Raw genomic sequence first — 71427 nt, 5'->3', positions numbered from 1 at the left:
TTGCAGTATCATACTTTTTAAGCATCATAGATTTACCCCTACGTGAAATTTATTTCAAGAAGTTAACTAACTTCTAGGTTCTTATAAAGCGCATGGGGGTAGAGCCCTTGAGAATTGAGATTAGGCCTGTCAAGGATACTTGAAACTTTGTGGCTCGATTTAACAAATAATTCGATTATCCCGAATTAGGATGATGTGTTTATGTAATTGGATTGGATTCAGGTTTTGCAATATGCATCCGATTAATAATTGGATTAGATTTGAATTTAATTCTATTCGATTAAATTAACATCCAAATTTGATTATATTATAATATTTATTGATTTCAATGTAAACCATTTATATAATTATATTTAAAATTATAAAAGCATTACTTTTATATATTATATCATATATACAATAAATTCAGTATATTATATTTGTATTAATTTATTCCATATAAAAGTTAAAAAATAATTAACCTTTTAAATCTTTCTTATATTTTAAAAAATTAAAACAGAATTAGATTAAATTCAAATCTAACCCGAATCTGTTAAAAATCGAATTGGAATTCAAAATTTTCAAATCAAATCGAATTTTAGATCCGATTTGAATTTTGCTGAATCCGATCCATTTATGAATGATTAGGAGGTATTGGGCTTTGGCAGGCACGCTTGGTCTTGGTGAACTCATAGACATAATCACCGTATGACAGCATCAACTGCCACGCAGGTGTGACTCCCGGCCCATCTATGCAATAACCCAATTGCACATTAGCACCGACTGATTATGTGTTTATGAATATGCTGATGGCTGATGGAGTGTATCTACCTCATTTGTACTTGTCTTTACGTGGTTGGGTCACCATTATTTTTCATTTGATTTATCCAATATAATCAATTTTTATTATGCCTAATGGTTACGACTAATCACAGCTCCCCACTCCCAAAGGCTGATTGTGTTACCATTAGTTCAATACATATAGTATATTCAATGCAGGCTTTAGTATGTATCACTAATTGTATTTATATCATTCAATTCAATTTCTTTTAATTTGGGGAAAATTTCTGAACAGTACCTAAACTTTGGGGATTGTGTCAATTGTCAAGTCAGTCCTCAAACTTTCTTATCATTAATTGATCATCACTCAACCTCGTTACGTAATATTAAATAATTTTAAAATTGCAAAATTACCTTTTATGATATTTTTTTGATGATTTTATTCATTTCGTCTGAGTGCTAAAAAAAGAAAGGGAATGAAAGGTTATGAAACCGGGTAGGTGATCGTTCGATTACAGTTGATCGTTGAGCAGGGGATCAGGAGCTTCAATAGTTGATTGGAGTCCGGTTTCATAACCCTTCTCCTTTTCTTTTTCTAACACTTAGATGAAATGGGCAAAATGGTTAGAAAAATATTATAAAAGAGAGTTTTATCATTTTAAAATTATTTAATGCACACATGATGTCACGTGATGGTGTTGACTAACCTTCAACTAAGGGTAGGGACCTATTAGACACAATTTGAAAATTTATGATACTATAAACTAAAGACACGTTTTAAAGTTTGGAGACTGACTTGACACAACCCCCAAAGTTCAAGGTAAGGTACTATTTAGGAATCTTCCCTTTAATTTTTAGGGTTATATCAGATAAGGGCAACTTTTGGGCCCTAATATCAATAAAAGTAATATATTTAATAAAATTTCAAAAATAAGTTAATTTTTTAAAAATAATATAAAAAAGGGGCAAAGTTACTGTTCATTTTCTTCTCAGAGCTGCCACCGCCGCCTCCGACATGTCTCTGACTGTCGTATCAAAACTCTATGGAAGCAAGGTGGTGCTGCACACACAAGGCAACCGAGACACTTCTCTTTATTTTAGAACCTTCAAATCAAAAGGGGACAAAGATCTGCATTTACTCCTGCGGGGACATGAGTATGGAGATAGAAAAACGCTTGCTTATGACAATCATTTTTCTATACTTAGATTCTTGGAAGAGCAAGAAAAGATCTTAATTTTAAGAATCCTTATCCTCTCTATCTTCTGTATTTTGTTACTGTTCATCTCTTCTCAAAGCCGCCTGCCGCCGCCTCCGACACGCTTCTGACACATCTCCGACTGTTGTCATTCTTCTCAGTGGAGCACTGCCCGCTAGCTGGAGGCAAAGTCGATAGTCGGAGACATGCCGGAGGCAGCGACGGGCGGCTCTGAGAAGAAGATGAACAATAACTTTGCCCCTTTTTGATATTATTTTTAAAAAGTTAACTTATTTTTAAAATTTTATTAAATATATTACTTTTATTGATATTAGGGCCCAAAAGTTGCCCTTATCTGATATAACCCTTAGTTTTTTTTTTAACTTAAACCTCGATTGACATTTGTCCTAGATAATGCTCACCTCTTTTTTCAAAATGGATTAAATCTCCCCTATCTAATGCATTAGTTGTTAAGCCTAATCGAAGAGTTAAAAGTTTAATATAGCCTTTTGGATTAAATGAAAATTTGGCCAAATTATAAGAAAAGAATAAACCATCTAATTGTCTTCAACAACACAACTATGAAAAACCATTTCTGTAAAGCCCCATGCCATTAAAACTAGACATCACCACAACTTCAGCAATATTATATCATTAGTAACATCCCCTTCGTCAATTTAATTCGCACTATATAGGAATCGAGCAGGTAAAATCTTTCCTTGCAATTAACATTCCTCAACTTCATATCATCTTAAAATAATTGTACTTATTGAAGAAAAATGGCCGATAATATAAGGTATTTCAAATTCTAAATCAGTATTGGAATATGAAACCCATCATAGCTCAATTGTACATCCAACCCTCATATTCCATTTACCTTTTGCGTTCCTTGTTCACTTTATTGTGATCCACTGAATGTATCATTTCATTGAAAAAAGTTATCTTAGCTTGGATCTTCCTATCTTCCTCTAGAGTCTTTGGGTGTCTAAAATGTGTCAAATCAGGGAGATGATAATGATTATCCAATCACAAATTAAGACGATAAAGGCTTCTAAATCCAAGAGACTTTGGTAGTCTAATAATCATAGTTTTTAAAATTGGACCGGACTGGATGGTCGGAGTAGAAAACTGGGAATCGGTCACCAGTTCCATTTTTCCCAAACCAGATATTTGCAAAAAAATGTTGATTCTGTCAGCAAGTCGTTGACCCAGGTGGTTGAAATGTTCAAATCATTTAACGGTTTTGACTATTTTTATTTATTTTTTAGTTTTTGTTAGAACAGGCTGACCGTGCGACTCAAATAGTCGGATCGTTCAACCTGAGAATTGGACCCCTGACCGATTCGTTCTCTGGGTCGGTTTTAAAAACTTTGCTAATAATAGAAAATATCATAATGAAAATGGGTAATAATGACATTATTTCCCTAGTAGTAAAAACTTGCTAGCATTCTTATAAATGTTAAATTTTCCAAGAGAACATCTAATAAATTGGATGTCTTTAGTTATCTGTGAGGCAGCTTATGTGTGGGACGCCTTTACAAATTCCGGAATTGCTGTCCATTAGAGGTAAACTTGGAAAATCCGTTGAAAACTTGAAATGGAGGGGATCTGCTGTCTCGAAAATGAGATGCAAAGCTTTTATATCAAAGCAATAAAAAAAGAGATGCAAAGTTGTATAGCGTAGCTTTGCTTTTGAAATGAGGAAATTGTTAATATAAGTATATTATTGTTTTATGTTTTATTGATGTAATTTTTTTTTTGAATTATTCATTAGACTGGACACCTATAGACTTGTGTTAATTTAAAACATTCTCAGTCATTGGATAGAATTGGTTAACTTATATTGACAGGGCTGACACTGGTATGCTATCAAATTAGTGGAGTAACTTGTTTTAGTTATTAGGGTTAGATCCTAAGCATAGTTAGAGGGTGTTTGGAAGAAATACTAAATCAGAGCAAATTTCTAGTTATTCCCTGAACCTTAAAGACAGATGGACAAAATTAGAAAATTGCATTTAATCCCATACTTGATTATGATATTGCATTAGGTCATGAACTGAATTGCTCTTGATATGTCAATCAGTGAGATCCATTAAGGGCCAAATACTTAGGCAATTAGACCAATTTGGGAAATTACTTGAGCGAGTGATCATAATGATATGATCGACCCATTTGTCAAACAAAGCGAATATTAGAGTTTACACTCTTTTTAATGAAAACCTAAACTGCCCACAATGGATTTCAACTATATTTGAAATTTGATTTGCAAAATTATATTTACATACTATATTATTTTATTTTCAGAAAAGGTTTGTAAAATGTCTTAATTACAAGACCCATCTAAGTAGAGAGTGTGACTACATTTTGTAATCAGGGAAGAGGTCCTTCATTGTGAACAATGTTTTGATGATTATGAGCCAAGAAGTTAAGTGCAAGAGATCATTACAAGGCTAATTACCTGATTAGCTTCATCTTATATAACACAAGTCCATTATCTTTGGCTCTTTATAAAATGGTTGAATCCAATGATCATTTATGTTTAAATGTTAAGTACAAACTGAGCCAATGTTGATTAGGTCAGGGGTAAATTTGGCTTCCTCTACTGTAGGGGTAGGGCCAAACCTTAGTGGACTTATAAAGACCTTTGTGGGTCCCACACCATACAATGTTTAGGCCTATGCAAGCTTTTGAAAGGCTAAAGGCATAATTGAAATGTAATGACCTAAAAATTACAATATCGATATGATATGCCAAATTATAATGATAAAAAAATCAGTTTACAAAAAAGGAAACAACTTAGTTGATTTGATCTATAATAATAATAATAATAATATCAAAAAAAGATCTATTAGTATAAGAAATGAGAAAAATAACAAACTTGGGACATTACATTTAGAATAATAAGAAAAATCGTACTTGATTTATCCAAAAGAAACTAAGAACTTAATTAATATTTTTTGCATTGAACTTTCTTAAAACACTAAATAAAACCAATAAAATTTGATTTACCTTCTTAGGTTTTCTTTTTTATTTTTTTATTTGGGCTATAATTATTAAAGTGTTTTTAATTTTTCTATATACATTAAATTATAAAATGTATATTTTTGAATTAATTTACTAAGTAATCATTCATACTTGAGGCTTATGCCTTTTTACGCCTCAGGATATGCCTCACATCTTGAGGCTTATGCCTCACATCAAAGTTGTGAGGCTTAGGCCTTGAGGTAAAATTTGTACGCCTCGCCTCAAGGCATACATCTCATGCCTTAAGGCTTAAGCCTTTTAAAACAAAGGACTTATATGGCCTTTTAATGCTTAAGTTAGTGAGCTATTAAAGAAATTGGCTCAAGGCCTATTACTAATGTGATTAGTTAAGTGTTTATATGACAACTTTGAACCAAAATTGGTTATAGAGGATCCATTCTCTTAAGAAGATAATGCTTATCTAATTAAAGATAAGTCTTGATCCAATTTGATTTGGATCAACTTCTAATAGAATTAGAAGAGTACTCTATATAAGAGAGTAAGAGGGAGGAACAATTCACTATATTCTCTCCACCTTCTTTCTCTCTTCTCTTTTCCCTTTGCACCTGAAAAACCCCTAGTTCACACTAGCTATGGTAGGGGCCGATTTGGATTTGACATTGAACATGAACTACCACTTTGGGAACATACTATGGTCTATCAGGTATAATCGGTTTTAGCTTAGGTTTTAAATTTGGTTCGATTCATTGCAAAATCAATAAAAAAATTTCAGATTTCAAAATACTGAAAAATTGATTCTCAGGTTGGGTTGGAAATTATTTTTAACATTCGGCTGACAATTGTAACAGGTTCGACCACTTTATATATGGTTTCCAACCCTTTCAACAAAAATCAGCATAGGGAATTTTATGAAGTTTAGAATGAAAGATATTTTATATTAGAATTATTTTTTCAAGTAGAAGTAGAAAAAGAAAAAACATCAATCAGTCATTAGCGCCCTGATCCTTAATGCAACGCCAAATTAATTATACATACAATAGGCAAGAATACTGTATTGGCCCCATAAGAAAATGAAGGTGACATTAGGAATTGTCACTTTCCCTTCATCAGAGTGTCCCTATACACCATGTAGATTTTATTGATCTACTGTGCTGTAGTTGAGTATTGATGGATATGCACGACGGAGAACCACTTGGTTTACAAAACACCCAGAAAGTTGCAAACCTGAAAAATAATATTCCCAGATGATCAATCTGACATTTCTTTAGCTTGTTAATTAGAATATAGAATACAATATAGAGGTCCAAATTGAAGAAGAGGACCCAAGATCCATACATCTGGATCAGGATTCAGGACATACATAGCTAGTGCTCGCTTTGCTTTCCCATCGCTCTCCATATTCTTGACCTTACAAGTTACAATCCTTCAGTGAGGAGTGGCTCGCCGCGACTCGTCAATGTCCTCCACTTGCCCAAGTGGAAGGCGACAGAAAAAGCTGAACCCACTCACAAACGAATATATCAGTTTCTTCTTTTCCCTTTCTTTTTCTTCTTTTTATAAATCCCTTACTTCTAATTCAGTTCAGTCAATTCAACAGTAATCAAATGGCCCTTTAGAGAATTATTATTATTATTATTATTATTATTGTTGTTGTTGTTGTTTCAATTTAGTGGATTGTTTTAGTAGCTATGATTTTTTTTTCTTTTTTTACTAGGGCTAACATGGGTAAATATAATTGATGAGGGTGGATTTGGCCCTACAATGACATTGTGACACATGGCATCTCGGAACAATTGGGTGACACCCGGAACATTCAGGCAACAACTTGCCTTAGCCAAGATGATTGTATCTCAGTTGGCGACCTGGCACTGACACCGAGCTGGCGACCTGGCACTGACGCTGACCTGACGACTTGGCATTGTCGCCGACCTAGCGACCTCGACCACAACTCAGGTTGGCTAGAAGCACCTCGTCCGGGGCCGACCTGCAACACCTCGTCACTGGCCGAAGTAACCTCAACACAAGGAGCGACCTCCCTTGAGGGAGTGTCGGCCTGACTGAGGTCCAGGTGGCAACTTGCGAGACGTGCTCGTCGACAAATTCGACATGCATATCCCAACACTCCCACGATCCTTGGAAGTTGACCCACGTATTGAGCGTTCAGAAGGATGGCCAACGTGTGTGGCGGTTACCTCCGGGGATCTTGGACCACTTAGGCGACCTCTCGGAAATCTCGGATGCGGTGCGTGAAGCCCACGCCAAACAATGCCTATATAAAGTCACCAACCCCAATGACACAGGGGGGCAAGTAAGCATATTCTATCTCTCATACTTTATGATTTTTTAGCTCGCAATCTACTATGAGAGTACTAACTTAATCATTGTAGCGACCTCGCCGGGTTAGGCACCCCGGGTCCTCTGACATTGATTCCTTGCAGGTTTCTCTAAAGAGCTACCTAGCTCAGCAATCAACCCAGCTCGGCACCTAATCTGCCCCCAGCTCGGCCTGGTCAGCTCGACACCTAATATGCCCCTAACTCGACCTGGTCAACTCAGCACTAGACCTGTTCATGGGTCGGGTGGCCCGACGGGCCGACCCGGCCCCCGGACAAGCTTGAACAGGTATATGGGCCCGCGGGCTTAACCTCGGGCCAAAAAGCCCGACCTGCAATAAATTCGAGCCGGGCTCGGGATTTTCCAAAATAGCCCGGCTCGAGCCCGACCTATAATTAAACCTAAAAACCCTAGTCAAATACCCCTCTTTTTTTCACCTCTTTCCCTTATTTTTTCAGCCAAACCGTTCTTCTCCACATCCTTTTTCCCTTCTTTATATTCTATTTTTAATGTAAATAAATTTAGAATTTATATTCTTTTTTAATGTAAATAAATTCTAATTTATATTGATTATTGAATAGGGAAAAATTCTAATTTTTTTTATTAGGTCGGGCTTCTGGCTTTTTATCAGAGTCAGACTCGGGCCCAAGTTGTAGGCCCATTGGTCAGGCCGGGCTCAGGCTCAGACCTAACATATTTCCATTAGTGAAGAGTAAAAGCCTGGCCCATGAGCAGGTCTACTCGGCACCTAATCTGCCCTAGCTCAGCCTGGTCAGCTTGGCACCTAATCTGCCCCAAGCTTGGCCTAGTCAGCTCGGCACCTAATCTGCCTCCAACTCGACCTAGTTAGCTTAACACCTAATCTGCCCCCAGCTCGGCCTAGTCAACTTGGCACCTAACATGCCCCCAGCTCGGCCTGGTCAACTCGACACCTGATCTACCTCCAGCTCGGCCTAGTTAGCTCGACATCTATGTCCTCATCCAGCAAAAATTCTCCACTTCGACCTCTGAGTCATCGGCCACTTGAAAGCAGACCGAATGATGAGGTACTTAACACAAAAAATTGATTCATCAATAAATTTTTAGCATTTTTTCCTTTACTATTCAGTCTATTACAAGGCCAAACTTGTTTCGGCGAGCTGCTTCTTGACAAGCAATTATATGTATAAAATAATGATAATGGAGTGACAAATGAATATGTCAGAAGTAGAGATATAAAGAATTTGAAGGGTGGCACATGAAAAAAGGGTAAATGTAAATGTTTTGGCTATTTTGTTTACTTGGGCTAACATGGGTAAATATACTAAGTGTTTGGCATCGATGCAGTTGCTTCACAGCCATTTTATGAGAAAACGGTACTGTCTGGATAAGTGTTTATTGCATTGTTTCTCAAAAAAGAAAAAAAAAACAGTTCCTTTTTTATGTTTGGCATCGATGCTGCCATATAGAATGTTTTTTGGGGAAACGACACTGGTTTTATTTTGCAGCAGTGTTGTATAATTGTTTTTAGGGGATTGAATTTAAATTGGATTAAGTAATATCCGAATTCGAATCCAATTAAATATTCGAATATTCGATTCAATTAAAGTTTGATTAATTACTTATTTTAGATAGTTAATAAATATATAAAATAAATAATTTATTAATGTAAAGTATATAAATATATAAATTATTTATATAACTTAATTATTATATATATAAATTATATAAAATATTTTATATATTATATATAAGAATTAAATAATCAGTTAAATTTGGGTATTTATCAAATTGAATCAAGTCATGTCCAAATTTGAATCCGATTAACTACTATTCGGTATGAATAGGATATCCAAATTCAATTTGATTATGTTGAATATCGAATTTGAAATTGGATTTTCAAATATCGTTGACATCCTAACCGTTTTCAGCATTGATCTATATTATCTAACGCTTCAGATGATGCCACATTAGTGCCACGCCATTGTACCCTTGATAACAACAGTTCCGAAAACAAAAAATGCCAAATTTGACATTATCTCAAATCATGCCTTTTCGATTTTGAAGGTATGATTTGGAACAATATGTTTTCTAAAAAAACGGAATCAAACATACACCACCATAAATTTTTGACTATTTTATACAGTGTATGACAAGTATGTTATTAAGGCAACCCAGTGCATACGGTTCTCGCCAATGTGAGGTCTGGATTTAAACTCCGATCAATCGTTGCGCCAAGGACCCACCCTTGAATGAAGGCATAAGACTGGGTCACATTTTATAGATTATAGCAACGCTTTTGGTATCTTTCCGGGGCCCAAGGCCCAAAGTAATTCTCTTTTATGGGTACTTAGTGGGCCAGAGACACAAAGTTGTATCATATCAATAGATGCATCCTTATCGGTATTAATCAGAACCCCCCAACAAGGACAAAAGCTAAACAGGATGAGAAGTGAGAAGTAGTGTTAAGTGTTAACACCCCTAAATCAATAATCTTTTTTCTTTTGTTGTCTTACGCTTTTACCTTTACAAGGTCATAGCGGCTGCGGTTCTTGGTGCTAGTTTTCCTCTTTCTACGTCGTCATCTTTCATTTGTTCAAAGATACTTTTTAGCCCTGTTTTCTTCCATTTTCCTGGAACAACCCTTGCAGACCATGAATATGCATCACCTAAACGCCCCCACTTGTATACCCCTATATCCTTCATTTCTATTACTTAATGAAAAATATTGGCTGCATTTAAATGTGCTCTAATTCTAATTCTGTACTGTTGCAATTTTGCACTCATTGGTTTAAAAAGTGGCGATTATCCATCCATATATATATTTACATCGTTTTTATAAGAGAATTTCTTTTTCCTTTTTCAATTATTGATGTAAAATTCGACCTTTACGTTTCATCCCAACAGTTATAAAATTGGACTGAAATGTAAAATTCCTCTGGTGCAAACAAACGCTGCCTAAAGAAAGAATTATTTAGAATTCCAGCAATTTTGGGCTATCTGAACCTCAGCACGCCATCGGCCGGGGCTCAGGTCAATTTTGCCGGTAGATAGCTGAGCTAATACTTGAGAGTCGTGACTGAGCGTAAGACCTACTGTGTATTATCAAATATATTCCTTCTTGGCTCTCATAGACATCGAAGAGGCTTACGGTCAAATTTTAGATATCAATTTTTCATGGAAAATGACAATTTGAAGGAAAAAAAAAAATAAAGAGGTTTAAGCAGAGAGAAAGTTGGACTTGGACCTTTTTTGGCTTATTATTAGCTCGGCAAGTTGGACCAAAACTATCATGCATGATAGTGAATGCTTTGGGCCTTTGGCATCTTTGAGGGCCCACAAATTCAGTGACCTCACCAACAGAGCACCTACTAATGTTGTCAGACTCAGACCAGACCATATGGTTGGACCATTGATAACAGTAACCAGCAGCGTGGTTCTTAACAAAATGTTGACCTAGTCAAATTTACTTCAAATAGGTTTAATAATAATATAATATCCATTATGACCAATAACAAATTAGCTTTAGGAGATAATCTGGAATTCTTTATTTCTTTTTCATTTTTATTTTTTTTATCTAACGAGTTGAATGGAAATGGGTATTTTAACAAAATCGCCATAACAACGAATAAGTATCAGTTTCTGCCCTCAAAATACATAGAAATTAACAGGAGTGTCCTAGTTTATAAATGCCAAATATAAATAGGGGTGTCAATTGGACTGGATTTGGTCCAATCCGATCCACTCCAATGTGAATTCATTATAAATGGACCAGGACCAATCCAATCCAATGAATATTTTGGACTGGCCCAATTCAGTGCCTGGACCGTTCAATCTATTCAAATTTGTTTTGATTTAGATTGGTTTCAATTTAAACCAGGTCCATTGACACCTATATTCTTATCTTATATTAATTGATCAATATTGGTTTAATCCAATTCAATCTAATAAATATTTTGGACCGAATTAGTCCAATCCAATCTAATAAATATTTTGTATCGAATTGCTCCAATCCAATATATCTTGTTGGTCTGTCCAATCCATCCAAATTGATTTTATATTGGATGAGGTCCAATCCAAAATCGGTCCATTGACACCCTAAAATATAACCATACCATCTCAAATTATTTTATTTTCTGAAATCATTTTTAACTTTTCATTTTACACCTTAAAACTATGGTGAAAAAGTTCAGCTTATCAATTAATATAGAGTAAGAGTATTCTTTTATCCAAATGTACAGGGAAGTAGGGGTGGAAGTTGGGCCGAATTAAGTTAGGTTGGAGGTCAATTGTTGTACACCCAACCATAATCCTAAGCCGGCCAATAACTTTGGTTTGGGTTCAGGTTGGCCTAATTTATTAACTTCTTCTTATCAGAATGTTCTTATTTCTCAGACCTAATATCAGCAGATTAAGGGTCCATGTGGGATATTGTTCAGAAAAGGGGGGCTGTTTTGGAGGGTTTCAGTGTTGATTGAGCCCGAAAATAACCTATTATAAACAACAAATGGGAGGTAAGAGTATTTAAACCCTAATTATTAGTTTGTTATAATTACACTTCAATTGCTTGTTAAATGATAGTAGTTTGATTCTTATGACTCAATTTGGAAAGAGTATAAATACAAATTTGTAAAGTGTAAAATCATATATTTTGTATGTATTTGCATTGTACATATTTATATTTGCCAAACTGAGGCTAAACAACCTTTCTTCTCTAAGGGGATGATTGTCAATAAATGTTAAAGTTGATTATTATTTATTGTTATTAGTGTAAAACTTTAGGATTTATTTAAATTTTCTAATATATCTATGCATGTATTGATTTTTGTCTGCATCCTTGATCCTTGAACATACCTTGCAATGCTAGAAACCACTATGTGAAACCCTCCCAAAAAGACGCTAAGGATGATTTACAGTAGCATTGTTACATGTACAAGGACAAAGATATGGTGCTTTATCAAAAATACATACATATATTATACTTAGGCCCCGTTCGCTTTAAAGTAAGTTACTTATCCGGGTAAATACAGTTATTTGGGTAAGTTTTTTCTGAGAAACACTTACCTGTGTAAGCGTATTTACCCATGTTCTTTTATTTCTCATGTAAATAAGGCAATGACCATTTTAATCATAAAAAACCCATTATTAAAAAAAACATTTTTGTCCCATTCAAGTGTTGGCAACTTTCCCCTAGGTGGGAAAGTTATTTACCTATCTAGGAGATGGGTATACCCAGGAAAATAAAATTTCCCTAATCCCCATATGAATTTGAAAAAAGAACATGAAATTTTTGGTCAATGAGAACCAGAATCTTATTGACCAACTTTCCCTCTTTTTAAATCCGAAAAAAGAATGCCCCTAAGAAATAAATTCTTTTGAAACTTAAGAGCCATGATGCATATATATACATCCATACACATTTATACATACAAATACAAAGATGTGTCAAGTTTGGGTGAAGGTTGTCCAAAGTTTCGGTCCTAAACCCGATCCAATATCAAGTTGGATTAACCCAAACTTTAATCCTACCTAATCCAACCCAACTTTTTCTTTTTTCAGGTAAAGTTGTACCTTTATGAAATTTTAAATATTACATAAACGTTTTTTTAGAGTTTTATATTTTTAATGGTGCAACTTGGGGCGGCTTAACTTGAGGATTTGTTAAAATGTAAATGGGCCAATGCAAGGGCCCAGGCCCAAAAAAGGTACCTTACTTGTACCCCTTACAAGTCGGGTCTTAGACCAGATTGAAACCGAAAAATTAATTAGGTAACAAATTTCTGCTGACTAAACTATTGAGCTCATGAAAACCGTCAAATAACCGGAACCGAGAAGGCTCGCTGAGTCATTGATACAACATCCAGGTCCGAGTCCGAGAACAGTGGAATAGGTAAAACCCGAAACTGCTAACGTTGAGTATATTAATTGGTAAACCGTGAACCCGAGTACCAGATAATTATTAATTTTAACAAGATCGCAAGGAGGTATAAATAATTTACATTATTAATTTGTTTATTTTTGTTTGGAGGCTGGCGTTCCATCCAGGAAGTCTCTCAGACTCTCAGCTTCAAACCCTAATAATATTTATTTTTCTTCTGGCCCGCCAATTGCCAAGTGACGGAAGCGTACAACGACAGCACAATTTATATGAACCAATGGTAGTATGACACATGTCAACAAACAACAATCACATTCAAACGTAAAAATGCGTCCAGGTTCAATGAACCTAGAAATTCGTAATTTCCTCAATCAATTATTTAACACCGCTAATCTCCCGGACCGAGTATAACAACACAACAATAGAGAGATACAGAGAAAGCGAAACAGAGAGTTTCTTCTTTATAATTCTCTAATGGCGTTGGCTGCTGCTTCTTCTACTGCCATTTCTGGTTCCATTTCTTCGCGGTCTCTCGCTTCCCATGAGCTCATAAAAGGTACTTCGTCCTTTGATTTCTTGTATTTTTCTTGAAAATTTCTCCCATTTCTCCTGCGGCACATTCAGTTATTTTTTGAGCTCTTTTGCTCTCCTTAACTTATTCTCGATTAATTTCATGTTTTGTGTCATGGGCTCCTCCGAAGCTTTGATTGGTTTTGTTGGCATTAAATTTTGTTTTTCTCGGTGGGTTTGTTGATGTTCCTTTTCGTGTTTTTATTTGTGGGTCAAACTTGTTTTCCGTTTGAGTTTCTTTTCCTGGTTTATAACCAATAACCTCTGTCGTGAGTTTGAATCCATGTAAGACCAGTGTCGGAAGGCAAAAATGATAAATCTTGGTTTTGTTAGAAAGGACGGATAATTTTCTTTCACTTGTAGCAGGATCGGATGAGGGTGTTTTATTTTCCGAAAATGTTTTGAGTTCCCCCCATCCATGGTGTTTTGTTGCTCCTCCTTTTTTTGTTTTTACATATTCTTTATTGTACACTGTTTACTTTGCTTCAGCTTATTGCGGCTTACAATTTTCGTTTTCTTTTTACAGTTTATTACTGTTCTTTTTATTTTATGTAGAGTTTGAGTCTAATTTGTTCTATATTCTATCCACAGCTCCACAGATCGGTTCTTTTCGACCGCTAGAGCGACATCTGGTTCCGTCAGGGGCGGTGAATTCTTCCCGGAGACGATGCTTGGTAAAGCCCGTCTACGCCGAACCAAAACAGAGCAATTCCACCGTCCCTCACGCAGCAACAATCATTGCTCCCGGTATGATTTTCTTCTTTGGACAAATATATATGGCGTGTACGTTTTTGTTTGTGGTAAACACGTATTGACTGTTTTTTCTTTTTCTTTTTTTTTTTTTGCGTGATATTTGCAGAGGTTTCAGAGAATGTTGAAGAGAGTATTGAGAAGGAAGACTACGAGAAATTGGCCAAAGAACTTGAGAATGCATCTCCTCTTGAAATTATGGACAAAGCCCTTGAGAAATTCGGAAATGACATCGCTATTGCTTTCAGGTAATGATTCTGGATTCTGGACGATGAGGTGGATCTTCACGCAGATTCATAGATTCCCAATAAAATTACTAATAAACATGTAAATGGTTATGCTTGGTTTGTGCAGTGGAGCTGAGGATGTAGCCTTGATCGAATATGCTCGGTTGACTGGACGACCGTTCAGGGTGTTCAGCCTGGACACTGGTAGGCTCGACGCCGAGACCTACCGGTTCTTCGACACCGTGGAGAAGCATTACGACATCCGCATCGAGTACATGTTCCCAGACGCAGTGGAAGTTCAGGGGCTTGTTAGGAGCAAGGGACTTTTCTCCTTCTACGAGGATGGACACCAGGAGTGCTGCCGAGTGAGGAAGGTGAGGCCCCTCAGGAGAGCCCTCAAGGGTCTCCGCGCTTGGATCACCGGCCAGCGCAAGGATCAATCGCCCGGAACTCGAGCTGAGATCCCCGTCGTTCAGGTAGACCCATCTTTCGAGGGGATGGATGGTGGGGTGGGCAGCCTGATCAAGTGGAACCCAGTAGCCAATGTGGATGGCCGGGATATATGGAATTTCCTCCGGACCATGAACGTCCCCGTTAATTCACTGCACTCTCAGGGATACATCTCAATTGGGTGTGAGCCCTGCACGAGGCCTGTGTTGCCGGGGCAACACGAGAGGGAAGGGAGATGGTGGTGGGAGGACGCCAAGGCCAAGGAGTGCGGCCTTCACAAGGGCAACATCAAAGACGAAGCCGCTCTCACTAATGGTAATGGTAATGAAGCTGCCGCTGCTCACGCCGGTAGCACCGTTGCAGACATCTTCAACACCCAGAACGTGGTGAATCTTAGCAGGACTGGGATTGAGAATCTGGCTAGGTTGGAGGAGCGAAAAGAGCCTTGGCTTGTTGTGCTCTATGCGCCTTGGTGCCGCTTCTGTCAGGTAAATTTAATCAAGAAAACCTGGATTTCTTGCAAAAAAAAAAAGAAAAAAAAATTCTGTGATTAACAACCAATTGTGCGAGTCTTATAACAAAAATGCATATCTTCTTCAATTTGGACAGGGGATGGAGGGGTCATATGTAGAATTGGCGGAGAAACTGGCAGGGAAAGGAGTTAAAGTAGGAAAGTTCAGGGCAGATGGGGAGCAGAAGGAATTTGCAAGGCAAGAGCTAGAGTTGGGGAGCTTCCCCACAATACTCTTCTTCCCCAAGCACTCATCTAGGCCGATCAAGTACCCATCTGAGACGCGGGATGTTGATTCTTTGACGACTTTCGTCAATGCTCTTCGGTGATGCAACCCAACGAGTTATAAATCCATATTACGTGTATAACTTGGAGTAGAGGGAGTTGTGGGATTGACGAGCCCAGCAGAAGAGAGGATGAAGGTGAGCAGTCAATTTACAGTTGATTGCACGGTGGCTAGTTCTGTCCCGTTAACAAGCAGCATAGATGTTCTTGTATATTGCTCTTTGTTTTTAACATAAATTTCTTTTTCGAGTCATCGTGAGAGAGTTCCCCTTCCACTTCAGTTGTCTCCTTTTTTCTCTTGGAATATTTGTATAATCGTTGTTGGAACGAATCAATGAATTGGTCTAATAAGCCTCTTTTGCTTCCCAGAATTGTGGATGGATGACCATTGTGATTTGTGAGCAACTTAATTTCTCTATGTCGAATGTTGACCCTTTTTCGTGCAATAGTGGGGAGAGAGAGAGGAGTGTTTTTGGTAAATAACACTAAGATTTCATTAAACATGAGAATCAAACACAGATACATACATCAGAGTTTGGTGGTCTCTGGGTGTATAGACTTAAGCGAGATTGTGGTTATTGAAGGATTGGGGCATTGGATCTTGACTGAGCGTGCAAGAAAGACATTTGTTGGAAGGATGAATGTCAGCGTCAGCGAGATTATGCAATTGAATTAAGTGGGATAGGGTGTCGTTTTAAGTTGCAGAAAGCCACCGAAAGATTATAGAAAAGTCCACAAGCAATGATCAATTATGGAAAGAGATTATGGCTAGCATGGGAGTCGGGAGTCTCTGCACAAACCAAAATTTGGAATAGATCGAGACTTGTAAGTAGGCCGGGCGGGGTCGGGTTTTAAGCTCAACCTAGGCCCAACCTTAATATAAATGTATGCATCTCCCTATGAATTATAACATGTAAATACTGAAAAACTGTAATGCCATGTGGGTCCAAATATTTATATACACACGAAATCCGGCTAAATTCAAATTTGAGATACGATGTAAAGTGCCAAGTTGATTGGCAAAGTCTCCTGCTAGTTGTAGCCAAGAGTTGGGATTCAATCCTACTTGCATCTAGGTTGGGGATGGGCTACTCCCTGACCTGGGCCCAACCCAAAAATATTAAAATGCCCAAACTTTTGGGTTGGGTCCATTCTAAGAACTGAAAATTCAAGTCCAATCCATATAAACTTACAGGTTCAGAGACAGTCCGAACTCAAGCTGCACCCATATTTACCGTTATTTCATATTAATAAAAATGACCATTTGACTTAGACAAAAACTTAGATTGAGTTTGGATAAGCATGAAGATTCCACTTTTGAAGTCTAACAGCGCAAAGCCTCAATTTTACATTTTATGCTTTAGGGCTTAATATCATTTTTAGAAGCAATTCTTTCTAAAAGACTTTTTGGTTCATTTTTGTTTTTACAGCCCAAAATCCAAAAGCAAAAGTTTATCGGAAAGGAGCCTAATTTTCCAAAATTGTATAATTTTGTGTTATACTGTTTTATTAGTTTGCCTTTCCTTATAGAATGTACTTAGCAATATTTCAAAGTTTATTTTGGAAACTTTATGAGGTTCTTAATTTATTTTTATCGTCTTATTTATCAGATTCTTTATTTATCTTTTAAGATACTTTTCAGATAAACAAACGTAGGAAAAATAACAATCCATCATAAGTAGTATTAGAAGTGTACAAGTTAGCTTAGATTTTGACAAAAAAAATTATTTAATTGTTTTGATAGACGTTGAAACTCTATTTACTAATGGAACGCTCCAAATTTGTGGTATAGGGTTCAATTATAAGTGACACAAGGAAAAGAATTTCTAAATCCCCCATACCGTAGCCTATTCACCTTTCAGAAGCAAAAGAAAAAGATTAAGCGACCGAAATGAATAATTTATTGTTTTTAGGGTTTGGAAGTCCAATTCAATTATTATAAATTCTGATTGATCTAGGGGTCTCAAATTGGATTTGAGTCGTAGGGAATTTTTATATCCAATACAAGTTTGTTTTACCATCTTTAAAATAAAAATAAAAATAAAAATAAAAATAAAATGAATAAATTAATCACACTTTGACTTGTACCTAAAAATTAAATTTATAGATGTAAAATGATAGATTTATTAGTCATAACATATACATATCTTATATATAATCATCCAAACCATTCACCAAGTTTGTTTAATCTTTCAGTCCACATGAGTTTTATAACCCATTTAAAATGATAAAAAATATAAAAACTTTCCGATAAAAAGCAACTCTTTTGACCACGTGCCAAGTCTTTGGGACCCTCCCCTCTCTCTCTCTCTGCTTCATGGGCCTAGAAAACAATTTAGGTTGCAAGTTGGGTTTATGACATCAGTCCTGGATTAAGGTTTAGGCCCATTGAAAATTTTACAATTTCCAACCAACCTGACCCAATGGCCCATTCCAAGATTCATAGAGTCCACCCCAACCTGGGTCAACGTGGGTATGGATCGGAGCTTTTGTTTTCTTTTGAGGGGGGGTAATGCCATTGAGAGGAGAATCCCAATCGATTTTTAGTTATATACTAAAAAACAGGGTGGCTTCACCTATTTCGTACAAGTGGTAACTGTTGAAGCACTTAAATCTAGTTTTTATTTGTTCTAACCATATGGAATCTGCTACATGAATCCTGTTCTGCCATTTCACTCTGAACAATGATCTTGTAAAGCTGGTGAGTTTGAGCCATGAATTTGTTTTACATTGCTATGCGTTTAAATTGTTGCAGAGTTTAAGGTTTTAAATATCGACACGGATCCAATACACCCTGTGTATCAGCCTGTCGGTGCTTTTTTTTTTATATATATTTTACTTATTTTTTTCGAAGTCAGTTTAGAGAGGCCGATTAAGGTCCGGTTATCCTCTGAACCAGTGGCTGAGCCGATACAACCCCTGTAGAGACACATCAGGAAGTCACCGGCACGATCGATACTTTGAAGCTTGACAGAGTCTAAAGTTTCAAATATGTAAGCAAAGTAAACAAAGTGTCTCAGTGTTAGTTCGTCTTGCAGTGTGCACTCTATTTCTAAATTTTAATAAAAAAGTATGAACTGTTCTTCCACGGTTCCACCCACCTGTTTAAACGAGATTTCTGGGTTTTCACCTACTCTCCCCATTTCAATAACAGTAAAATTTCTTAAGAAAAAGACATTGTTAACACTAGTAACCATAAAAATCCCCTTGAACACATACATATTAACTAGGGGAATAGAGACAATTTAGAATACAATGGTAAAATTAGAAGATCCTCTCGATATACCCATTCCAACAATGTAGGTCTTCTTCCCTCAACAGAACTAGCAGTAGCAAACTAGATTTAGTTTTTTGCTTCTTTTGTGGTATAACAATAAGGCTAGAAGCTACACAAAACGAGGCTTAGGTCGCTCCCACTAGTCTTCCACAATAATTACAATGTAGGTCTTGAGAAGTTTCTTCACTGGCTTGGATGTTACCCTTAGGTTGGCAATTAAATACTTTGCTTGATTTTCTCTTGAGTATTCATGGCTTACATTGACTTTGGAACTCCGGACTCTGGCTGTTTCCCAAGCCATCTTTTGGATGTCATTACTCATTAGTGATTGTAGACTTTTTATGGTGAACCTATTTTCCCCTAGGGCTGTCTTTGGTCTGATAGAAAACAAGAAGGAAACAATAAGTGATAAAAACTTCCTCTATAATGATTGTGAAACTTTCCTCCAAGTCTAATGAACTTTCCACTTTCTGATTCTCTCTTATTTTCTATCAAACCAAACGCAGCGTAAGGTAGTCCAATTGTGGCTTTTTAAAGCTCTTGTGTTTTTATCATTAATGGTTTTTCACTCAGCCTCATCTCTTTCCACATGAATTTTGTAAAACCAACTGGGTATACTTATTTCTGGCCTATCAAAGTTTTTCTTTATTGTTCCTTGCTAAACATTTTTTCATTGGAAAACGGATTTGGTCTTCACAAGTTTGTGCTCACACTGCTTACAGTGTTGTATTGGAAATATCTCTCCATCAAAAAAAGCATACAAGTACGAAAATATTTCTAATGCTGTAAAATATTATACCAATAGTGAGAACACGGTCTTATAAGCACTGCTACTTTCGTTGCATTCCCATTGGATGATTGGAGATTATTTATCTAGAAATTTCTGAGTCCAACTCTGATCTGACCAACGACTGCATTTAAGTGGACCAGAACTAGTACTTAGAACTTTAATTTAGCCCAGAAGACATAGGGGCCGTTTGACAAGTATTTTTTGGAAGATCTTTTGATAGTTTTGATAGTCAAATGATGCATTGAACTTTTGTATGAAGATATGAGCAATCCGAAGCTAGTTTAGCTACCACACATCTTTCTATGCTTTTTTGCCGAAGAATAAAGCGAGAAAGATGTAAAAAGCTCCATTTGGAGCTTTTCAAAATCAGCCAAAAATTGAGCTTTTCACGTCTTTTTGACACACCAACTTTTAACGGCTAGATCTGTTATAAATCAAACAGAAAAGGACCACAGCATGATCTGCCTGACTTATAAACAACCGAAAGATCACACAGAAAAACGCATCAAACAGGGCCATAATCTAATGCAGATTTTATAATATGATTATCAGTGTGTTTATGTATAATTTAATGATGGATATAGTACCGAGCAAAGCAGAATGGAATGGCCAAATGGGATTCATGTAGCCAACTCCGTATAATTGGGATAAGGCAACTGACCCAGAATCGCATTAGTCCTGCATTTAATGTAGGCCAAAACTAGTACTTGTACTTTTAATTTAGCCCAAAAGGCATAACCTATAGCAGATTTTATAATATGATTAGAGTGTTTATGTATAATTTAATGATGGATGCGGATTATAATTATATGAACAGAATGGAATGGCCTAATAGGATTCATGTAGTCTATGAGTATTATATAAAATATTTTCCATATTTATATGTTAAATTCATGCGAAGATGTTGACAGTGGAAATGTTTATGTATCACTTGCAGACAAAACTAACCCCAAAGACGGTGTATGATGAGATTATGCCATCTTTTGCAATTTCTGGTGGGAAAAATCTAAAAGAGGCAAAGGGTACTACGTGGAATCCTAGGCCAGTTACTTAAAACCCAAGAAGGGCGGGCTTGGCTTGGTGGATGTTGAACGTAGGAATGTTTTACTTATTTTGAAACTTTGTGGACATTTTTGTACCAACCCAGACTCACTTTGGGCACGAGTTCTCACTGGAAAATACTTTTCCTAGGATATTTTCCAAGGTGGCAGCCTTCATTAAACATGAATCTATGAACAACCTTCTCAGATTCAGAAGTAAATCTTATCCTTGGTATTAAACTTCCTTTATATGGGACACCAATCAAAGACAAACTGATATGTTGTTCCCAGTGCAAAAATGGTGGAAAGTAGACGCCAACAATTCTTTTGTACTTCTTAATGGGGTGGTCATAATGTGGTTCCTATGGGGGAGTCGTAACAAAAAAGTGTTCGGGTAAAAAGAGTTCAATGCAATTTCAATTATTAGTCATGCTAAGGATAATGATATGGTTGAATTTGTTATATTAAGATAGAGTTTGGGATGGATTGAGATATACTATATAGAGTCCAAGGTAGAGTCTAAGAATTTGAATTTGAATAGGTTTGATCTATCTTAGTTTATAAATATGATGTAATTACTATATTCAAGCAATACAATTTTTTTAATTTTCTCTGAAATTTCACATGGTATCAAAGTAGGTCCGGTTGGACCTGATTGATCTCTCAACGTGATCCTGGCGGTGGCCGGCATCAAAGCTACCCATCGGGTCTAATGCCTTGTTTATCCCATTTAATTTACTTGGTTTCTGTCACAATAGAACACTATCAATTGCAATAGGTCTTGAGATTTCAACCCACCTCTTGCTTTCGCTCGACATCGCATTACCGGTTATATTATTGCTGCTTTGCAACTTGTTGCCATCCAACGGGATATTGTTGGGTGTAGGTCCAGCCCATGTGAGGGGCCCACCCCACCTTTTTCATGCTTCCAAAAAGGAGTTATATTGTGGAAGCCAAAAACGCTCCCACTTGTTTTTTTTTTTTTTTGGTGTGCTTCCATTTTGTAACCACGGAAGTGAGAAAGAGAATAAAAACAAAGAGGGAACTGAAGGGATGGGATATCCATAACATGGACGCCCAAGTCTTGCGGAATGGACTGTGCGAATTTCAAAAATTTCTCCCATCTTTGCAGGGAATCGAATTCCCTATTTTAAAATTATTTCAAGGATCAATCTTGAACCATGAACCAAACCAGATCTGAACCAAAAGGAGTAGGAAGGAGGATGTACCTGATATGGAGAAACAGTATCTCCCAATGGAGGTGTTCACGCCCAAGGAAGGATCCAAAATCTGCTCCCATTGAAGATGATGCAGTGCAGGATGGTGCAGAATCAGCAATGTTCTTCCAAAAGAACTTGACCCTTCGCAAGAATCAACTGGATGGCTTGTGAGTACAGCTCCAATCAATCTTTTCCCAAAAGATTGGTATCAAGATCAGATCTTGATTTCTCCCAAGAACTGGAGATCGAACTGAAGGTAATGGCGGCGACAGTAAGGAGGCAGCAAGAGAGTATTCGAAGGGTGCAAAATTCTCTCTTCTTGTGATCTCAGCTCTGAAGAGAATTGAACATCAATCTTTTCTAGTTGCCGCCCCTTTCTCCTTTCATAATCTTAAAAGGATCAGCTCCTAATCACATTAGGAGTTGCTGATCCAAATCATATTTGGATTAGAAGTCCCTTTAAGTGATAAGGGAGAACCCTTATATCTCCAGATCAGATCAGTCATCTCCTAATCCAATTAAGAGGTTTCCAGATCTAAATCTCATTTAGATCTTGGACTCTCTAAGTGGATAGGGTCTAGGCCCAATCCTATCAGCTGATCCATCTCAGAATTCGCCCCCTTTAATTGATTGATCAAATCAACCCAGTTCGAAATGGGCTTAAGGCCCATTTAAGGTTATGTACTCACTTAGCCTTCCAAACTGCTGCCCAGTTGGGCTTCGTTGTATGGCGTGGGACCTAAACATTGATCTACACATCGGCCACATAGGTTCAGCCCAGCCTTTGTTACAAGGCTTGGCCGAATACACTGTTATGGACAGTGCACCTCATGAAACCCATCTTATGGGCTCTATGGGCTCAACACTTATCCTAAGTGGTCCCTGGGCCAAGCCACCTTGTAACACCCAGGGACTGTGGGCAGATGCAGGATTAGCCCATCAGGTATTATCCTTAATGGTCTTACACTTAACCTCTCAGCCCATAATGATCAAACACTGCCCGACAAGGGAGGACCTCTCCTTTGACTGCAAGGAACAGTGTTGCACTCTCTGCTTACATGGATCCCGAGAATTAAAACCTTTTTTAAATCATTTCGAAACCATAACTTATATAAATATATTTTGCAAAACAAAATCTCAACAATTGAAATCGGCTGCCGGCAGTCTTGGTTTCCATCAGAGAGAGTGCATCCCCGATCATTACCTTTGTCCGACAAATGGGCTGATCCCATCACTATGATCACCCACTTAGATGAATTCTCGGACTGTCCCAACATACCCAGGTTTTGACCCCCGCTAAGGATCTCACTGATTGGTACATCAAAGACAGCCCAATCCGACACCTAGTGTAGTATCATAATTGAGTTTAGGGGTTAGGTGTAACTTTCAAGTTTTGCCCATCTATCTCCAAGGTCTAGGGCAATACTGGAAATCTGGTCCGGTTCAAAGGTTCTATTAATCTTACACTGCATGTGTTTCGGGTCTCACCCTGGTAGCTGAGACAAGCCACCCCAACAGTTGGCAGCACACTAGTGTCAGCCTTGGCAGGATAAATCTCCCCAGACTTACCCAATGGCTGTGAACATTCTAAACTAACACAAGTCTCATTAAGTGTCCAGTTTAAGGGTATTACAGAGAAACACACCACAGGAACATGAATCAAATGTGTACTTTATTCATTTACAATAAATTCATAATGTACATAATTCTGATTGAAGCTAAGGGCATACAACTGTCTAAACCGAGGGTTTTTTTGGGTTCTGAGTTTTGTGAAGAAGAGAAGAAAGAGTTGGTTTCTATTCCATTCAAGGCCAAGTTCAAATGTGTTTTCAAGCCCGTTCTTGATGTGATTAAGTGTTGTTCAAGGAGTCAAGAATCTCACTTCACTTTAAATTGGTTATCTCTTCATTTTTTTTCAATTCATATTTACAACAACTTGGTGAGATCCAAGCCTTTGTTCTTGTTGAATCCACCTTATATTTGGTGATGTTAACACTATACTTGTTAGCCAAGGATTATTTTCCTTAATGTTTGTAAACCTCTTGTTGCTACTAGAGAGGACTATTGTACCCATTAATTTCTGAACCATTGGAAGAATTTTACGAACCATAGGTCCTGTGGTTTTTTTCCCAAATTTGGGGGTTTCCATGTAAAAATTTTGGTGTGCTATTATGTGGTGAATGTTATTTGTATTTTCTATTACTTGGTTGAGTTATTTATTTGTTGTCATTGTTGTTGATAAACCCATTTTAACACACAAACTTAGGGGAAAGTTTCTTATTGTACTTCTTGGAATTGTTTTTCATACTCATTTATGCTATTGTAGTGTATTTTCCCCAACAGTGGTATCAGAGCTGGTTGACTTAAATTAATTGTTTGTGTTGATATAAGTGGAGGAATCTTCAAGTGTTATGATAAAATTTACCTCATTGAATTATGCAATTTGGAAACCTAGAATGGAGGACATTCTTTATTGCAAAGATTTGTACCTGTCCATAAGAGGTGATGATGCAAAGCCAAGTGGCAAGTCAAGTGATGAATGGGGAATTATCCATAGGAAAACTATATGCCAAACCTGACAATGGATTGGCCACAGTATTTTTTACCATGTTGCACAAGAAACTAGGGTTGATATTTTATGGAAAAAATCAGAGTCTATGTATGAAAGGAAAACGGGTTTAAATAAGGTTGTTTTGATTAATTGCACACTTGAGATGTAAAGATGGGACTAACATGTTTGAACATTTGAGTGATTTTTCAAGTTTTGGTAAATTAATTGACTACTATGAAATTGAATCTAGATGATGAAGTACATGCCTTGTTGTTACTTAGTTCCTTGCTTGATAGTTGGGAAACATTGGTGGTTTCAGTCAATAACTTAGCCCCTAATGGCATAGTAACCATTGACACTACCAAAGTTGCCTTATTGAATGAAGAGTCCAAGAGGAAAGAACAATGAACTTACTCAGAATCTCAAGCTCTTGTGACAGAAAATAAAGAAAGACAGGGAAGAAGTAAGGGCAGAGGTCACTGTAACAAATATGATAAATCTGAAGAAAGATCTAGGTCCAAGAAAAATATTATTTGTCATCACTCTAAAAAACCAGGATATTACAAGAATAAATGTAGGATCTGGAAAAGAGAACAAGCCAAAAGAAAATGTGAAGCCAAAAAAGAAGAAAGGGATACTACAATTGTTGCAGCCAAAGGTGATATCATTATTGTTTGTGATGATAACTATGTTAATTTTGCATGCCTAAACAATGATTGGGTTATAGATTCGGGTACTTCCTCTCATGTTACTCCCCATGGTGATTTTAGACATGTTTGTTTGGGGAATGTTGGTTCATCCAAGATCATTGTTATGAGAGATATTTGTCTAGATAGCAATACTGGTTGTAAGTTGCTTTTGAAAAAATGTTAGACATGTTTCTGATATCCACCTAAATCTTATTTCCATTGGCAGGTTAGATGATGAACGTTATGCAAACACCTCCAGTGATGGAAAATGGAAGCTCAGTCAGGGTTCACTCATTGTGGAAAAGGGAAAGAAGCACAATACCCTTTATGTGAAGTAGGCAATGTTGAACAAAGGAGAGGTGAATGCAGTTCATGATTCATCCATTGAGCTTTAGCACCAGAGGCTTGGACATTTGAGTGAAAAAAATGTTTCAAATACTTTTTAGAGAAAATCTTATTCTTGATGTGAAATGTATGTCTCTTGAAACATGTGTACATTTCTTAGTTGACAAACAAAGTAAAGTTGCGTTTCATAAATTACATCCATATAGAAAGCTTCATGTTTTAAATTTAGTTCACATTGATGTTTGTTATATGAAAGATAGATCACTTGGTGGTGCATTATATTTTGTGACATTTATTGATGACCACTCCAGAAAAGTGTGGATTTTTTCTTTGAAATTTAAGGATTAGGTATTGGATGTTCTCAAATGTTTTCATGCCAAAGTTGAAAGAGAAATAGGGAAAAAGTTGAAGTACTCCCGAATTGATAATGGTGGTGAATATAGGGATCATTTTGAAGAATATTGTAGGATCTATGGTATTGGGTTTAAGAAAAGTATTCCTAAGACTCCTTAACACAATGGAGTAGCAGAGAGAATAAACAGAACAATTACTGATAAAATTAAATATATGCTCTCTCATGCTAAATTACCTAAATCCTTTTGGGGTAAGGCTATTAGATCTGTAATCAACCTCGTCAACATTTATCCTTTAGTTCCTTTGAATGAAGATACTCCAAAGAGAAATTGGTCAGGGAATGCCATATCATACAGTCATTTGAAAGTATTCAGTTGTAGGGCATTTGTTCACATTCCTAGAGATGAAAGATCCGAATTTGATGACAAGGATAGACAATGTATCTTCTTATGTTATAGGCATGAAGAGTTTGGGTACAAGTATGGGATCCACTGGATAAGAAAGTGATTAGAAGCAGAGATGTATTTCTTGAATATCAAACAATATAGAGAAAATTGAGAAACCAAAATCTTATGTTGATGTTCCTATCAATTTGGATCTAGTTTCTCCACCTACAGTTGATAGTGATCACAGGGGAGCTGTAGCAAATGAATATGATGATGTAGTTAATGATGAAACTCCTATAAATGAAAATACAGAGGAAATACAAAATGAACAGGTACTTCCAGCCTTTTCACCACAAATTTAGCCTAGAAGATCAATTAGAGAGAGAAGACCTTCCACTAGGTACCATCCACATGAAGATGTGATGCTGATAGATGGGGGAGAGCTAGAGACTTATCAAGAGGCTATATCACATGACAACAAAGATGAGTGGTTGAAAGAAATGCAAGAGGAATTAAAATCCTTGCATGAGAATCACATCTATGACTTGGTGAAATTAGTAAAGGGGAAAATGGCACTCAAAAATAAATGAGTTTATAAATTAAAATCTGATGAGAGTGGCTCATAAATAAAATATAAGGCAAGGCAGGTTGTGAAGGGTTTTAGTCAGAAAAAGGGTATCGACTTTGAAGAAATATTCTCTCTTGTGGTGAGAAAGTCTTTTATTCGAATTGTACTTGGACTAGCTGCAAGTCTAAATTTGGAAATTAAACAACTTGATGTGAAAACTGGCTTCCTTCATAGTGATTTGGAAGAAGAAATTTATATGGAACAACTAGAGGGATTCAAAGAAAAAGACAATGAATATTTGGTGTACAAGTTAAAGAAAAGTTTGTATGGGTTGAAACAAACACTAGGGTAATGGTACAATAAATTTAACTCCATGGTTGATCATGGGTACACTAGGACCCGTTCAGATCATTGTGTACTTGTAAAGAAATTATCTGATGGTGATTTCATTATTCTCTTGCTTTATGTTGATAGTTGGTCATGTTTCTAACAAGATTGATAGGTTGAAAAAGGAGTTTAACAAGTCTTTTGCAATGAAGGACTTGGGACCGACTAAATAGATTCTTGGTATGAAGACCTCTTAAGATAGACAAAATGGGAAGCTATGGTTATCCCAAGAAAAACATATTGAAAAGTTTCTTGAGAGATTCAATATGAGCAATGAAAAAACAGTTACTATTCCACTTATAGGTCATTTCAAGTTCAACACTAAACAATGTCCTACAAGTGAGAAAGATAAAGCAGAAATGAAGAAAGTGCCTTAGGCATCAACAGTTGGAAGTTTTATGTATGCTATGGTGTGCACGAGGCTGGACATTGATCATGCTATTGGGATAATTAGTCGGTTTCTACCTAACCCTAGCAAAGAACGTTGGATAACAGCAAAATGGATATTCAAATATCTTAGAGGTACTTCTCAAATATGCTTATTCTTCAGGAATGGTAAAGTCATATTGGATGGGTATACAGATGCAGATATGACTGGTGATGTTGACCCCTGAAAATCCTCTTCGGGATACTTAATGACCTTTGCAGGGGGAGCAATTTCATGGCAATCCAAACTTTAAAAGTGTGTCGCATTGTCCACCACAGAGGCATGATACATTGAAGTTATAAAAGATTGTAAGGAGATCTTATGGTTGAAGAAGTTCTTACAAGAATTAGGCATCTCTATTGTGATAGTCAGAGTGCTATCAATTTCTCCAAAAATCCAATTTTTCACTCAAGATCCAAACACATTGATGTAAGGTACCATTGGATTCGGGGTGTGTTGGATATGAAGTTGTTGAATATTGAGAAGATTCATACCGATAAGAATGGTGCAGATATGTTAACAAAGTCCTTGCCTAGAGACAAATTTGAATTTTGCAAAGAAGTTGCGGGCTTGGTGAAGCCCCACATAGGAGGGGGAAAATTGTTGGGTGTGGGTCCAGTCCATATAAGGGGCCCACCCCACCTTTTTCATGCTCCAAAAAAGAAATAGTATTGTGGAAGCCAAAAAGGCTCCCACCTTTTTTTTTATTTGGTGTTCTTCCATTTTGTAACCACGGAAGTGAGAAAGAGAGAGAAAAACAGAGAGGGAACTAAGGGGTTTTCTAGGTTTTGAGTTTTGTGAAGAAGAGAAGAAAAAGCTAGTTTCTATTTCATTCAAGGCCAAGTCATATGTGCTTTCAAGCCCATTCTTGATGTGATTAAGTGTTGTTCTAGGAGTCAAGAATCTCACTCCAGTTTAGATTGATGGTCTCTTCCTTTCTTCTCAGTTCATATTTACAAAAAATTGGTGAGATCCAAACCTTTGTTCTTGTTGAGTCCACCTTATATTTGGTGATGTTAATGTTGTACTTGTGAGCCAAGGATTATTTCCTTGATGTCTGTAAACCTCTAGTTGCTATTAGAGAGGACTGTTGTACCCATTAATTTTTGAATTAGTGGAAGACTTTTATGGACCATTGGTCCCATGATTTTTTCCTAATTTTGGGGTTTTCCACGTAAAAATTTTGGTGTGCTATTGTGTGGTGATTGCTATTTGTATTTTTTGTTACTTGGCTGAATTATTTATTTGTTGTCATTGTTGTTGACAAACCCATCTTAACACACAAACTTAGGGGAAAGTTTATTGTCATACGTCTTGGGATTGTTTTTCATACTCATTTATGCTATTGTAGAGTATCTTCCCCAACAATGGTCTCTCTCTCTCTCTTTCTCTCCCCCAAATAGTCAATGTCTGTAACATCTCCCCTCCCCATTAAATCCCTTATTTCTTCTTAAATATCTATGAAATTCTTTTGGCTCTAACAAACAGGGTTATAAATTATATGGTTGGGTTAAGACCAACCTTAAACATGGACACAGGCATGGAAACAATAGTCAATGTTTGTAACATCTTTCTCCCATTAAATCCCTTAGTTCATCTTAAATATGTTTGAAACCCTTTTGATTCTCATTGATAAGGCAAGGATATAAATTAGATGGTTGGGTCAAGACCAGCCCTGAACATGGATACAAGATTGCAAATCCCAGTTCGGTGCATATATGCACTCTAGTTCAGTTTTGCTAGTGTTTGGCAACAATGCAATTGTGTATTGACAATGCTAGAAAACATAATTTCCAAGACATGTTTACACCCAAAATGAAAGGTAATTCTTCATAAAAAAGGAAGTAAACATTTGTGTTCAAAGTAATTAATGTTAAAAGGGTTCAACTATGATATGAAAAAGATATGATATCCGAAAAATAATTGACCAATAAACTAGAATCATAAACATGGTAGAAAATAAGGTCTTATTTATCAAAATTCATGGGTGGGTTTTGATTGGTCAAAACTCTTTCCATACCATATCTTTTCCGCATCATAGATTTTCCCATGTTAAAAAGGTATATTTCAATACTGGGATTTGTGTTTACATCCATTACAACTAAAAATCATTTGACAAGAGAATAAATTTATCAATGCAAAACTAATCTAACTTTGCATTTGTATTAGATAAATCTACCTTCCCCATCTCTGACCACACCCCTCCCGCCAAACCCGGGTTCCCTCTAGGGGCTCCATCAGTGTTTAGCTTAACCGTACCTTGGATAGGTAATTGCCATTTAATCCATTTGACAAATTTGGTTTTAATTGCCTTAGTTGGGATTTGAAGAGTTGCATTGTGGAGCCAATTTGTTTAATTCAAAGATCCATGGATAATAATTTGGCTTGTCACTAGGTACTTACTTCCCTTCAAAACAGCGTCGACATCTTTCAACCCAGATTTACCACAATATGACTGAAGGCAAGATTATTAGAACTTGTTTCTGTTGAGAGTCTTTGGTGCAAAGGCTCCCCCAGTCCTTTGACCTTGCTTCTGGAATCTCAAAAATATCAACAAAGTGCTTCCAGCAATCCTGTAGAAAACAAATGGTCAAAAGACTCTTGATTTGGGTTGCCACAACATCTATACTTGGAAACCAAGTTAACCCCTTTCTTTATGATAAGATCATCAGTAGCAAGGGGCTTTGAACATGAAAATAGAGATTTTTGTAGGGATATCCACTTCCCAAATAAATTTTGACCAGTTCAGAATTGTCTAGTGATTTTTTTCAAGATTCTAGACTAACAAAGTAGAAAAGCACCCGCTTGAGTTTCCTGTCCACACCAGCCTATCATTGGCATTAGTAAGCTTGATGCTGGACTTGCGAGCCAACTGCTGAATATTTTCTGGGGCTCTTAAGTTGCTTGGAAAATTCCAAGAGCCTTCATCTCCAAGAATTTCATTAGCGTTGAAGTCCGCCACCTCTAATTGATTTGTTTCAAAAGCAAGTGGTTCGTGTCCAGTCCAATGATGAAACCAAAAAGATACAGGACCGCAGCTGATTAATCACTTGCTTTTCTCTGTAGTGTTGTCTGTTATCTGAAAATTTTCCTTCCAATATCTAGTGGCACAGGGATTAAGCAAGGCTGTATTGAGGGGGTTAGGTCTCAGATATCTTGTTGTAAAGAATTGCGCCCATGAATTTTCAATAAGTTTGAAGCAAGGTTTTAGAAATTGTCTAAAAACACAATCATTATGGCCATCGGTTTTCGGGTCAGCAGTTTAATTGTTCGGCTAAAACGGTTTGAACATTTTACCCATTAGATTAGAATATTAGGGTAAGATTTGAGAAAATTGTCAGCTGAACTGAAAGAGTTTAGAAGAAGAAGAAGAAGAAGAGGACTTGCAGGTTGCAGGCTTGCAGCGGCAACAGTGGCGGCAATGGCGAACTACAGCGGCAACAGCAGCGGCGATGGTGGCAGATCTGAGATTTCTCAATCTCAAATCTCACTCTCTCTCACCGTCTTGCACAGATCTATCTCACACATCTCAGATATCTCTCACCTTCTCGAGCAAGAAAGACAAATCTGCACAGATCTGAGATTTCTTAATCTCAAATATAAGATTCTCAGTTTTTAAAAGAATGGTTTAAAGGTCAGACCGTCCGGGTCAACGATTTTTAACTAAATGTCGGGTTTGGGGTAAAACGGAATCGGTTGCCTAAATGGTCCAATCATTTGGGTCAATGACGATTCAAAAACATTGATTTGAAGCAAGGTTTGATTCAGCAAGCCTTAATGACCTCAAAAAGAGATTGAATCCCTAAACCCCCTTCGTTGCATGGCTTTCATATCAGATCCCATCTTCTCCACCATCTAGGGCCAAAATTTGAGGAACCCAAAAAAAATTGGGCAAAAGTTTTATGGATTTGTTGAATTGTTGTATAAATTTTTTTTTTTTGAGGTAAAAGAGAGTTTTAGACGTGAATAGACATACTTTGGAGAACATGTTTAATAAGAATTAACTTACCCCTAGCTGAAAGAATTATTTATTTCCACCCTTCGAGCTTTCTTCTGATTTTTTAGATTAAGGAATCAAAATCCCTAACACGCAAGCTTATATTTCCAATTGGAGCGCCCAAATAGGTGAACGAGAAACTTTTCCTACAGAACCCAGTTAATTCAGCTATAACTCCACTCTGTGTATGAGTCTTCTCAGAAGTCATGAAACATAACTTAAGTTTGTTAGTTTTTGGACCAGAGTTCTCTCCTCATAAATATTTAGGAATTGCAGCAAGTTCCTTAAGCCTCTCTTCAAGCCCTTAGTAAAAATTATGTCGCATCATCTGCAAACAAACAATGTGAATGGTTTCGATTCAATTTTAATTCACAAATTTCTGAAAATCAGTGTACGGGTTCGATTTGAAAAATAGGCCCGACGGTAGGAATAATCGAATCCTGAGCACCCCTTACACTGTTTTTTTGGGAGAAAGAACACCCCCTATACTTTTTTTTGGTAGAAAGAGAACCCCCTACACTTGTATCCCATGTAATGCAATTCGTAATACCCAAAACAATCCTACTCCCAAATCATGGATACCCCACAGCTGAAATATTTGGGAAAATGATCCATCAGTCCAGGGTCAGAATTTATAGGTTCAAATTACTATTGGAATAGGTGCTAGTTCGAAATTGATGCTAATTTACATTAATCATGGAGTGTGGATTGTAGTCAATATTTTTCATTGTTGGCCTTCTCCTATAAGAACCTGATCCATGCAATAAATACGTAAACCTCGTCCCATCTTGATCCATGAGTTGTTAATTACCAAATTGTAAAAGTTGACCTGAAACATATATTTAACTAAAGATCCTTAGAGTTCTGCCAATGAGAGGAAGCTCTTCGTATTGCTCTCAAAACTTTTGTCTGGATAAATGGATCAATGGTTCGATCATTTGGGTCAAGAAATCGCTAATTAAATTAACGATTTTTGGCTAAAAAACAGTTTGAAGGTAAAATGGAATTGATTCCCTGCTCAACTGGTCGAACCTTCCGGTTTGATCTGATTTTCAAAACCATACTGATATATATATATATATATATACTTAGAATTCTGCCTGCCAATGAGAGGAAGCTCTTGGTATTGCTCCCGTTTTTAGAGCATTGATTTCAGGTCCCCACCCATTTGTTAGTTCATGTAAAAGCCCCACCCATCCTAATACGGTCATATTCTGTCTTACAGTACGTGAGAAAATGGGCCCGTCCACTGAAATAGAAAAGTACCGGCCTTTGTAATGCCATATGTGGGCTTTGGTTTAAATTTTAGCCCCAAAGTTGGACGCATTAATTCTTTCCAAGTTATGATGACCTAACTCGTAGAATATGTCTGCTCTTGTCCAAGGAAATTGAGAAGAAAGGTTAATGGAGATTCCGTTGAGCTCCCAGAAATCAATTTTGTTGCCAATTAGTATTCTTTTTTAAGCTTTCGGCGCTGGGGGTGGTAGACTTGGTGGGGTTCAATACTCAATAGGTTCCCCAGCTTGAATAATTCTGTTTCCTCCTATCAGACCTATTTTAGTTTTAACCCCAATCTCACTTTCTTTCTTTAATTTATATGTTAATTCATTACATACTACTTCCACAGTATCTCACCCAATTACACAAATCCCTTTTGGACATATTTGTAAAACAAGGGTAGCTGCAGAATAACCTAGCTCTGCTTTCCAGCAAACAAAGGACAATGACCTTGTTTTCCATGCTTAGAACTGAGGAGTTTAGTGTTTATTTTATGAGATACCCATATCGACTAACTTACTTGCATAAATGTACAAGGGCTCAAGTTATTGCCTTCGGGGAGTTGATCATCCCAATGAAAAACTACAGAGATTTGAACCTGGAAGTGGTCCAAATCCATAGTTTAGTGAAAAAGGGGTACTACCAACTTTTTAAGACAATTACCTACCAACAAATCTTTTCATTTTTAAATCCACAGTAGCATCCAAACTGGGAATAGTTGCCTTGCCGGAATTTGATTGTGGTTGATAACCTACTGATGTTACTAAGTGGGGACTCGATTGTTTGGAACCTCAGTTTCAACAACCACTGTTGAACATTCACATTTGGCAGCCAAACGCATCCTCCTCACGCCCTTTGCCCAACTGAATAAATGGATTTGATAGGGATGTATTCAAACTTGGAACGCAGTTAATGGTATTAAACACAGAACAGAATAAGATGTAATCACAGCCATCCGATCCCATTTCAGACGAACTCCCCAATGAGCGATGACCCACCACAGCTATAGTGGTATAGCCTACAGGCCACAGGAATTGACTGACTAGATTGTAAATTTCTAATGACTGCGATTGTGTAAAGTGTAAACTGTATAGTAAGTTCTGAATTTTAAACCAGTGGGCCGCCGGTCTGAATTCTGATTTCTGAAGTAAACCGGTTTTGTAACTGGGAAAGGGTGTCTTGGTAATTGCACTGGGCAATCGGAACTTCTTCTGGACGAGAAGGAAGTGCCAGCCTGTGACCCAACCCACCTCTGCGATGAGCTTTGCAATCACTGAAGCACCCTCGAATTCCTCACGAAACTACGAAAATACCCTTGCGTTAGTGCGCCGATGCGTAACTTTCATGTAGTTTGCGTGTTTTTTGTGTAGATGAGGGGTAATTTTGTCATTTAAGGATGAAAAAGAATTCAATAATTCACCAGTTGCGACAGACAATCTAGTAATGCTGAAAGAGCAGAGCTTTTTTTTCTCTTGAATCCTATTCGACTGTTGACGATAAATTCATTTTTAATACGGAATTTCGTCGCCGTGTTCTTTCTTCCGTTCCCAAGAGTAGATCTCGTGGGTCTGTCTCTCTCCTACTGCAATCCACTGCATGTGTTGAGGACCCGAGAGAAATCCCTTTTTTTTTTTTCTGTTTTTTACTAACAAACGAAGATATTCGAAGATAATGCAAGGATCCGTAGCTGAACCAGACGAAGACGATGAACAAGTAAAGCGTGAGGTCCTCAATAATGGCGGATTCTAAGCTTACTACCAAAGCTACCGCTCGCTTATCTCTACCCTTGTTTGTGTTGTTTACAGTTTTAACTGTAGCAGGTAAAACCCACTAAATTCTCCCAATTTAAGCGAGATTTTTTGTCATCAAAGACCGCACCTTTCTCATCTCTCTTTTCTCTATCAATCGGTTGTTGCAGCAGAGGCGGCACTAGTAACAGAGGTTAAGAAACAAGACGATGACCAGCCTTTTGTGGGAGTTAACATCGGTACCGACGTTTCCAACCTCTTATCTCCGACGGCCCTGGTTTCGTTCCTACAGTTACAGAAGATCACCCACATCCGCCTCTATGATGCTGACACTGACATTCTTCGAGCTCTCGCTCACACCAAGATCCGTGTCGTCGTTGGTGTGCCCAACAATCAGCTCCTCGCCATCGGCTCATCGAATGCCACCGCTGCCGCCTGGATCGATCGCAATGTCGTCGCATTCTACCCCGAAACTCTTATAACCGGCATCGTGGTAGGTGACGAGGTCTTCACCACCGTTCCCTCGTCGTCTCCTATTCTTCTCCCTGCAATTCAGTCGCTCTACAGTGCTCTGGTCGCCTCAAATCTACATACCCAGATCAAAATTTCGACGCCCCATTCGGCTTCCATAATTCTCGACCCGTTTCCCCCATCGCAGGCCTTCTTTAACCAATCGCTCGTCCCAATCGTCCTTCCCCTGCTCCAATTCTTATCCAAAACAGGGTCTCCTCTCATGATGAACCTCTATCCTTACTACGTGTTCATGCAGAACAAAGGGGTCGTCCCTCTGGACAATTGTCTCTTCAAACCATTGACCCCTTCGAAGGAAATGGTCGATCCTAATACCTTGCTTCACTACACCAATGTACTGGACGCCATGATCGACGCCGCATACTTCTCCATGAAGAATCTCAACATTACAGACGTTGTGGTTCACGTGACAGAGTCAGGATGGCCATCGAAAGGGGACTCCAAGGAGCCATACGCCACAATGGACAACGCGGACACATACAACTCGAATCTAATTAAGCATGTTTTCGACCGGAGCGGAACCCCGTTGCATCCGGAATTCACTTCCAGTGTTTATATCTACGAGCTGTTTAACGAGGATTTGAGGTCGCCGCCCGTGTCGGAGGCGAATTGGGGGCTATTCTACGGGAACTCGACGCCGGTATACCTGCTACACGTGTCGGGAAGTGGAACATTCATGGCGACCGATACAACGAATCAGACGTACTGCGTGGCGATGGACGGAGTGGATCCTAGGACGTTGCAGGCGGCGCTAGATTGGGCATGTGGACCGGGACGGGCAAATTGCTCGGAGATTCAGCCGGGTGAGAGCTGTTACCACCCCAACAATGTGAAGAACCATGCTTCCTATGCGTTCGATAGCTATTACCAGAAAGAAGGCGAAACTGCTGGGTCCTGTGACTTCAAGGGTGCCGCCATGATCACTACCACAGACCCAAGTATACCCTCTTAAATCTGATCAAACAACAATAATTAATTAGAAATTTCTCTTTCAAGGAACAGAGCTATAAGCAGAGTCGATTACTTGAAATTTGCTAATCCGTAGGATAGTAAATTTGGGCATAAAAGTATCACATAGAGCAAGTTAAGAACTTAAAACCCCAATCAAGTTTGCTACTTTGCTCGAGAAGAAAAATACTATGCTTACAGCGTACTCTTCCCTTTTCTTCTTCAGTTTCTTTTTTTTTTTTTTCTCCCTCTTTTCTCTTTTTTCCACTTTGGCTCCTGGTTTCCAACGAGCGTCGTAGTGGGCATTAATTTTTGGTGGTTTGCTTGTGATTGCAGGTCACGGGAGTTGTATTTTTCCTGGAAGGTGAGAAAGGTTCTGGGTGACTGAATCTGGGGTTACTCTCCTTTCCGTCTTCCCTCCATCCATAGTACTCTATTGTTTCTATTCGTTCTCTTCTCCCAATACAGGGCACAGTTTCTTATTTTAATAATTGTTTCCGAAAGAATGAAACATCTTAATCAAAACTTAAATTCAGAAATCTGAACTGGGTGCTTGTTATTTATTAATTAATTGCAGCAAGAAGGTAAGCAACAAGACAGAGACGGGAGGGTCCAGCTCCAGCAACGTGACGGACACAAGTGGAGCAGCTGCGGACAGACTCTGGTTCTGGAGAGGGACGAGAAGGCCGGAGGTTTCACACACTCTTCTGGTTTTGTTGTTAACTTGGCTAGTGTTTGCCATATTTGACGCCACAATGAGGTAAAAGAAAATAAAGGGAGAGCGGAAATGTTGTTTTGGTGAATGATGGTGAAGAGGAGACACCTGCATCAGCACAGCAGCTTCCTCGCTTTTCTCTGCAAGGAAAGAATGATGGGATTCATTGATATTTTTGGTCCCTGTTAGAGTAAAAGCCGGGTGGGGGGAGGGAGTAACGTAACTCTTTTGTTTTTTTCACCGAAGAAGAAGTGAAAAGAAACTAGAAATTCTTTTGACCCTTGTTTCGGGGGGCAACTGTATGTATAAAAAAGTTGCTTTTCTTATTATTAAGAAACTGGTGAGACCAATTAGACACTTGAGGTTGTTTTTAATATCTTTAGGTTATTTTTCTACAGGTGGAAACCATTTGTTTTGATCCCAATAACTCTATTCATTCTTCTCCTTTTTGGGTTTGTCTCAACTTTACCTGATCCATCCATGTGTTATATCGTAATTGTCTACAATGGTGTTGTGCTTCTATTATCAAAGTTTGTAGAAAGCAGATTTGTATTTGGACGGACTCTTATGAGTCCACGCTAATGACTAATGCATTTGGACTCTTATAAGTCCACCAGTTTAACGTATTGCAACAACCCATGTATGTGACCACATTATGCTTCCCCTTTCTATTCTTCTTCGTCTCTCTTTTTAGGCCTGCAAGTATTACAACGGCAAACTAACAGGACTAGACTGGATTGGATTGCTTCACCGTTAATGATGGTTCTTTTCTTTTGCCTTTGTCTTCTGATTTCTTTCGGTGTGCTGGCTTGATTAGGAATAGAGGGTTTTCTAATAAAAAGAGCATTGGATTCCCTTCTACTCACTAGAGCATTTCTTTCCTTGGAAACCATAAACCTTTTTGTGGAAAAGGGTTCTGAGATTCACTCCTTGTTGGGCTCACAAAAAACACAAAAGCCAAGTGAAATGAAGAGATTCGTTGACTTTTAAGCCATGTTTGCCATCGGCTCCTAAACAAGGGCTTGCTCATTCCTGTTATCCACCAAAACAGTAGAAGTTGTGCCCATAATACACTTCCCAGTTCCTCCCCGCGATTCCAAGATAGCTTTGGTCCTCTAAGTTTTAAGTTTTAATGCAAAAGTGGGCAAATGTTAAATATACAAGTGAGAGGGCGTAATTTGAACTTAGTAGGGTTTGAATCCTTAGGACTACAGAAGTAAGAAACTGGCATTTCGATGTAGGCTTCCTTATGGTTCTTGGATGTACAAATTGGGTGGGCCTGGGTTGGATATTTGTTTGATTTTGAATAGTTTGACTTTGAAGCAGCCCATGAGGAATAATGCGTATGTTTAGGTAAATGTTTATTTAAAAAATGCTATTTTAAACGTTTTGGTTTTTGTTTTTTTTTTTTTGGTTTTTCTATTTGGTTGGACGTTTTATGAGTGTTTCAAGTAACACCCCATAAAGTTGTTTTCCACATCAGATAAAGTGTGTCACATCAGCATTTTATTTTAAGAAATGCCCATGCATTATGGGAAACATGAATTTGACGTTTCCCCAAATGTCCCATGCACGTAGCATTTTTATTTTTTAGTGTTTATTTGATAAATGGTGGAACTAAGCAGTGGTTTCATATCCAATAAACACCAATGCCTATGTGGTGCTAATGTAGCATTGGACTACAGATGCTGAGGTGGAAGCTGATTTCGTAGGCCTATGCTTTGAACGAGTCTGAATCTGCTCCTCATAGAGAAACCTCACAACATGTTCCAGCCGCACATCAGGAACATTTCATGTACTTCCATGTTATTGTTCATTGGAGATGTTCCCGGTATACCATGGAATGTCAAATGTGGTCGTGAGGTAGGTGTGAGTAGCAGGAGCATATCCCAATTCTCTTTGGATGCCTAGGGCTGAGACTGGCTGTGAGTGGTGACCTCAGCAGCATGTTAGATTCAGGGTTGGAACTAAATACAGAATTATATGCATCTAACTGCACGCTTCCCCCACTCTTCCAACTCCACTGAAGGCCGAAGGGCTTACAACCATCCTTTAAATTCACTATCCTTTTAATGGATAATTGCTGAAACCTCCCCTCAAGTTTGGTAGTTGCAATCACCACTTTGAACTTTATGACATAGTTGCAAGTAGACCCCCCTTTGTTAGAGTACTATAAAAAGAGACATGAAAATATCCAAAATATCCATTAGGTTACTTTTGACCAAAATGTTTATTTTTCAAATTTTCTTTTCATATAAATTGCAAGCCCAAACCCTTCCAATCTCTTTTTTGAATTTGATTTATTTTTTAAATTTTCCTTCATATCAATCGCCTAGAGGTAAAGCTACAACTTTAAATTCTCTATTTTTTTTTGTTATTTATAAAGTTTGTATCGTTTTTTCTGTAGAAACCGATCTCAATAGTAATTGTATGGATATTTTGAGTATTTAAATTCTCTTGCTAGAGGATTCTAATAGAGGGGTCTACTTGCAACTATGTCAAAATTTTCAAGGGAGGTGGTTGAAGTTACTGAACTTCAAGGAGGATTCAACAATGGCCAGAAACTTCAGGGGAGCTTTTAGCAGTTTACCCAACTTTTACATGCAAAACTATTTGATCGAGTACCATATCTATATCTATAATATCTATAATCTATATCTATATCTATAATACTTATAAAAGTGCGAATGGGGCTCTTGGCTTCTGGAATTTTCACTAGACAACTTTAACTCTATATCTTGAGATCTTTGGAGGGTATTCATGTAATTGTAATTTGATAAAATGATTCACATTAATTAACCTACAATTAAAGACTGGCTTTTGGTTTTGGCTAAGAAACAACCAGCTAAATAAAATGGAGAGATAATGGTATAACTTCTGGCGTTACATTATGGAGAGGTAATGGCATAACTTGAGGTCTTTGGCTAGAAAAGACTAATAAGAGGTTGACTTTGAATTCTGTCAAGATATCTTCTCTGGAGGAAGGGTTAAATAGAACAAGGCTCAAATTGCAACTAGCTAAAAATGCAGAAATTAAGGATGGTTCTGATAACCCAACTGATATTTCAAGGAAGCTCCAAAAATCAAATTTGGAGGCTGAGCAGTTTAAAGAGATGCTAGAAATTGCTAAATATGAGGTTTTGAAAGCAATGTCAAAGATTGAACAGGCAAAGACGAGTATAAAAACAGCTAGGATCCGATTGATTGCAGCCAAAAATATGGAGGAAGCTACTAGAGCAGTTGAAGTTGTTGCCTTTGTAGAGATCAAGGCTCTAGCAAACAATGAGAGCTCATCTAGGGTTTTCCAGCAAAACCTTGAAAGAGTAACTCCTTTTTTTTTCTATTTTTTTTTGTGAAGAGTATTCTTCCCTAACCCACAAAGCTCAAGAAGTTGACGTGTGCTCAAGGAAGAAGGTGGTAGATCATAGATACCATGCTTCGAATAGATGAAGCAAATATATCTAAGATGGAGATATTAAAGAAGGTGGAGCAAGCAACAGAAGAAGTCAAAATCAATAAAATAGCTCTTAAAGAGGGTTTGAACAAAGTGGAGTCTGCAAATAGAGGGAAGCTTGATGTGGAAGAGGCTCTAAGGAAATAGAGATTGGAGCGTGGTCATAAAAGATGCCCATTATACAACTCTACCAAGTTCAAGAACTCCTACCCATCTTACCATCGCAAAGATTCAAGGATACTTGATCTAAATGGAACGAACATGAATATTGATGGGTCAAAGCCTATCTTGAGACCTATTAGAGACTTGCGATGGACTTCATGATAAATTTCATTGCATGATCCTTACATGTAATGAACTTTTTACTTAAGGTCTAATTGCTCCCTCGTCCTTATCCTGATAAACTCTATCTGATGGAGTTTTGTTGTAACTTAAATTAATCTCTTAATCTTGAGTGCTGTACACAAACTCAAACTCTAATAATTGTACTCAATCTTTATCTGGTCATCTATAAATAGTTCAAGGTTCGACCAAATCATTATCGAATTGTTTACCCATTCATCTTGAATTCTCTCTATTGTGCCTTCTTATTTTCTTTATCTTGATATCAGAGCTATGACTCCATGGCTTCCAACGGCGGCACAAGCTTAGTTCAGAATTTGACGCAAAGCTCTCAATCCAATAATTTCTCAATTCGGTGGTACAGGTTCTTTTTCAATTTCAACTTCGTCACACTATCTCCCGATCAAACTAATAGGAGAAAACTGTTTGTTGTGGAAAGAACAACTACTTCCGGTTTTCTATACTTACAGGGTCATGGGTATTGTTGATGGAACGACCAAGGCTCCTCCAAGAGAAATTGCTGATCCGAGTCAACCTAACAATATCGTACCAAATCTTGCCTTTGCTGAGTGGTTTCAACAAGACCAACATGTTCTTAGTTAGATTATCTCCACAATCACGGATGGAATTTCCTCTCAAGTAGTAGGCCTTCATTCTTCTCATGAGGTATGGACTGCACTTGCAAAATCTTTTTTTTGCACATTCCCGTTCTCGCATACTTCAGATGTGTAGACAATTACAAAGTCTTAAGAAGGGTACTCTCTATTACTGAATACATCAATCGAGCCAAATGTCTTTCTAATAATTTATCTGTCGTAGCCGATCCTGTTAGCTCTATAGATCTTATACTTTATGTATTAGCCAGACTAGGTCCAGAATTTGAATCGGTTGTTACCATTATCACCAATTGGCCCGATATGGACCAACTAGGCATCGATGATGTCTTAAGCGTTTTACTCAGCCATGAAGCTTGGTTGGAACAACATCATACCCAACCTCTGGATACCACGCCCGTAGCCAATCCCACTTCCTACAAAGGAAAAAATCAGTCCTCCCAAGAAAATAATAAAAAATTCTCAAATAACTGAGGCAACAGCTGTGGTCGGGGCGGAGGTCATTTCAATGATAATGGAGGCAGAGGTTGTGATCGTTCCACTATTATTTGTCAAGTTTGCAACACCCTAGACACAAAGCACTGAAATGTCGCAGATGGTATGATCTCAACTTTAATAATGTACAAACTGAGGAATTTACACCTGCTTCTTATCATGGAGGGTTCTCTTCAAATTTTGATCCTACATGGTACCCGGATTCTGGTGTCACACATTACATGATGCCCAATGCTAACTGATGTGGCACGGTCCGGGCACTCCTAGCTGGCTGCTGACTGGCTCCTAACTGGCAATGGACGGCACCTAAGAAGAAGAAGGTGAAGGATTCCCGGGGGATTTGCCCGGTGGGAATACTCTGAAGCTTAAGTTAGAACGCTGGGGGAAAAAGTAAAGAGTGTAAAGAGGCTAAGAGTGTAGGTCGCGCTAGATCACTGAGTTCTCAAGATTAGCTCGAGAGCAAGTAAGATGACTCAAAATCAGATTCGATCAGAGATCCCTCCCCCCTTCGACTAAGGAGCTTTTATAGGGGCATTCTTGTCAAGTCGGGCGTAACCGCCACTGGGCTTCTGTCGCAGCCGTTACCTGCCAGGGCTACGCAGGTGACCGTTGCAGGGTACTACCCAATTGGATGGGTGACACGTCCCGGGAGGACACGCACGCCACCATCTGTCGAGAGACATGGGTACAGTTTGCCGAATGGACTGGGACTGCGCCGTCAGTCAAGAGACGTGGCGCAGTCTGACGGGTACGACCTTGTTAGATAGAAGCTTCCTGAGAGCATCGCATTACTTAGTCGCGAGCTACCCTGTCGCGCAGCGAGCTATCTTGTCGCGAGCTACTTTGTTGCGAGCTCCCAGGGGTGCTTCGAGGTAACCCTCATCGAGATTGTCTTTAGGGCAGTCTTTTTGCCTAAGTGTTGGAGCGAACTGGTCACCCTAGCTCACGAGTTGAGATAGTCTTGGAGTATTCCCTTTTAGTAGCTCGGGGGACCTCGAGCTCGCGTTGTAGCGAGCTCCCCTATAGCGAGCTATGACGTAGCGAGCTGTCCTACATGCTCGTTACTTAGTCGCAGTCAGGCTGTGGTGCTGAACTGTTGCTCGTGCTGAGTTAGGTCCACGTGTCATTGTCTCAAGGGGTCGGGTCAAATCATCCTCCATCAATTGCCTCCCACTCCTCGAGCTAAGAGTGCTACCTTAGTGTGAGGAATTCTTGAAGTGTGACGGGTGAATTTGACCGAAGTTCAAACTTGATTGACTGCTCGCATTAAATGCGTTCGCAGAAGTCAGGAGATTTATGACGTTTTGAATGCCGAAAAACGTGTCGAAGCGGCTCTTAACTCTAGATGTCGTGTAGTCGTCATTACCTCAATCATGGGAGACTTGCAGCCATTCACATTTCGGTTTCAGAAGACATGCGGTCAGCTTGACTGTGAACCGTTAGATTTGTCTCAATCTGGGCCGTTGATCTAGGAGCACAATGGCTATAAATAGGAGGACCCCCAGGCCTCATTTCCTTTCACGCTAACTTGCTGTCTTCGGATTCTGCGGTCGCGCATCCATCTAGTCTGCCCGAGCTCTTCTGTTCACACTGTTTCATCTTTCTAGTGAGTCTTATTTATTTTTCCAATCATGTCTGGGTATCCGTACCACGTTTATCCCCGGGACGGTAACCAGGACGACGACACCCCCTCGATCTTAGTGAGAGCTTGGGAGCAGGCTCCGAAGGCCCGGGAGGCCTCTGGCGATGTGGCTTCTACTTCTCGGGGCAGAGAGCCCGACACCTTTGGTCCCTCCTCTATGACGATGGAGAGACTCAAATCTCTTGTCCGCTACTTTCACCTTCCTGTGGACCTTATCTACGGTCTCCCCTCTGATAACTTTCCCTGGGAGCATGGTCCCAATGACATAGTGATTTTCCAGGAACAGCTCGAGGCTGGCCTGCGTCTTCCTCTGCACCCTCTAATAGTGGAGGTGTTGAATCATTTCAACATCACCATTGACCAGCTCCATCCCAACACCATGCGGAATGTAGTTGGGACTATTTCCCTGTGCTATGAGTATTGTCTCCCCCTTGATCTCGATATCTTCTCTTCCATTCTCTGCATTAAGAATGCCACTCCCGGAGTGCCTCCGGAAAGGCGTTCTTATTACTTTTCTCCCCGCCGCGTCTTTAAGCTCTTGCACGACTTGCCGAACAGGGTTCCCGCCTGGAAGCGGGACTATTTTGTGGTCCATAACCTCGAGGGGTGGTCCTTCCCAACCTCTTGGAGGGGTGCCATCCAGGACCCCGGGGTTGAGTTGGACCCTGAAACTCGGGAAGCGCTACTGTCCTGGGCAACTGTAGGCCTTCTCTGTTTAGATTACTTGACCGAGGAGAAGCTCGCGTAGGCTGGCTTGAGTCCGGGTAGGTTGCCTTTTAGGTCGCGTATTTTTTTTACTAGGCTAATACCTTGTGGTTCTTTGGCAGCCATCATGTCTGGTGTTGACGCGTGCACCTTCTTTCCAACAACCAAAAGCGTAAGCCCTAGAGGTTGCATCCTGACCGAACTCCCACTTCTGGGGGCACTAAGTTCGAGTTTGCTGAGCCAGACTTTGTTTCTCCACCGCTTGAAGTTCCATTGGCCCCATCTGAAGGAGGCATCGAAGAAGGTGGCCTCGAGGAGGGCGAGCTCCTGAGGCAAGGGGTGATTCCTCTTGGTCCTTCCCGCCCATTCCCCTACCCGCAGTTCCCGGTAGGGAACTGGGAGGGTGTCAATGACTACATCGTGGCTGGGCGGAAGAGTCGAAGGGCAATCTACCACGATGAGGTCGCTAGGTGGGGGGAGATGGAGCCCAAGGCGCTCGCCGCGTTTGCCGCCTCTCACTGTATGGTGGTAAGTGGTCTTTTCTTTTTCTTCTCGTTCTTTCCTTTCTTTTGTTGTTTTCTGACCTTAGTCTCTTGTTGGCAGGTGAACACCACCATCCACGCCATGGCCCTCCAGACTAACATCCACTCCGGCGACGCTCGCAATCAGAGGGCCATCATCCAGAAGCTCCAGGGTGAGCTCGACCAGGCCCGAGGTGAGCTCCTTCAGTCTCACAAGGGGAGCGAGGCTCAAGAGCTGCTTGCCCGTGACCAGGAGGCGCAAATCGCCAGGCTTTTTGAGGAGAGCGTGCGCTACAGGGAGGAGTCGTCGAGGGTGGCAGCGGAGAGGGAGCTCCTTCGCCAGCAGGTTCGAGACCTGGAGTCTACATTTCTGGACCAAAATCGGAACTTCGACACCATGGTGGAAGCTGAGCAGGCTAAGGCGGTCTGGGACTTCAAGGACTCCTAGGAGTATCACGACCTCCAAGTGGAGTATGGCTCGGGCTCGTACTGCTCCAGATTCAAGCTTTGCCGCTGGTTGGTTCGAAAGAAGTTCTCTGGGCTCAACCTCGACCGCATCACAATGAAGGGCCTGGCTCCCGAAACGGCGGACCAGGCGGAGGAGGAGGAGGAGCCTGACTCCCCGGAGGATGAGGACGAGGTGGACCCTTGAGGCTGGTGGCTCTGTTTTTCTGCTTTTCTAACTGACTTCTGATGGTTCTCGAGTGCCAGAACCCGGTTTTCAAAAATCTTCTTCTTGGGCGGTTGTGCCCTTTTTTACTTCTTGTTGGACTTTCCCAAGCTTTTTTAGCTCGGTTTTTATTTATGCATTAGTAATGCAAATTTTCTTTCTCTGCTAAGTATGATGTGCTCTTTTATTTTTTGCCAAAGCAACCTCATCACTCGAGCTATTAGAGCTACATACCCAAAATAGGATGTTTCGGTAATTATTTTCCCGTGCTATCCCTTAGTGTTTCGAGGCATTTTGATTGTATACCGCGAAGTAGTTACCGTGCATTCCTGAACTGTATGTTAGTAGGTTGTACCTTATCCGGTCCAACCGATGTGTCGAGACGAGCTATGCTTCGCAGGGTTCAGCCCCGAACTGCTTATGCCTCTAATACTTCATACTTTGCCTTCACTGGCGAAGCGGCTAAGTATTCCATCATGCCGAGGTCCCGGTTAGCTCGGTGTTTTAGCCCTTAGGCTGAGGGGATAGCTTATAGTCTACACTTGGAGTGACACATGGTCTACTCAGTAGTTCGCCCATGCCATGGAGGCGACTGGGTCTTATTGTGCCGAGATCGTGTTAGCTCGGCATTTCGGCCCTTAGGCTTTGGGAATGACTCGTGGTCTACTCAATAGTTACAGGTAATACTGCCTTAAGTTGACAATATTCCATGCCTGAGGTACTTGTTTCCCTTCAAGAGTTTCGAGCTCGTATGTTCCTTCCCTGAGCACCCGTTTCACTCGGTAGGGTCCTTCCCAATTCGGTCCGAGCTTGCCAACACCGGGCTCTGGTACCATAACTTTACAAAGGACCAGGTCGCTGACGTGGAGGTTCCGCTTCTTGACCCTAGCGTTATAGTACCGAGCTACTCTTTGCTGGTAAGTTGCGGTCCTAATATATGCGAGGTCCCTTACTTCGTCGAGTAGGTCGAGGTTGGTGCGTAGTTCATCTTTGTTTGTCTTGTCGCCATATGCTTTCAGTCGTAGCGAGGGAACCTCGATCTCAGCTGGGATGACTGCTTCAGTGCCGTAGGTGAGGTTGAAGGGAGTCTCTCCTGTGACGGTCTTCTCTGTGGTTCGGTAAGCCCATAGAACACTAGGTAGCTCGTCTGCCCATAGTCCTTTAGCTCGGTCTAACCGTGGCTTCAGTCCGGGGAGGATAGCTCTGTTTGTGACCTCTGCTTGACCGTTTGCTTGAGGGTGTGTGACCAAAGTGAAGTTCTGTCGGATCCCCATGTCTTGGCACCAGTTTTGGAATTTGATGTCCTTGAACTGCTTACCGTTATCATAAATCAATACTCGAGGTAACCCAAAGCAGCACACTATGTTCTTCCAAAAGAAGTTCTGGATGTTTCAGGCTATGATCATTACGAGAGGTTCAGCTTCTACCTACTTGGTGAAATAATCCACTACTACCACCAGGAACTTCCTCTGGCTTGTCGCTGGTGGAAACGGTCCGAGTATATCGATGCCCCATTGCGCGAAAGGCCACGGGCTGGTGAGATACTTGAGATCGGCAGCGGGCTGGGGGTGGATGTTGGCATGCTTCTGGCACTTTTCAAACTTTCTAACGAGCTCAATAGCGTCTGCTTTCATTGTTAGCCAGTAGTATCCCTGTCGTAGTGCTTTTTGGGCGAGGGCCCTGCCCCCCAAGTGTCCGCCACACAGGCCCTCATGAGTGTCGCAGAGTACGAGCTCGGCTTCGGAAGGTCGCAAGCAGCGTAGGTAGGGGAGCATGTAGGATCTTTGGTACAGCCATTCGTCTATCATGACGTATTTGGCCGCCTGACGCTCTACCCTTCTGGCGGCATTGCGATTTGCAGGGAGGGTCCCGTGTAGCAGGAAGCTCACGAGCGGGTCAATCCAGCTCGGCTCTGCTTGAACGACAGGAGCGACCTCCTCTGCTCCCCCGAGAATGCTAGGCCGAGGTAGGTTCTCTATGTACACGATTCTCATGGTGTTATCACTGGTGCTGGCTAACCGGGACAGGGCGTCGGCCTCAGCGTTCTCTGACCTTGGGACTTGCTTGATGAAGTGTGACTGGAAGTTGAGCAGAGCCTCTCTTACTTTGGCTAAGTAGACAATCATAGTTAGTTCGTGAGCTTCATATTCTCCCGTGACCTGATTGACCACGAGATGGGAATCGTTGCAGATGATAATGTGCTTGGCTTTCATTTCTTTGGCTAGAGCTAGCCCGGCTATCAACGCTTCATACTCTGCTTCATTGTTGGATGCCACGAACTCGAAGCGTAGTGTGTACTCCAGTTTCGTGCCACTTGGGCCGTGCAGAACTATTCCGTCTCCGCTGCCCTCCTGGTTCGAGGAGCCATCTATGTGAAGGATCCAGGGCTCCTCATCCCAGTTCGCGCGTGGCCTAACAAGGAGAGATGTCGTGTTGGCTGCTACCTCACAGTGCTCGGACTCAACCGCCCTGGGAGCTCCAGGCTTGCCCGAACCGGGGGCCTCGTGCTCAACCGGTCTAGGGACTTCGGAGCTGAAAGTGCACTCCGTGACGAAATCTGCTAAGGCTTGGGCCTTGATAGCAGTTCGTGACTTGTATTGGAGGTTGTACTCGCTGAGCTCAACGGCCCACTTCGTCAGTCGACTAGAGGCCTCGGGCTTGAGTAGGACTTGCCTCAGAGGATTGTTGGTGAGGACGATAACAGTATGAGCTTGGAAGTACGAATGGAGCTTTCGGGCTGCAATAACCAGGGCATACGCTAGTTTTTCTATCTCTAGATATCTTGTCTCTACTCCCTGCAACACTTTACTAATATATTAGATAGGTCATTGGACCCGATCTACTTCTTTTACTAGTACCAAGCTGATCACTTTGTCACTTGCCGAGAGGTACATCTCTAAATCATTGCCCTCTTCGGGCCGGGTTAAGACCGGTATGCTAGCGAGGTACTTTTTGAGCTCATCAAACGTGAGCTGACAATCTTGGGTCCATTCAAACCCTTTGCTTTTAATTGCTTTAAAGAAAGGTAGGCAGCGATCTGCCGATTTGGACATGAAGCAGCTCAGAGTGGCTATTCGGCCATTCAGCCTCTGAACCTCCTTCATTTTTCAGGGTGGTCTCATATCTAGGATGGCCTTTACTTTGTCCGGGTTGGCTTCAATGCCGCGCCGGTTTACGATGTATCCCAGACACACTTATTCGGGTTTAGCTTCATATTGAATCTACGCAGGATTTCAAAAACTAAATTCAAGTCTTGTATTAAGTCACATGAGAACTAAGTTTTGACGACCATGTTGTCTACATAACATTCTACTTTTTGGCCAATCAACGGCTCAAACAGTTTATTTACAAGTCTTTGGAAGGTCACCCTGGCATTTTTTAACCCAAAGGACATGACCTTGTAGCAGTACAGGCCAAGCTCGGTTATGAAGGTTGTCTTTTCTCCATCTGCCGGGCCCATCTTGATCTAGTGGTAGCCCGAATAGGCATCCAGAAAGCTCAGCAACTCGTGCCCCGAGGTTGCATCCACCAGACGGTCGATCCTGGGGAGTGGGAAGCAGTCCTTTGTGCAAGCTCGGTTCAGGTCGGTGTAGTCGACGCACATGCGCCATTTACCGTTAGTCTTTTTCACCAGAACGGGGTTGGCCACCCAGCTCAAGTAAAAAGTGTACCAGTTTAGATCACAGAGGCTCCTTGATGGAAGCACCGATCTGAAGTGTCCGGGTTGGGTCCTCCGCCGAGGCTGGGATGGAAACAGTCTCTTCTGTGGGTGCAGCTCGCTCCTCGCTCTGATCCGTAGGTCGCTCCAGCTCGAGGTCATCGGCCACCTTGGCTTTTCCCTTGAGGGCGGCGACGTAGCATTTGCGAGACTCAAGCTGGTCACCTCGTGCTATCCCGATTCCAAAGTCCGTGGGGAACTTCATGGCCAAGTAGTAGGTGGACACCACAGCCTGTAAGGCATGGGTAATCAGCCGACCTACTAGGGCGTTATACGGGGACTGGGTTGCGACCACTAAGAAATCGTGGTTGAGCCTCACTATGCTTGGCCAAGTGCCAACTTCCACGGGTATTGTAATCCTTCCCAAGGGCCTGACTTCCTCTCCACTGAAGCCTACCAGGGGAGTGTTCGCGGGATTTAAGTCGCTCTCCTGGAGCTGCAATTGGTCAAAGGCTGCTTTGAAGAGGATGTCCGTTGAGCTGCCTGAGTCAATGAGGACGCGCCTGACTTCGAAGTCGTTGATCTTCACCTTTATGACGAGCGCGTCATCATGGGGGTAGTGGACCCCGTGCGCGTCATCTTCTATAAAGAAGATGGGATCTTCCAACCTTGGCCGCTTTGGGGGGTTCTGTTCTTCCCCGGTGGCTTCGTGAGCTAATGCACGAGCTGCAACTGAGGTACAGTCCGCCACAATCGAGCCTCCAACTATGACATGGATGGCTCCCCGAACTGGTCTCTCTTCAGGGCTGCTTCTGCGGCTGTTCTGCTTGCCTGCTGGACTCGGGAGTGTCTCTACTCTGCTCCCCTTTCCGACCTACTTTATTATTATTATTATTATTATTACTTTGTACAAAATTTCTCAAATATCCGCGACGGATGAGTTCTTCTATCTCATCGCAGATATTTTTACAACTTTCGGTGTTATGACCGTGATCTTTATGAAAGCTACAGTACAGATTTTTAATTCTAACATTAGGGTCTGCCTTCAGCCGAGGTGGCCACTTCACGTATGGAGCGTCCTTGATCGCCATGAGGATCTCGGCCTGCTTCGCGTTGAGGGGTGTATAGTCCCTTTCTACTGCTGGAGCTCAGAAAGGCTGATTTGGCTTTGCCCCCCGAGCTTGGTTCTTCTTCTTCCTGCTGTTGCTCTAAGCTGGGGGCTCTGGTTCTTCTTCCTTTTCTTAAGGGTCTGCTCACCTTTCTGGTTGATTTCCTCCTCCGTCCCTATAAACCGATCCACGAGTTTGAGGAACTCGGTCACGGTCTTGGGTTGATTGATAACTACATGCCACTTGAACTCTTTGTGGGTGATACCTCGCTTGGCTGCGGTGAGGCAAACTGTGGGATCTAGGTCGGGTATCTGTAAACAAGCGTCGTTGAACCGCTTGATGTAACTCCGAATGGACTCCCCTTCCTTTTGAACTATGCCGAGGAGGCTTTCCTGAGTTCTCAGGCACCTTTTGCTGGTGACGAAGTGAGAGGTGAAAACTTGTACGAACTGCGTCCAGCTTCTTATCGAACCAGGCGTGAGGTTACGGTACCATGTGCGGGCTACCCCTTTAAAGGTGGTGGAAAAGGCCACGCACATCCAGGATTCACTAGCTCTTGCCAGGTGCACCTGGGACTGGAAGGTGTCTACGTGATCGTTTGGATCGAATGATCTGTCATACTTGTCCAGTGGGGGGAGTTTGAAGTCCCTTGGCATGGGGATAGTAAGGAGTTCTGGAGATAATGGGGAAGAAACTGAGAGGAGAGGGGTAGCTTTCACTTCACCTGAGCATACCTCGTCTTTTCCTTTGAGCTCGGGAGAGACTCGGGTAGCAGTTCGGTGAGCTCGCCGGCGTCTTCGCTGCTGCCTTGTTGGCTCGACGTTGGTGCTTGATGCTTCGGTGTCGCCAAGCTTGACAGGCCCAGACTGCTGGTCGTGGCTCTGAACCGAAGGGCCCTACCTATAGTCTGCGGTTAGAACTTCGAACGGATTCTCTACGAGCGGGAGCTCGAACTGTGAAGGCCGGGGCGATACGGGCTTGGTTGGCTGGGAGGCCCCCGACCTACCCACGGGCTGTGAGGCGGGAGTGGCTGGCCTCTCCTTCTGGCTATGGGAAGAGGCTTGGCTCTTGGCAGGATCTTGGGCCTCGGAGGCCTCTCCCCGACGAGGTCCTTCACTCCGACTGGAGGGCTTGGTCTGCTTCGTGGCCGAATGCCGAGGGGGAAGCGACAGCTGGGCCTGAGACAAAGAGGGGAATTGCTGTTGATACTAGTATTGGGAAACTTGGTGTAGCACTTGTTGTTGATAGAGTTGGAATTGTTGAAATTGTTGCATTTGAGCTTGCATGGCTCGCATGCACTGCATTAAGTCCTCCAACTAGTTCGGGTTGTGCACCATTGGGGGCACAACCGAGGGTTCAGCAAAGGTTACTCCAACTGTGGAAGGGAGTGAAGCGACCGCAGGTGCCACAATGAGAGACGTTCAAACTGGGGACTCCGTCCATGAATGTTGAGTTTTCAAAAAAGGAAACTATAAAAGCTTATAGGAAGGCTTCTTGAAGCGTTTCCCACAGACAACGCCAAATGATGCGGCACGATCTGGGCACTCCTAGCTGGCTGCTGATTGGCTCCTAACTGGCAACGGACGGCACCTGAGAAGAAGAAGGTGAAGGATTCCCTGGGGATTTGCCCGGCGGGAATACTCCGAAGCTTAAGTTAGAACGCTAGGGGAGAAAGGAAAGAGTGCAAAGAGGCTAAGAGTGTAGGTCGCGCTAGATCACTGAGTTCTCAAGATTAGCTCGAGAGCAAGTAAGAATACTCAAAATCAGATTCGATCAGAGATCCCTCTCCCCTTCGACTAAGGAGCTTTTATAGGGGCGTTCTTGTCAAGTCGGGCGTAATCGCCACTGGGCTTCTATCGCAGTCGTTACCTGCTAGGGCTGCGCAGGTGACCGTTGCAGGGTACTACCCAATTGGATGGGTGACACATCCTGGGAGGACAGGCATGCAACCATCTGTCGAGAGACGTGGGTACAGTCTGCCGAATGGACTGGGACTGCGCCGTCAGTCAAGAGACATGGCGCAGTTTGACGGGTACGGTCTTGTCAGATAGAAGCTACCTGAGAGCATCGCATTACTTAGTCGCGAGCTACCCTGTCGCACAGCGAGCTATCTTGTCGCGAGCTACTTTGTAGCAAGCTCCCAGGAGTGCTTCGAGGTAACCCTCGTCGAGATTGTCTTTAGGGCAGTCTTTCTGCCTAAGTGTTGGAGCGAACTGGTCACCCTAGCTTGCGAGTTGAGATAGTCTTGGAGTATTCCCTTTTAGTAGCTCGGGGGACCTCGAGCTTGCGTTGTAGGCAGCTCCCCCTATAGCGAGCTATGACGTAGCGAGTTGTCCTGTAGGCTCGTTACTTAGTTGCAGTCAAGCTGTAGTGCTGAACTGTTGCTCGTGCTGAGTCAGGTCCACGTGTCATTGTCTCAAGGGGTCGGGTCAAATCATCCTCCACTAACAATCTGCAAAATCGGTCCGAATATGGTGGTTCGGGTCAAGTCAAAGTAGGCAATGAAATGGGTCTGCCAATTGCTCACATCAGTTCTTCTACTGTCTCTCATAACTCTCATTCGTTTCAATTGAATGATTTAATGCATGTTCCTACTATTTCAAAAATTTATGATCTGTTAGCAAGTTCACTTGTGATAATGATATCTATTTTGAATTCCATCGTGATTATTTTGTTTTGAAGGATTATACAGGGAGAACAATACTTCGAGGACCCAGTAGAGACGGGCTTTATTGCTTCCCGAGTAGTCTTAGCATCAAGAACACTTCTCTATCTGCTTTTGTTGGCGAACGCACTATAGTAAATGGTTGGCATCAAAGATTGGGACATCCTACCCTTTGCATCGTAAGGCAAGTAATCCCCATGTTTGGGTTACCATTCTCCACCGGAAATGTTTCTTCTGTCTGTGAAGCGTGTCAGTTAGGTAAAAGTCATAGGTTACATCTTCCTTCTTCAAATAGTGGAGTCTAGTAGTCTCTTAGAGTTAATTTATTCAGATGATTGGGGTCCTGCCCCAGTTCAGTCAAATAATGGTTACATATATTATGTAATTTTTGTTGATGATTATAGTAAGTTTACTGGGTTGTTTTTGATGCGAAATAAATTCAATGTTTATGAGATTTTTCTTAAATTCAAGAGTTATGTAGAGGTTTTGTTTGAAAGAAAAATTTAATGTGTACAATTTGACTGGGGAGGAGAGTATCGATGTGTGTCCACCTTTCTAGTTGCTCAAGGTGTCATCCATCGACTTGCTTGCCCTCACACTCATGAACTAAACGGTGTTGCTGAATGAAAACATAGACATATCATCGATTCTACCCTATCTCTACTGGCTTCCTCCAATCTCCTGTATTCCTTCTGGGATGTTGCTGCCTCCACTGTTATCTACTTGATTAATTGGCTTCCTACATCATTGTTACAAGGAGCTTCTCCCTTCACCACCCTGTTTGGTAAGACACCTGAATATAATTATTTCGCACCTTCGGCTACTCTTGCTACCCTCTTCCTGGCCGTACAATTGCAACAAATTTTCTTGCAGATCTCTTCGGTGCATATTCGTCGGCTACAGTGACTCCCACAAAGGATATAAGTGCTTACATCCTTCCTCTGGTCGGTTATGTATTGCTTGCCATGTGGTGTTCGATGAGAGCTCCTTCCCGGCATAACCCCCTCTCCTCTGGCTGATTCACCAAATCATACCAGTGTGACTATTCATGTGTCTCCAACCTTATCTTCGTAGGTAGCACAACCAGCTGATCCACCGGATCCACCACCTCCAATACTATCATTAGCTCTTTTTTCTTTGTCACCGGCCCCTCCATCATCTACTTCGACATCATCGGCTTCTCCTCTGCCACCGTGCAACACTCGTCTAATACAAGATTTACTTGATGCCACCACACCGGCTACCTGTCAACACCACATGCTTACTCGATCTCAAACCAGTTCTCTTCCATCACGATCCAACAGTGCATCTCGTTATCTCATTCCTAAAGCTCTCTTAGTCGCACTATTAGATACTACTACTGAACCATCCTATTTCTCTAAGGCATATAAAGATCCCACTTGGCGCGAAGCTATGTCCCATGAATTCAATGCTCTTGTAAATAACCAGACTTGGACGCTCATCCCACATCAATCACACATGAATGTCGTTGGCACCATATGAGTTTATAAAGTAAAACGATGGGTTGATGGTTCAGTTGATCGTTACAAAACTCATTTCATTTCACAAGGGTTCAGCCAGGTTCCAAGTGTTGACTTTACTGACACTTTTAGTTTGGTGGTTAAACTGGTCACCATTCGCACCATTCTTGCTCTCGCCGTTTCCTTTGGTTGGCCACTTCGGCAGTTGGACTTTGATAACGCCTTCCTCAATGGTTATGTATCGGAGGAGATCTATGTTTGTCAACCTAAGGATTTCGAGGATTCGGCTTCCCCCTCATATGTTTGCTAACTTAATAAGGCTCTCTATGGCCTTCGACAGGTCCGACGTGCATGGTCTTCTCGCATCAACACTCATCTTGTTCAACTTGGTTTTCACATATCAGCAGTCGCTCCTTGTTTATTTATCACAAGGGTTTGGTCACTCTATATTTGCTGGTCTATGTCGATGACATTCTTCTCACTGGTTCCTCTTCCTCTACCCTTGATGATCTGATTACCACACTGGACCGTACCTTTTCCTTAAAGGATCTTGGTCCGGCTCGATACTTCCTTGGCATGGAGATTACACCATAGTCTAGTGGCATCATCCTTACTCAACGACGATACATCTTGGATCTCTTACATTGCACCAACTTGGCTAAAGCTAAACCTCTCACTTCTCCTATGGCTATCACTACTAAGCTCTCCAAGTTTAGTGGCGATCCTCTGCCTGATCCTTTTGAGTATCAAAGCATTGTTGGCGCTCTTCAATATGTTACCATCATGAGGCTCGACATTTCTTTCTTTGTGAACAAGGTGTGTCAGTTTCTTCACTCTCCAACGACAGAACATTGGACTGCTGTCAAGCGGATACTTCAATACCTTAAGCATATCATTGATCATGGTTTGCATTTTTATTCTACATTGGCTCCGCTAACCCGTTAAGCTTTCTCCGATGCTGATTGGGCCGGTTGTCCTGATGACAGATGTTTTACTGGAGGCTACCTCATTTACCTGGGTTGCAACCTAGTTGCTTGGAGCTCTAAGAAACAAGCTACCATTGCTCGCTCCAACACGGAGTCGTAATTTCGATCTTGTGCCAATGTTGCAACCAAGCTTCTTTGGATACGTTCCTTATTGCTTGATCTAAAACAACCTCCTGCATGCATTCTTGTGGTTTGGTGTGACAACATTGGCACCCCGTATCTTGTCGTGAACCCAGTCTTTCATGCTTGTACCAAACATATTAAAGTTGATTTTCACTTCTTACGAGATCTTGTTCTCAAGCGGTCTCTTTCTGTTCAGTTTATTTCCACAGATGATCAAGTGGTGGACCAACTTACTAAACTACTCAGTGGAACTCGGTTTACTTCTCTTCGATCCAAGCTTCATGTCCTTCCTGGACATTTCACTTGAGGGGGTGTATTAGAGACTTGTGATGGACTTCATGATAAAGTTCATCGCATGATCCTTACATGCGATGAACTTTTTAATTAAGGTCTAATCGCTTCCTCGTCCTTATCCTGATAAACTCTGTCTGATGGAGTTTTATTGTAACTTAAACTAATCTCTTAACCTTGAGTGTTGTACACAAAATCAAACTCTAACAGTTGTACTCAATCTTTATCCGGTCATCTATAAATAGTTCAAGGTTCGATCAAATCATTATCGAACTGTTTACCCATTGATCTTGAATTCTCTCTACTGTGTCTTCTTATTTTCTTTATCTAACCTTGTCAATAGGACAGATATTGAGCAAGAAGCTACTTCGAAATGGAGGAGAAAGATAGCATTGAGAAACCAAAGATGCCACTGGGTCAGATGTTAAGTAAAAAAATAATGTTTTATCTCCTCCTTATAAGCCTATTAAAGAAGGAAATGCTCACAAGCAGTTTTCTACGAAGAGGAAGAAGTTTGCATTTACCCAGTTTTCTCTTCTGTTTACAAAACAGAGTAAGAAAAAAAAGCAAGCACTTAAGTGACTTGGTCATTTTATTTATCCATCAACTCTTTTGTCATTTTTGTCGTTCTTTTATTTCCTTATAGTTTGGACAAATTATGGTTATTTCTTTATTATGGTCCTTTCTGTTTGTAAAGATGCTTGTCATACTGTTATATTTTCATATGTATTTTGTCATTTCTCAAAGCTGGTAAAGAATGGTGTGATGAGAATAGGTAACATAGCTAGTTATCACCAGTTGAATATCGCTTGACCTTGGGCAGGGGAAGAGCTGAAGAGATACTCTTGGGAGTAAATTCCAAATGTATGCGACGATGCCGATCTTCATAGATTTTTTTTAATCTCACATTGAGATTGGTGTTATGCATGTCATGAATGATGATGCCTATTTTGAGTAGCTTCTTAATAAGTGGTAATTTAGAATTCATCATAAGTTGCTCTTAAGGGTGTATTCCTTTTCTGGATTTTAAATGGAGGGAAAATTGGACTATGGGAACCAAAATCCCATTGACCAAGAAACCTTTGCTCTTTTTTCAGATTTATGTGGGAACTAAGAAAAATTTATTTTCTTGGGTATCACTTACCCGCCATCTCTCAGGTGGGAGTAGGAAAGTTTTCAGCACTTGGATGAGACAAAAATAACCCTTCTGATAAAGAATTTTTATGGATAGAATGATCATTGTGAATGCTAATATCTATTAACTATGATTCCAATCTCCATAGAATTTTTATCTCATATTGAGATTGGTGTTATGCATGAATGAAGATGCTTGTTATGACTTATGATTACCTTGCTGAAAGTGATAACCTAGAATTCATCATAAGCTTGAGGCAAGATTATCATGAGAGCTTGATTCAAGCAACTAGTTGGCTCATGCCAACTTGAGGGAATGGAGATAGATGCCGACCTATGATTTGCAAAATTCAGAAGATGAGTGCATTAAATACATAAAGTCACTAAAATTCAATATACATAATCAATCACCGGATATCCTACATGAACATCAACCATCCTTAAAAATGGTTGGTGGCGTGGATTATGGGATGAGGGGTTATCCCATACTTCCCATCTAATATTTACCCTACAATAATCCAACTTTATTTTTACCGTTGTAATCTATCACAAAGCACCGCCGCTACCATGCTTCATGAACTGTCTGTAAGTATAAAGAGAACCCATTTCATATTTGATTAACGAAACAACTCCGACCAGCACTGCAATCTCTCATAGAGCATCGCCGCTACAATTGCTTCACCGTTTTCCGCTACAACTCCGACCACCGCGTCTTGCTTCAACACTCACCATTGCAACTCCAACTAGAACTGCACCGAACTGTTTGTAAGTATGAAAAGAACCCCTGTTTCATATTTGATTAATGAAACAACTCCGACCAGCACTGCAATCTATCACAGAGCACTGCCGCTACCATTGCTTCACCGTTTGCCGCTGCAACTCTGACCACCGCGCCTTGCTTCAACACTCACTGTTGTAACTCCGACCAGCACTGCACCGAACTGTCTGTAAGTATGAAAAGAACCCCTATTTCATATTTGATTAATGAAACAACTCCAACCAGCACTGCAATCTGTTACAGAGCACCGCCTCTACCACTGCTTCACCGTTTGCTGCTTCAACTCCGACCGCCGCGTCTTGCTTCATCACTCACCATTGCAACTCCGACCAGCACTGCACTGAACTGTCTATAAGTATGAAAAGAACTCCTATTTCATATTCTGTTTCATATTTGATTAATGAAACAAATATGGTGTTTTTGGTAGAAAGAAAACGAATATCCTCTTTCATATCCATTAACTCTCTTTGTTTGTAGAAAGAAAACGAAAGTTCACAAATTTTGTCTTTCTAGATTTTTAATTTGCACCTGTTTCATATCTGTTTACTCTTGTTTCATATTGTCTTTCCATTGCCACTTTGCACAAGTATTTGATCATCTTTTTTTAATGAAAGTTTGGAAAGCATGTCAGTTTTTTTTATCTACTGAACATAAATAAGAAAATAGTTGCAACCCCACTTCCCCGTGAAGAAGAAGACAATATTTCCCCTTCTACCCTCTCTCTGTCAAACCAGTTCTAAGATATAGTTACTGCATCCCAATCAAGTAGAAGAAGTAGAGGGAGTTTCTGATGGTGCAATAAATACGACTACTCAAGTTAATTCAACAATAGAAATTCATCTAGTTTTTGATAGGAATTATTACTTGTTAGCAAGTAAACAACTTGCTTAGATATGGCAAAAATGATGAATAAATCATACCCAACGATGCCAAAAGAAATTCATCAACAAAATACAATACCATTTCCTACGACGAATAGAAAGCAAACATCTCAGTTATCACGGTCCACCACTCAAAAGAATCTATCAGAAAACATGGTGAGCAAGATCCAGGACTGATGCAATAATAAAATCAGGGAATGGTGCATTGGTAAAGAGGTAATGCTCACAATGCCTCCCTTTCTGCTCTTTCCTTCTATACCTACATAGAAATATAACCCAACATTGATCACAATTGGAGCTTATTGTCGCCTCAACACAAAAGAGACATTGCAATAGCTGTTTTACAGATTTTGTCCTGATAGTTTAGGTTTACCCTACAGAGATCAACCTGTTTGACAGGATGATATCTGTATTTGCATGGAAAAAGGATTAAAGTAAACACAATCCATTCTCAAATATTCAGTGCAGGTAATTGAGAGCATCTAATTAGAAGGTGCACATTCAACCTCTAGACAAACCAAACAGGAATACCATGTAATTCACATAAAAGGTAGGAAAGAAAGCCAACAAATAGAAGTGACAAAGGTACGAGTTTTTAAATTTTCAAGGTGTAAATTTGGAGTGAAGTTATTTATTGTACACTTGTTTAAACATTGCAGGAGAAGAAAATTCTCCTTCACTGTTGGTGTGGGCAATCATATCCTTCCAGACCAGAGATGATCATAAATTAAGACGAATTCAGAGAAACAAACAAGGACTTTATGATTGGATAAATTGAATAGAAACTAGGAAAAAGAAGAAAGATGCCGGTCACTAATCATGGGCATGATCATGAGGAAATCATACCCTCTTTTTTGAATCAAGCACCCTTGGAATTGTAGTTCCAATCACTGGCGAAACAAACCATACCCACTGTTGGGGTGTGGTGTGTTTTGCTACAATAGTATTGTTTCCTCAGATAAATCCAGGTCAATCAGGATCAGAGTTGAAATAGTACCAATTCTAGATAAATGAAATTTAAAGTAACTATGATATTATGACATTTTGCATTGTCAAGTTTGCTAATCTCCTGAAATAGAATTGAAGTTGCAATCCCGTTGTGTTGCTGAACCCATTCTTTTAAGTGGGATGGTTCTATATTGTTAATTATTGTTAACATGATTTATTAATCATTAATTATTAATATTAATAATTATTTTTTAATTATTATTACTAATTTTAGTTAATAATAATATCATTATTTTTTATTAAATATTATTAATATTATTTTTATTAATTATTAATTTTTGTAACTTATTAATATTTTTTCTATTATATATATTATTAAAAAATAAAATATTGTGTTTTAATGATTAACGGCATAGATAATCTCACATGTAGTTGAGATGCATGGAATCAAACACAAAATGTGGATAGAAATGTGCCACACCTTGCAGAACAGAACGCCTATTAAGGTGTGGTATGGATCAATGCACACATATTTGTCCATGGTACAGAACAACTATCCTATTGGGGTGTGGTGTGTTTTCATCCACACAACACCTTAGTTGTGTGGTTGAATGAATACAAACATCAAAAAGAGGCCCTCCCTTAGAAGTTTCTTTAGATAATTTAAGACTTTACCATCAAAGTTGGCCAACTTGTTCAGGTTAAAGGCATGCTAAGACCTTTTCCTTTTTTAGTTTTGCAATAGGGGGCACAAGCCCAAGTGCTAAAAGCCTAATATCTAAGACCTTGTGTTTTTCTTTTGACATGATATCATCTCTTTAATGTTGTATGCCTCCTTATATCCCACTTATGGCACCGCGTTTTAATATTTTAACCACATATATCAAATTTTCAGTTGTCACGTGCATGACTACTAGTATAGATAAGGAGAAAAAACTTTTTTTTTTCTTTTTATATTTCCATATTGCTAATGTTCACTGATTTGTTCTAGTGGAGATGCGGATAAGACTCTTGCTATTACTGGTTTTGGAGGAGAGTTATTAGTGTGATGCTTTGCTACTTGAAAAGAAAAAGAGAAAAAAGAATTATGTCCCCTATGGGGGATTCATGCATATGATTAAATACAAAAAAAGGGTAAAATACAAAGGCCCCTTGTACTATGGGGTCATTGCCAAATACCCCTGAACTTTCAGTTGCAAAGTGAAAGTTCAGGAGGTCTTTATCACAAATAAAAGTCCAGGGTTTGTCACTAATTCCATAGTAAAGGGATCTTTGTAATTTACCCAAAATACTAGAGAAGGGTTCTAAAATAAAAGGCATTTTGATAAACAAATAAATAATAAAGAATAACTCTAGAAAATGTTATTATTCATAAAATTCAAATTAAAACTCTTGGGTTCATAATTTATGCTTCAAATAGTCAATCTTATCATAAATCACCAAATGACATACTGTGACTCCAGTTGCCTTGAGTTGAAAGGTTTCTATCATCAGATGTCAGATTCAGAATTCGTTACACATAACACATTTTGAGACGGAATGGGCTCTCCCTCGAGCATACTCCTCCATGAATTAGGAACATCTCCCCATAACCGGAACGAGAGATGTTCTCAATGCACGGGGGAGATGAGTTGCCTGTGGGGAGTCCATTCGATCCACTTTTTTTAGGTTCATTTATCAAAACACCCTTTATAGTTTTATGGATTTACTAAAACATATCCTATAGTTTGCATTTTATTAAAACACCTTTATAATTTGCAATTGATTTGCTTAATCGACCTTCCATTAACTAACAGTGGAAAATGATAGTTTTAACCATAATGTCCATTTGAATAAATTTAATTAAAAGAAAATAAAAATAAAAATACTATTTTTGCCCCTAATAAGACATGGGCAACCACTCCATTGGCTCTAGGGGTGAGCATCGATCGGTTTGGTTCGGTTACATGGCAGAAGTCAGTTCTAGGTTTTTGGAACCAGAACCTACCCTATGAAGGTTGATTCTAGCCTTGGTAGTTCGAGGGTCAGTTCCAAGGTCTACTTGTGGGGCTTGTTCTTTCTTTACTCCTCCCCCTTAAAAAAAAAGTGTTTTCTTAAAAACTTGATTGTTAATAAATATAACATGTAGTTTAAAACTTATATTACCTTTATTGGTTAAATTGAGTAACTTAGTATGTAAATTATCATTATATAGTTCAGAACTTATAATTTAAATTTAAATTTTGTAAGTATTACCTTTTACATTACTTATTGTACACATTCAAATATTATAATCATGGCCTTGCTATCCAGCAGTTCTTGGGTTCAAATCTTCACATCCACAAAAGAATTTGGGGAATTATTTCAAGGCAAGTTTGGTTCAAAAGTAGGTTCCACCAAAGCCGACCAAGGTCGGTTTGGGTAGGATAAACCCCTAGACCTTGGAACCTGCCTAGGTGGGGGTCGGTTTCAAAAATTTGGAACAAAAAAACCTACCTTGTAACAAATTGAGTAGGGTCGATTCAAGGCCGGTTCTATTTGGTTATGGGTAGAGTCCTACCCATTTGCTCACCCCTAATTGGCTCTATTTGGTCGATTTTGTTTTCTGTACAAAAAGTGTTAGATGTATTTTGGGAATAAACAATCATGGGCCTAATGGCAAAACAAACACTTAATGAAAGGTCATTAAGTAAATAGGTTGCAAACTATAAAGGATGTTTTAGTAAAATGAAAATTATAGGATAGGTTTGAGTAAATCCGTCAAACTTTAGGGGGTATTCTAGTAAATGTCCTTTATTCCACTTAAATGGGTTGACTCGAACCATTGACACCCCTAGTTCCGGTTGACCCGTTGAGCTTGACCAAGGGCCAATGCAAGGCAATTGAACGGTGCCATATCTGCACCCAACAGAAAAAGCCATTACAACATCTGTGTTGGCACACCTCACACAGAATTGGGACCGAGTTCTGGTATCATGGTGAGATGTGTGGATAGAGATTAGGTTGGAACTAGTGGGAACGATTTTGTATTGCAAGTAAAGACGGTCTTTGTTGTCGCGCGCTTAGGCTCCATTTGTTTGCGATACAAACGCTGAACCGAGGTATTTATGTTTGTTTGAAATATAAAAGAGTAATGATTATTAGAGCAAAAATATATTTTCTGATAGTTCTGTACTTCGGGAAGAGAGCATTACTGAACCTATTTTTTTGATACAATTTTCTGTTCTTTTGATAATTAACTTTTTCACCAAAATTAATGCATTGGAGCATTTAATGATGGCCCACACTATTGCACCGATTTCAAACAAACAAATGAATGCGAAAATGATTTAAAATGTAACATTCATAAACCGAAAAATAGGTAAATATGTAGTATACATATTTGCATTGCAACCAAACACAGCGTTAGCTCCAATGGCCATGGGCAACAATTAACAACAAATCCACGCGACAAAACTCAAAAGCAAAGAGAAGAGCGGCAACACTACTTAAATGGCTCCGGCTTTGATTCGTTTAGCTTGCGCTCCCGTCTCCTCTTCTACCCTATACCTATACGGAAGCCTTAGAAGAAACTCTGCTTCTCCATCCAAATTAATGGCGTGGCCTTGTTCCAAGTGCACTTTCATCAATCCTCCATCGCAGAAATCAGCGTGTCAGATCTGCCTATCTCCCGTTTCTTCTTCCAGTTCTCCCCCGTCGTTTAGTTGGTCTTGCAAGGCCTGTACTTTCTCCAACAAGTATGGAACGACTAACTGCGAAATCTGCGGTACAAGAGCCAGTGCTTCGTTGTTATCGCGATTAGACGATTTGGATTCTATTGGTCCCAATGAAGAGTTAGATTCTTCGATTGGGTCTGTTTTTCTGCCCCTGCAGCGCTGTAGTAAGAGAAAGAAGCCGGAGACTATTGAGGTTGACGATGACGACGGTCTTGGTGGACTGGACATTTCTCGAGTTGCCAAATCGTCGAGGCAAGCAGAAGACGCTTTGGGTTAGTCTTGTTCTTCTGTCTGTTTTCAATCAAAACCCTATCATTCTTTATATATCTTTTTTTTTCTTTTTCCTTTTTTTTTCGAAATTACGTGTTCTTTCATTTGCTTTTAACTTTTTGCCTATTGGTGTGCGTTGTATGTGACAATGATGCATTCGACACACAATTAACATTGTGGGGAATTGCACAGTTTCAGGTTATTCAAATACACAACTGCATCATAATCCAAAATGTAGTACCAAATTTAAAGAAAAACTATAAGTGATTCCGTTTCTTGAAGGAACTCCCCTGGTATTAAGTTTGTTTGCCAGTCTCAAAGCCGAATAGAGGTTTTATCGTATTGACATCTTCCGTAAGACCTTTTTCCAAACCCATTTAAACGATATGGTCTTACTGGAGTGGGCTGACGGAGGAGGATAAGCTCTTATCCATCCCGACTATCTGGAATAAGGCCTCTTTGTTCGAAACCTTCAAATGTCTTCATTTTCTGAATTTTATAATCCCTTTTGAGAGACTCGTGTTAAATAATGCAATTTTAATCTCTCTTTTGTTGATGCAATTTGAAATTTGATACGTATCTGGCATCCAGATCCTACAAAATAAATAAACAGGTTGAAAACTGAATTGGTTAAGTTTTTGCAAATTTGAAATTTAGTAACATTTGGAAATTCAGACCCCAATGAAATAAATAAACAGGTTGGAGATTAAATTGGTCAAGTTTTTGCAAATTTGAAATTTAGTAACATTTGGAAATTCAGACCCCAATGAAATAAATAAACAGGTTGGAGATTAAATTGGTTAAGTTTTTCCAAATTTGAAATTAGTAACATTTGGAAATTCAGACCCCAATGAAATAAATAAACAGGTTGAAGATTAAACTGGTTATGTTGTCACAATACCACCTTTGACGGTTTGACCTCAATTTTAATTTAATAATATAGCTTCTATATTATCCCCACTGTTGGAATTTGGAACCTGTAGCACTATAGTACTAATGAGTTAACCTGTTTCTTTCTTTAATACTCCCTTTTCTCCCATGCTCTTACTGTCGCTTTGTTCAGTTCTATGATTTTGTGGTTTCAATTTATAATGTGGTACCGCATTTCCTTTTCTTTTCTTTCCTTTTCTCCCCCTCCTTTATCAGAAGTTAACACCAAGCAAGACACCAATTTGAGCACATTGAAGATTTTGACTTACAATGTTTGGTTTCGAGAAGACCTGGAAATGTATAAGAGGATGAAAGCTCTTGGCGAACTTATTCAACAGCATTCCCCAGATATCATCTGTTTCCAGGTTTTGTTCTTTTCTTTTTGATTTGGACATAATCAGGTTTTGGACTGATCTGTTTTATCATCATCCATGATACTTAAAGTATTTACTTTGTACAGGAGGTTACACCAAACATATATGACATTTTCCAACAATCCAGCTGGTGGAAACTATATCACTGTTCAGTTTCAAATGATGTAGCAATAACAAGACCATATTTCTGCATGCAGGTTAGATCCTGATGCTCTATGGAGATTATTTTCATATATTTGCAATGGATTCCTGTTCTCTGTTTAATATATGCCTTTACAAGATTCCCTGAGTCAAAAATTAACCATCCAACAATTCTAACCATATGGCATGATCATTCCATCCTGAGCATTTTATTTATTCCATTATTTTGGCCAATTATAATGACAAAATGCAAAAAGTTTATTCTTCCTCCAAACTTGGGGTCTGAATCTATTATGTCATTTGCTTTTTACACAGTTATTGTGCAGACAATTAGTGTGAGACACGTGTCCTGCAAACTTATGTAGCAGTCCATGTAGTGTATAGACTATAACTCACTTCACATCTTCTGTTTCTTATTTTGAAAAATTTTCAACTGGATCCAAAGCCATATATCCCATTATTATTCTCCTACCAGCTGCTGGCTGCCACTATGTCTCCTAACTACACAACTGGTTTCCCCTCCACTATTCAAAGTATAAATGCAGACTCACATCACTTAACCTTCATTCCACTGCCCCACCTTTCTATCTCCATCTCCAAATATAATCAGCCACCCACTTGTCTCCTTCCAAAATGATTGGTGATTACATGTTGACCAAACCTGAGATGATCCTAAATTCCACTCATACCTGTCAAAGAGCCCATTCAAGGGTCGCTGAGCTTCCACCTCTCTTGTTTGGAATCAACTTTCACAGCTCAAAATGTCATACTTGGCATCCTTATCATGCACCCTTGTCTGCATTTTTGCTGACCTAAATGCTCACTGAGACAAGCTGGAACATGTTAGTCATTCTTGCCTGGGTTTTCTTTGGGTGGCTCACCCATGGTTATGCCTGTGGCCCCGTGCTCACCTTGGTCTTTGTGCTCTTTAGGATGTTTTTTTTCCTGCTGATGCTGTAGCACAACCCTTACACAGATGATGTTCTCTCTCTCTTCCTCAGCCGCTTCATACTTGCTATTGCCATCAATTACCATAGAATGTATAAGAAATTGGCCCTGAATATGAGTTCTAAGATCAATATGGATGTGGTGCACAAAAATATTAGCTGGATTAAGGGAGTGCAGTTAAGAAAAGTTGTCTTATTTTGCATCTGTTTGATTCCTAGGAAACCTCAATTTTTTTTTTGGATATTACTTCATCTTTTTCTTAAGCAATAAATGTAGGAGGATTTGTGTGAAAAATCATTGTAAATGATTCGGAGATTTGCCCCTACTTTGTAGCAATACAAGTTTATACCACTTGTAAAAAATAAGGTTGGGTACCCAACTTGAAGAATTCACACAGCATTAGACTTGGGACCTCTGGCTGGGCCCATTCAAATTTTAACAACTGCTCAGCCTCAGCCAACCCAAGTTGCAGCCTTGAGTCCAATGATATAACATATAACAAAAATAAAAAAGGAAAAAGTTGCAGCCTCACTTGTTGGGTTGTCCGCAGCTGGCAGGAAGGGCACTGGTGGGATAACAGGGAACAAGTGAAAGTGTCATGAAGGGACACTTGTGGGAGAGTAGAATTGCAGTCAGGGCTACACAGAAGAACGGTATCTCTGAGGGCCTCTTATCTGTGGCTGGCTGGAAGGGTGCCAGTGGGAGAACAATTACTGGCATTGTGGATGTAGGTAGCAGTCATTGGAACAGAGATACAGTTAGGGTTCAGGATCATTCTCAAAGGTTTTGAGAATTAAAAATAATAAGTGGTATGATGGATGGTATTATTAGTCTCACACATCACACCTGTGGACTGCTAAACGTGTTTGCAGGACAGGTTTTGTACACTGATTGTGTGCAGCAACTTTGGAGGCAAAAGCGCATAGCAGATCTAGACTCCCAAACTTGAAGATAACCTTTTCTTTGGTGCTTACCTGTTCTTATGCTGCATATTTTATGCGTTTATTTATCTTCTAGCTTCTACTTCAAATTTTACTTGCTTTCTTTGACATCAGTCTCCTGTATTATTCCCTTCTTTTCTTCTACCATGCTTTTGCCAAAAGTTAGTCTGTTGAATTCCTCTCTAACTTTAGATTTCTTGTCCTGTTATATGTTATATTTTCTCCAGTTCTTAATTTAATTCTGCTGTGTCAATAATGAAGTTTGAACTGTTAAATCATTTGCAGTTAAGTAAACTACCTGTTAAATCCTTCAGCTGTACACCATTCAGCAACTCCATAATGGGTAGAGAACTTTGTGTTGCTGAGATTGAAGTTGGGATTGATAAGCCATTGGTTGTTGCCACTAGTCACCTTGAGAGTCCTTGTCCAGCACCTCCCAAATGGGATCAAATGTACAGCAAGGAACGTGTAGCTCAGGCAAAGCAAGCCCTTAATATTCTCAAGGACCTTCAAAATGTCATATTTGGTGGCGATATGAACTGGGATGACAAGTTGGATGGTCAGTTTCCCTTGCATGAAGGTTGGGCTGATGCTTGGGCAGACCTCAGGCCTGGGGAAAATGGATGGACATATGATACAAAGTCCAATCAAATGTTGTCTGGTAACAGGACATTGCAGAAGCGATTAGATCGATTTGTATGCAATTTACACAATTTCAGTATTCAACGGATTGATTTGATTGGGAAGGAAGCAATACCAGGACTTTCTTACTGCAAAGAGAAGAAAGTAAAGAAAGAGATACAAAAGTTGGTGCTCCCTGTTTTGCCTAGTGATCATTATGGCTTGCTCTTGACAATTAAACGGTGCTAGGAGATGAAGATGCAGAATCAAGTTTTAACTTTTGAGTCCAGTGGGTTGATGCCCTTGTTACTACAGTGCTGCTATTATTTATATTATTGTCCCTTAGAGCAATTTTGTACAGTTGGTGGGCTCAGTCACAGTGGTGTAAAGGACTTGGTACCTTATTATGTCTTTTTGTATCTTCCAAATTTCTGTGGAAAAATGCTTTAACATTTCTGTATTCACTGTTTTTTTGGATAGAAGGCATACTCTTGCATATTTGTAAAATTTAAATATAATCTTGTGCAAATGGATTTAACATGCAAAGTCCAATTCCAAACCGTCCTACCCTACAGCGTACAACCTTGTACCAATTCGTCCCGATCAACAGAATTTGGTTTGTGGGATCCTAGGTGTCAGTTTCTCCACAGACCACAGTGAAAGAAGAAAAACCAAAACAAACAATGGGGTTACAAGTCATACCAAATTATAAGAATAACTTTTATATGTTTTTGGGAGTCGTGACCGGATGGATTGGGATAGTGAAACCCAAAACTAACTTTGGTTGAAAGATTAAAACTCTTATCTGACCCTGCACCTGAATAAACGTGACCCTAACCTGACTAGGAAGAATCCAAACTAAATTAGATTTGGTTGTATGATTAAAAGATATCAATTACCTTTGTAATATCAACGAAGAAACAAAGCATTTTAAGAATTAAGTGGTCAATCATGCTAGTATGATTTGTGAGATGAAAGTGAAACATTAAGCACCAGTTGACGAAGCCCATCCAGTCATTAAAAATTCTATATTGAAGCTCATGTGGTAAATGAACTGATGCTCCATTTTCATTCTATTGACCACTGTACTTAATGGACAAAGCAGGTGCTTCGATCCTTATGTAATCATAAAATATTCCGCAGAGCGCGTCTCCTCCTCTGGCTTGTGTCAGGAATACTGTATTATCTCCCTCAGACAACAATAATGAGGAAATATCGATGCTAAAGAGCCGGTATAATCCATGGATTCCATGTCGACAAACAGCATTATCCATCCCCAAGTCCAATACTTGAAAGACCAGATGATCTTCATCTAGATAATTGACATGGACCTGTAATTGGACCAAGTTTTTAAAGCAAGTCCATGAATGATGATCAATTGCGTGTTAGTCAGTACCTGAAGGTCAGAACGATTTGCTGATGCAATTGCAATTCTCAGTTTATAAGTTCCACCGGCCAAGGAATCAAGATTAAATTTCACCGCCCAAGTTGTGGGAACATATGTTTTATCTGGTCGCCTCCTGTGAAAATTTGAAACAATCCTCGTTTTGAAAAGGGGAGTCAATGGCTTACAAGTGAACACTAGTTCAGAAGTCAGAACTGGGTAGAAAGAATATCAATCAGGAAATCCAATGCCAAAATATTTGTGCTGACTTTATCATTGAGTGTCCCATCAAGCCACTCATCCCCCCAAAGTTATGGTTTTAGCCTTTTAGGTGGTGAATCATCCAAGGAAGAACTATTATTATGATTTGTCTTTTACAGTGAAATGAAAAGAAAAAGCGTTTAATACAAGAAGAAGTACATCTAGTGAGTAGTGAGTATTGCCTATGTTTATTTTCAATTTTCATAGCAGAAAGGGGACAGACACTACCTGTCAACATGGGCGAAAAACCAATCTTTTCCGGAATCATTAACTCCAACTGTGAAAACTTGATCAGATTCAGGGTATATATCTGCGTATCTGTCCCATAGTCCATATTGCCTATATCTGCATTTGGCAGATGATTCTAGTAAGAAGAAAAAATCAAAAAGACTTGAAACAAGAACAGTCTACAACATGCCATTCCAAGAAATGCATGATAAGGTTAAACAATGAGCAACATTTATAGAAAGAGCCAAAGTTTCTTACTTTTCAGGACTGTTGATATACAACTTATTGACGTATAGTGGGCTCACATCAGGCACATAGTAACCCATTGCAGTACGATCTGGAAACCCAATCTCCCATACAGTGGCACCATCTCTCGGCGGTACATATGTCAAATTGCCAAGTTGTGTCTCTGATCCTGAAGTAGTTGAAAATCGTTCTATTAGAACACTGAAAGTATTTTTGTTAATGCTTCTGTTTTCCGTCTTAAGCTAAAACTAAAAATCCATGTTAACTAAGGAACGGAAATAGCTGCTAAAGAAAGACTACAGTACTGCGCCTTTTCTATTTGCATGTCGAGATAATTAATTGTTGGAAGAGGAATGGGAGTACCGGGATAGATTTGGACCGGTTCTTTCTCAAGGTAATCACCAATAAAACCCGGAACCCATCCGTGGAGGCTATAAGAGCCTGGAATCACATTGTTGATGGTGAATTCTCCATTTGAATCTGTCTGTACCCAGAACTGATAACCCTTCATACGCACAACATTAACATGAACACATATTAACCAACATAACATGGATTAATAGATTTCAATTAACACTTTTTATTAATTCTTCATTACAAGCATGCCAATCTTGTTTGAATTAATTCCTATGGTACTGGTTCAAGTTCCACCTCTATAATATGCTTTTCTGATTAGACCTGACTTTGGTTGCATGCCAGATGTGAAGGAAGATAAATTAAATCATTTCCTTATTGCATGGAAAATGATGTTCAACAGGAAAACTCTCAGATTCATATTTTCCTGGTGATTTGTTTAACTTGGAAAACAAACCTGATTAGTCCAGATATGAATCTGTATTACCCATCAGAAAATAAGAACTGTTGTTTTCCCATAACTAGCAAACCCACCTTTTGGAGAATAGCATATTTCAGTAAATACTTCATTTTATGTGCAATCAAACAGAACCTAAATTGGAACTCATTGGATGAGCTTAATCCTATAGCTTTCTATTGGACAGTGACAACAAGTTGGGTGTTTCTCCTCTTGGTATTTATAGAGTACTGTTAAGGTTTATACTTAACTTGGCACCAATGTAGACAATTGGTAGGTTACCTTGCTTTCTAATTGCCAAGATCCTTCACTAGTTGCAACTGATAGGCCAACATATGCACATTTGGCAGGAATAAGATCTCCAGAGACGAATCTGCATATTCGAATTGGTGGTGAATTATGAGGCGATTAAATGAGTTGCAATAGAACCTTCAGGCTTGTCAAAAGAAATCCTTACAGGATGAGTCCTCACCTATCTTGAACAAATAATCTTCCTGAAACTGAACCCCGTTCGTCAGCAGTAAGGAAATATTGTGAGGAGACGAAATCATATGGCCACATAGTCTCTTCAAACAGCCTCTGGAGAATGATCAGGACCATGAAGAAAACAAACAATAATTAAGCAACCCTTTATTGTTGAGATTTAATAAGCACGGGCAGTGAACAGTCTACTCGTAAATACAAAGCCTTGGCCTTCAGGTTCAGTTGGATGGTCTTAACTCTTAACCGTCCAAAATGATCTGAACAAGAGGTCAGTTCCTTTAACACATTCATACTGTTTCTAACCATATTTGGCGGTCTGGAAACTCTCAATTATAGACCAACCCACAGGCCAGCCACCGGCCACCGGTAAAATGGTGTTTCAATGGGAACGGGGGCAATTACCTGTCTTTTTGCGTCGACCC

General features: G+C 39.9%; 4 protein-coding genes and 1 pseudogene across 7 annotated transcripts in view; 4 read left to right on the top strand and 1 right to left on the bottom strand.

Annotated features, from left to right (window-relative positions):
- The first annotated feature begins 13527 nt into the window (after positions 1 to 13527).
- LOC104612772 (5'-adenylylsulfate reductase 3, chloroplastic-like) lies at positions 13528 to 16295 on the top strand. The gene is made up of 5 exons (XM_010280347.3): positions 13528 to 13687; positions 14293 to 14448; positions 14561 to 14699; positions 14806 to 15616; positions 15738 to 16295. Exons 1-5 carry the CDS (start codon positions 13606 to 13608, stop codon positions 15966 to 15968), a joined length of 1419 nt encoding a protein of 472 aa, XP_010278649.1. The 5' UTR covers positions 13528 to 13605; the 3' UTR covers positions 15969 to 16295.
- An 18380-nt stretch (positions 16296 to 34675) lies between these two features.
- Positions 34676 to 37638, top strand: LOC104612771 (O-Glycosyl hydrolases family 17 protein). Of its 2 annotated transcripts, none has more exons than XM_010280344.3 (4): positions 34676 to 35053; positions 35152 to 36450; positions 36797 to 36824; positions 37038 to 37638. In XM_010280344.3, exons 1-4 carry the CDS (start codon positions 34969 to 34971, stop codon positions 37222 to 37224), a joined length of 1599 nt encoding a protein of 532 aa, XP_010278646.1. In that variant the 5' UTR covers positions 34676 to 34968; the 3' UTR covers positions 37225 to 37638. The 2 variants fall into 2 exon arrangements, with proteins under 2 accessions (XP_010278646.1, XP_010278647.1); XM_010280345.3 differs by having other exon boundaries at positions 34677 to 35053; positions 35155 to 36450.
- Positions 37639 to 38514: 876 nt separating this feature from the next.
- Positions 38515 to 56513, top strand: LOC148803405 (WEB family protein At2g38370-like; annotated as a pseudogene).
- Positions 56514 to 63061: 6548 nt separating this feature from the next.
- On the top strand, positions 63062 to 68110 carry LOC104612770 (endonuclease/exonuclease/phosphatase family protein). Of its 3 annotated transcripts, none has more exons than XM_088886743.1 (4): positions 63062 to 63639; positions 64856 to 64932; positions 65028 to 65138; positions 67257 to 68110. In XM_088886743.1, the coding sequence occupies exons 1-4, from the start codon at positions 63144 to 63146 to the stop codon at positions 67839 to 67841; spliced, it is 1269 nt and encodes a 422-aa protein (XP_088742869.1). In that variant the 5' UTR covers positions 63062 to 63143; the 3' UTR covers positions 67842 to 68110. The 3 variants fall into 3 exon arrangements, with proteins under 3 accessions (XP_088742869.1, XP_088742868.1, XP_010278645.1); XM_088886742.1 differs by having other exon boundaries at positions 64787 to 64932; XM_010280343.3 differs by having other exon boundaries at positions 63065 to 63639; positions 64784 to 64932.
- A 528-nt stretch (positions 68111 to 68638) lies between these two features.
- Positions 68639 to 71427, bottom strand: part of LOC104612769 (uncharacterized) — a 4746-nt gene continuing 1957 nt past the window's right edge. Inside the window, exons 7-14 of the mRNA XM_019200364.2 lie at positions 71408 to 71427; positions 70995 to 71101; positions 70805 to 70895; positions 70075 to 70216; positions 69724 to 69880; positions 69466 to 69582; positions 68989 to 69112; positions 68639 to 68923 (exon numbers count right to left, since the gene is read on the bottom strand). The exon at positions 71408 to 71427 is cut by the window's right edge and continues 133 nt beyond it. Coding sequence (XP_019055909.2) covers positions 68666 to 68923; positions 68989 to 69112; positions 69466 to 69582; positions 69724 to 69880; positions 70075 to 70216; positions 70805 to 70895; positions 70995 to 71101; positions 71408 to 71427 — 1016 coding nt within the window. The 3' untranslated portion in view covers positions 68639 to 68665. The remainder of the gene's footprint in view (positions 68924 to 68988; positions 69113 to 69465; positions 69583 to 69723; positions 69881 to 70074; positions 70217 to 70804; positions 70896 to 70994; positions 71102 to 71407) is intronic.

This window comes from Nelumbo nucifera, chromosome 1 (genome assembly GCF_055504915.1).
Source record: "Nelumbo nucifera cultivar China Antique chromosome 1, China Antique-T2T, whole genome shotgun sequence".
In the NCBI taxonomy this organism is placed as follows: domain Eukaryota; kingdom Viridiplantae; phylum Streptophyta; class Magnoliopsida; order Proteales; family Nelumbonaceae; genus Nelumbo; species Nelumbo nucifera.
This window is presented reverse-complemented; position numbering and strand designations above follow the sequence as displayed.

Bases quoted from the DNA above. Each gene is read 5' to 3' on its own strand.
- LOC104612771 (XM_010280344.3), top strand. From the start codon at position 34,969: ATGGCGGATTCTAAGCTTACTACCAAAGCTACCGCTCGCTTATCTCTA. The intron at 35,054-35,151 runs GTAAAACCCACT...CGGTTGTTGCAG, and splicing joins TACAGTTTTAACTGTAGCAG to CAGAGGCGGCACTAGTAACA. The intron at 36,825-37,037 runs GTGAGAAAGGTT...AATTAATTGCAG, and splicing joins AGTTGTATTTTTCCTGGAAG to CAAGAAGGTAAGCAACAAGA.
- LOC104612770 (XM_010280343.3), top strand. From the start codon at position 63,144: ATGGCTCCGGCTTTGATTCGTTTAGCTTGCGCTCCCGTCTCCTCTTCT. The intron at 64,933-65,027 runs GTTTTGTTCTTT...TACTTTGTACAG, and splicing joins CAGATATCATCTGTTTCCAG to GAGGTTACACCAAACATATA. The intron at 65,139-67,256 runs GTTAGATCCTGA...AATCATTTGCAG, and splicing joins GACCATATTTCTGCATGCAG to TTAAGTAAACTACCTGTTAA.
- LOC104612772 (XM_010280347.3), top strand. From the start codon at position 13,606: ATGGCGTTGGCTGCTGCTTCTTCTACTGCCATTTCTGGTTCCATTTCT. The intron at 13,688-14,292 runs GTACTTCGTCCT...TTCTATCCACAG, and splicing joins TTCCCATGAGCTCATAAAAG to CTCCACAGATCGGTTCTTTT. The intron at 15,617-15,737 runs GTAAATTTAATC...CAATTTGGACAG, and splicing joins CTTGGTGCCGCTTCTGTCAG to GGGATGGAGGGGTCATATGT.